At 39.6% G+C, this 65,993-nt stretch overlaps 13 protein-coding genes across 23 annotated transcripts in view; 5 read left to right on the forward strand and 8 right to left on the reverse strand.

The window, feature by feature from the left end:
* Positions 1 to 4,728: 4,728 nt before the first annotated feature.
* Positions 4,729 to 10,653, reverse strand: Drep2 (DNA fragmentation factor-related protein 2). Of its 2 annotated transcripts, none has more exons than XM_011307944.1 (5): positions 10,485 to 10,653; positions 9,526 to 9,768; positions 7,700 to 7,796; positions 7,379 to 7,552; positions 4,729 to 7,261 (listed from the first exon to the last, which is right to left on the reverse strand). In XM_011307944.1, exons 2-5 carry the CDS (start codon positions 9,535 to 9,537, stop codon positions 6,012 to 6,014), a joined length of 1,533 nt encoding a protein of 510 aa, XP_011306246.1. In that variant the 5' UTR covers positions 9,538 to 9,768; positions 10,485 to 10,653; the 3' UTR covers positions 4,729 to 6,011. The 2 variants fall into 2 exon arrangements, with proteins under 2 accessions (XP_011306246.1, XP_011306247.1); XM_011307945.1 differs by lacking the exon at positions 10,485 to 10,653 and adding an exon at positions 10,079 to 10,175.
* A 799-nt stretch (positions 10,654 to 11,452) lies between these two features.
* On the forward strand, positions 11,453 to 13,187 carry mip40 (Myb-interacting protein 40). The gene is made up of 7 exons (XM_011307949.1): positions 11,453 to 11,602; positions 11,681 to 11,747; positions 11,835 to 11,973; positions 12,116 to 12,319; positions 12,405 to 12,591; positions 12,702 to 12,850; positions 13,014 to 13,187. The coding sequence occupies exons 2-7, from the start codon at positions 11,681 to 11,683 to the stop codon at positions 13,033 to 13,035; spliced, it is 768 nt and encodes a 255-aa protein (XP_011306251.1). The 5' UTR covers positions 11,453 to 11,602; the 3' UTR covers positions 13,036 to 13,187.
* LOC105268404 (ankyrin repeat domain-containing protein 13D) lies at positions 12,941 to 17,155 on the reverse strand. Of its 3 annotated transcripts, XM_011307948.1 has the most exons (11): positions 16,746 to 17,155; positions 16,139 to 16,274; positions 15,849 to 16,019; positions 15,551 to 15,694; positions 15,360 to 15,431; positions 15,062 to 15,242; positions 14,424 to 14,929; positions 14,083 to 14,345; positions 13,930 to 14,018; positions 13,809 to 13,812; positions 13,385 to 13,542 (listed from the first exon to the last, which is right to left on the reverse strand). In XM_011307948.1, exons 1-11 carry the CDS (start codon positions 16,842 to 16,844, stop codon positions 13,486 to 13,488), a joined length of 1,722 nt encoding a protein of 573 aa, XP_011306250.1. In that variant the 5' UTR covers positions 16,845 to 17,155; the 3' UTR covers positions 13,385 to 13,485. The 3 variants fall into 3 exon arrangements, with proteins under 3 accessions (XP_011306248.1, XP_011306249.1, XP_011306250.1); XM_011307946.1 differs by lacking the exon at positions 13,809 to 13,812 and having other exon boundaries at positions 12,941 to 13,542; positions 16,746 to 17,152; XM_011307947.1 differs by lacking the exons at positions 13,809 to 13,812; positions 15,360 to 15,431 and having other exon boundaries at positions 12,941 to 13,542; positions 16,746 to 17,150.
* Positions 17,156 to 17,268: 113 nt separating this feature from the next.
* LOC105268407 (HEAT repeat-containing protein 6) lies at positions 17,269 to 20,785 on the forward strand. The gene is made up of 3 exons (XM_011307950.1): positions 17,269 to 17,670; positions 17,735 to 18,987; positions 19,042 to 20,785. Exons 1-3 carry the CDS (start codon positions 17,464 to 17,466, stop codon positions 20,759 to 20,761), a joined length of 3,180 nt encoding a protein of 1,059 aa, XP_011306252.1. The 5' UTR covers positions 17,269 to 17,463; the 3' UTR covers positions 20,762 to 20,785.
* Positions 20,786 to 20,822: 37 nt separating this feature from the next.
* LOC105268408 (PRKR-interacting protein 1 homolog) lies at positions 20,823 to 21,779 on the reverse strand. The gene is made up of 3 exons (XM_011307952.1): positions 21,566 to 21,779; positions 21,325 to 21,504; positions 20,823 to 21,254 (listed from the first exon to the last, which is right to left on the reverse strand). The coding sequence occupies exons 1-3, from the start codon at positions 21,677 to 21,679 to the stop codon at positions 20,910 to 20,912; spliced, it is 639 nt and encodes a 212-aa protein (XP_011306254.1). The 5' UTR covers positions 21,680 to 21,779; the 3' UTR covers positions 20,823 to 20,909.
* Positions 21,780 to 21,847: 68 nt separating this feature from the next.
* Positions 21,848 to 27,716, reverse strand: Lis-1 (LisH and WD40 domain-containing Lis-1). The gene is made up of 5 exons (XM_011307953.1): positions 27,516 to 27,716; positions 26,108 to 26,278; positions 24,135 to 24,906; positions 23,510 to 23,858; positions 21,848 to 23,439 (listed from the first exon to the last, which is right to left on the reverse strand). Exons 2-5 carry the CDS (start codon positions 26,143 to 26,145, stop codon positions 23,366 to 23,368), a joined length of 1,233 nt encoding a protein of 410 aa, XP_011306255.1. The 5' UTR covers positions 26,146 to 26,278; positions 27,516 to 27,716; the 3' UTR covers positions 21,848 to 23,365.
* A 316-nt stretch (positions 27,717 to 28,032) lies between these two features.
* On the forward strand, positions 28,033 to 30,349 carry LOC105268410 (DNA primase small subunit). Its single transcript, XM_011307954.1, has 2 exons — positions 28,033 to 28,267; positions 28,367 to 30,349. The coding sequence occupies exons 1-2, from the start codon at positions 28,135 to 28,137 to the stop codon at positions 30,328 to 30,330; spliced, it is 2,097 nt and encodes a 698-aa protein (XP_011306256.1). The 5' UTR covers positions 28,033 to 28,134; the 3' UTR covers positions 30,331 to 30,349.
* Positions 30,350 to 35,560: 5,211 nt separating this feature from the next.
* LOC105268476 (uncharacterized) lies at positions 35,561 to 40,391 on the reverse strand. Its single transcript, XM_011308068.1, has 9 exons — positions 40,314 to 40,391; positions 37,644 to 37,951; positions 37,327 to 37,567; positions 37,155 to 37,226; positions 36,875 to 37,075; positions 36,478 to 36,799; positions 36,232 to 36,385; positions 35,902 to 36,080; positions 35,561 to 35,816 (listed from the first exon to the last, which is right to left on the reverse strand). Exons 1-9 carry the CDS (start codon positions 40,389 to 40,391, stop codon positions 35,656 to 35,658), a joined length of 1,716 nt encoding a protein of 571 aa, XP_011306370.1. The 3' UTR covers positions 35,561 to 35,655.
* A 3,886-nt stretch (positions 40,392 to 44,277) lies between these two features.
* dre4 (SPT16 homolog, facilitates chromatin remodeling subunit dre4) lies at positions 44,278 to 48,594 on the forward strand. Of its 2 annotated transcripts, XM_011307955.1 has the most exons (4): positions 44,278 to 47,876; positions 47,950 to 48,015; positions 48,091 to 48,201; positions 48,275 to 48,594. In XM_011307955.1, exons 1-4 carry the CDS (start codon positions 44,722 to 44,724, stop codon positions 48,279 to 48,281), a joined length of 3,339 nt encoding a protein of 1,112 aa, XP_011306257.1. In that variant the 5' UTR covers positions 44,278 to 44,721; the 3' UTR covers positions 48,282 to 48,594. The 2 variants fall into 2 exon arrangements, with proteins under 2 accessions (XP_011306257.1, XP_011306258.1); XM_011307956.1 differs by lacking the exon at positions 47,950 to 48,015.
* A 382-nt stretch (positions 48,595 to 48,976) lies between these two features.
* LOC105268414 (uncharacterized) lies at positions 48,977 to 49,639 on the reverse strand. Its single transcript, XM_011307964.1, has 2 exons — positions 49,549 to 49,639; positions 48,977 to 49,391 (listed from the first exon to the last, which is right to left on the reverse strand). The coding sequence occupies exon 2, from the start codon at positions 49,389 to 49,391 to the stop codon at positions 49,098 to 49,100; it is 294 nt and encodes a 97-aa protein (XP_011306266.1). The 5' UTR covers positions 49,549 to 49,639; the 3' UTR covers positions 48,977 to 49,097.
* Positions 49,640 to 49,759: 120 nt separating this feature from the next.
* On the reverse strand, positions 49,760 to 55,886 carry LOC105268412 (protein tyrosine phosphatase Meg). 7 transcript variants are annotated; one of them, XM_011307963.1, is made up of 9 exons: positions 55,596 to 55,886; positions 55,110 to 55,402; positions 53,684 to 54,021; positions 53,563 to 53,611; positions 53,192 to 53,480; positions 53,030 to 53,117; positions 52,345 to 52,898; positions 52,074 to 52,254; positions 49,760 to 51,957 (listed from the first exon to the last, which is right to left on the reverse strand). In XM_011307963.1, exons 3-9 carry the CDS (start codon positions 53,957 to 53,959, stop codon positions 50,701 to 50,703), a joined length of 2,694 nt encoding a protein of 897 aa, XP_011306265.1. In that variant the 5' UTR covers positions 53,960 to 54,021; positions 55,110 to 55,402; positions 55,596 to 55,886; the 3' UTR covers positions 49,760 to 50,700. The 7 variants fall into 7 exon arrangements, with proteins under 7 accessions (XP_011306265.1, XP_011306263.1, XP_011306264.1 ...); XM_011307961.1 differs by having other exon boundaries at positions 55,110 to 55,441; XM_011307962.1 differs by having other exon boundaries at positions 55,110 to 55,441; positions 55,541 to 55,886.
* Positions 55,887 to 56,329: 443 nt separating this feature from the next.
* Positions 56,330 to 58,307, forward strand: LOC105268416 (protein RER1). The gene is made up of 6 exons (XM_011307967.1): positions 56,330 to 56,871; positions 57,108 to 57,190; positions 57,274 to 57,378; positions 57,446 to 57,542; positions 57,728 to 57,945; positions 58,029 to 58,307. Exons 2-6 carry the CDS (start codon positions 57,116 to 57,118, stop codon positions 58,122 to 58,124), a joined length of 591 nt encoding a protein of 196 aa, XP_011306269.1. The 5' UTR covers positions 56,330 to 56,871; positions 57,108 to 57,115; the 3' UTR covers positions 58,125 to 58,307.
* A 141-nt stretch (positions 58,308 to 58,448) lies between these two features.
* LOC105268415 (diuretic hormone receptor) overlaps positions 58,449 to 65,993 on the reverse strand; it is a 7,721-nt gene continuing 176 nt past the window's right edge. The window contains 10 exon segments of the mRNA XM_011307966.1: positions 58,449 to 58,912; positions 58,915 to 58,985; positions 59,083 to 59,234; positions 59,322 to 59,627; positions 59,758 to 59,831; positions 59,899 to 59,979; positions 60,210 to 60,303; positions 60,383 to 60,476; positions 60,767 to 60,953; positions 64,976 to 65,993. The exon segment at positions 64,976 to 65,993 is cut by the window's right edge and continues 176 nt beyond it. Of these exon segments, the coding sequence (XP_011306268.1) occupies positions 58,854 to 58,912; positions 58,915 to 58,985; positions 59,083 to 59,234; positions 59,322 to 59,627; positions 59,758 to 59,831; positions 59,899 to 59,979; positions 60,210 to 60,303; positions 60,383 to 60,476; positions 60,767 to 60,953; positions 64,976 to 65,234 (1,377 nt within the window). The 5' untranslated portion in view covers positions 65,235 to 65,993 and the 3' untranslated portion in view covers positions 58,449 to 58,853.

Below are 65,993 nucleotides of genomic sequence, written 5' to 3' on the forward strand. Positions count from 1 at the left end.
ATGACAACGGAGGGGATAGGGGTAGACAGGGGAAGGTGGTGGGAGGTGGATGGGTGAGATTGTGGGGGTGAATTGGGATGATGAGGGGGAGCTGGAATCCCCAGGCTCGTGGTACAGGAGTCCTTTATGTTGATCCCCTACTTCCTGCCCATCTCGCGGCGTCGATTTTCATCCCTCCGACGCCGACGCCAACCCCTTGTCACCCCCTTGTCACCCCTCACCATCAATTACCAACCCAACCACCCACCACCCGTTCACCCATCCACCCATCCACCCACTGGCCGCAAGCGCGAGCCGCACGGACCACTGACACTCCAGCACAGGCCACCACCCACCCACCCTTATCGATCCAAACCCACCCACCCTTCACCTCTTCCTTTCCCCCACCATCCATTTGCCATCTTCAACCCTCTCCCGGCTTTACCACCAACTCAACGAAATCAATAAAACTGAACTGCAGCCAACCATCGGCGCCGGGTGCGTTTGTACTGTACTATTTCTATCTGTTTTCTCGGTGCAACATGAAAATCGTCCTTATCATGACATAGGCCGGTGCTCAGGACTGACTACAGGGGTCCCCTCACTCCAGGACGCCAGGGGGTAGCACCTAAGCTGGAAGTGTCACTTGTCCGGAGGCTGGAGGGATCTCTGGGGAATTTTCTTGTTCTAGGGATTTTTTATCTGCTTCACCGCTGCTGAATATAATGTTCAGGGCGGACTCCTGGAGTCGGGACTTCAGCGGGGTGCATTTCTGTCGAAAATACGGCGTTTCCGCAGGTTATGGGAATTTATGAGGAGTTTAGGCATAGGGATGTTTTTTTTTATGGCACCACTGTAGGGACTGATGGTCGGGGCAGACTCCAGGGGTTGCATCCCCCTTTTTAAATATTTTTATCCGTCGAATCCCCAAAATCCCCAGGATCTATGGTAATCATTTGATTTATTTAAAAATTACCACTTTAAGATTAAATGAGAGATTATAATCTACTGTAGGTAATAAGTCATAAAAATAATTATTAGATTTTAATCTTCCGTTTAAATCCAAAATTCCAATTTCTCGTGCAATTTAGTCGCCGTAATTATTTCTCCTCACCCCCAGTAATTACTAAAGAACCCGGGGAATCCCGGGGAAGCCTGGGGAATCCTGGAGAATCCTGGGGAATCTAGGGAGAAAAAAATTTAAAAAATCAGCGCTAGACGGAAGATCGATTGGGAGTCGACATTCCCGATCACTTGAAATATCATTTTTTAATTTATTGTGTTTATTTCCTCATCATTTCTCACTTACATAAACTTCATTAACATTCTCTGACGCATGCACTCAGTCACTCGGAAAATCTTTTTCACTTCGAGGGTGAGATTCGATTTTTAATGTGGCTAGCATATAAATAGATATATATATCAAGTGTGTGACGTGTGAGCAACGTTCGAAAAATCTTAAAACTAATCACCCAATCATCCCCGCCCCTCATTATTGAAGCTTTATTTCATTTTGATGTTCCATTTACCATCAGCTAGTAGAAAATGAAAAAAAAATTCCAAGATTTATGTACACGGGCGACTGATTAATTGAACAATGACAAAACATTCGTGAAAATTATTATGAAAAATTCACCCCCAATCAAGGGAAAAAATGGAAAAATATTTTAGGACAAATGCATATTTTTTTTCATCAAAAGAATTGAATTTACGATCATCACTCGACGCGATAATCGATTACAATTGTTCAAGGCTAGTCTTACCTAGGGATCGATTAATGTATCATTTCTTGGCTAACATTTTTCCTTGCTTTTTTTTTTATTATTACTTTTTATTTAGTTCTTATAAACCCTTAATCCGCTAAATGATTGAAAAAACCGCCAGTTTCTCCCACTGCCAACTGTTTTTTAGGTTTTTTTTTTAATTTTCATTAGTTCAATATCATGTTTATTTACCTATTTTTCTCTCATTTAGTGATTTCCTCTTATTATCGCTTATCCAGTATTTATTTTCCCTTTAATTATTATTATTATTCAATAATACCTACAACAAAGTGCGCGGACAACGAGTTCTCGCGCATTCAGGTGTGCGTTACTTGTTTTTTATTTTTTATTTTATTTTCATCCCTTTCTGAACGCCTCACACTATTTTCATACTTACGTGCGATTGAAAATATTTCAATGAAGATGCGACAACCGAATTTTTCGTTAAATCAAATTAATTGAAATTTTTCGTACTCCATGCATTCGACGTCGCGATTTTTTATTGGGGAATTAAGGACCGGAGCTCTCCGGGTCTAGTAATTTTTTTTCCACCAAATAATTACACTAAGATTGAGGGGCTTCTGGGGATTTTAGTCGAAAAAAATCACTAGACCTGGAGAAGGGCCTTAATTGGAGAATAAAAAAATAAGGCTTAAGCGCACCTAATTAATTGTCATCAGATATTAGATGACCTTTTTCGAATTCATTCATCCATTCATTCTTCTTCGATTTTTCAATTACTCTTTTTTCTTTTTTTTTTTGATGTACAGAATTGGCAATATTTTTCTATTAATGTACTGGGTTTTTTTTTATTTCTTTATTCACTGTTCGAACATGATTTGTTCTTACGCAGGTGTACAATGAAAAAAGTCCGGGTTTTTTTATGTCGAGAAATTACGTAAATGGAAAAATTTACAGCGAGGGGGAATTCAAGTTGTACCAGAGAAAAAATGGAGAACTGGAAAAATGAAGTCCAGTTTTCCTGGAATAACTCAGGATCTGAAAGAGATACCGATATTTTCATCATGACCTTTATTACAGGGCTATCCAAGACCTATGAAAAAGGTCATTACAAAATTTTCAATATCGGCATTGAATCCCGAGATACTCCCTGCAAAACCGATCAATAGTCAGTCGATCGAGTCGCCTGGACTCTCACTTGAGTTCTTGGAGAATATCTCCAAATCTAAGAGAGATAGCAAAATTGTTCATATGACCTTTTCAGTAGGGCTCGTCATGCCCTCCAAAAAAGGTCCTGACGAGTTTTCGCTGAGTCTCTTAGATTCACATATATTCCCCGGAAAATTATTAGCTACTGAATAAATTATGGAAAAACACAGGGTAATCATCTTGACTCCAGTGATTAAATATCGAGGATAAAAATATTCAATAATTTGACTCTTCACGAGCAAACGGAAAATTCCAGAGAGTAGAAAATTGATTGGCACATATCGATACTGAATGTCCTTTTAGTTTAGCACAAATTATTGGCACTCAAATCATCGTATCTCACTCTTCAATACATTTTAGTCTGATGTCTCATTATTTTCTCATCTGTCTCTTCACCCCTCAAACTCATCAACTGACAGTGAATTGCTACTAGGATAATACGCGTACAATATTTAGAAATAGAAATTTATTAAAATTGCAAAGTCTTACTTGCCATTGCGTTAATATTATACTTCGCATTATTTTTGTCATTTCGTCACTCTTTCGTTATTTCCAGAGGGCCCCGAAGGCTCTTCGATTTCGTCATCGACATTCCCAATCATTGAGTCATCAATTTTTTTAATTTCTTCCACGTGTTCTCAACATTCCAGAGAGAAATGTCAACTCAAAAATCACTAACCGATCGAATAAATTATTTTTTAAAACCGCCTGTGAGTATTTAAGTAATTATTCCCCTCACCCCCACTTTCTCGATATTTTCCATTATTTTATACAGAAATTCAACATAATCATAGATTTTTTAAATAATTTTTCAAGTACAAACTTTGATGGGTCATTGGTCTCGACTGGAGTTGTGAAAGAATTCGGAAAAACTTCAGCAGCGAATATCTTGAAAACCACTGATTTTTCAAAAAAACATCATAAAAACTTTTTTATAAGAAATTTAATTATCCGCAAAAAAGTTATTCAATGTTTTCATGTCAGATCCGTAATTCTCAAGATATGTGCGATTTTTAATTTGGCAACTGTGAATTTACATCTCAACTTCTCAAAAAAAAAAGTGAAATGAAAGAAAAATTGCCAAAAAAAATGTGGCCTTTGGAAAAATTGAATGTTCACAACTCCAGTCTCCCTTAACTGTATATTTTAATATAAACATTCGTCCACATCCAACAAAAAAACGATGCGACACTCTGCGTTAACATGAAATTCAAATTTATATCCACCAAATTGTCAATGTTTGAAAAACACTTGCTTAAAATTTACCAATTTATTAAAAAATGTATTTTTGTTTAATCTATCGTGAAATGCTCGTCAACATTACAATATCCCCTGAAACTCCACTCGAACAACGAATTCCAAGCGAAAATACAATTACCAAAAATTAACACTAAATTAACAATGAAAAATTACTCGTGAGGACATCATTTCGTAATGAATGGTGATTCAATGTTTCCTATGATATATTTAATTGAGTTGATACTTTTTCAAACCCTGACCGCGAATTTATCGTTTCGCGATTTGATACACACGTGTAAAACCAAAAAACAATAAAAAAAAACCTATCGCTTCCTCCAAAATATTCGCAAACATGGAAATTCCTGTGGATTCCATTTTTCTATTCAATATTTAATAAAAAATCAACAGATTTTTATTTCTCCCATTAAAATTCTTATCAACTCCAATTGTTAGACAGGAATTTCACAAATTGTTATTGAATCTTTCAACAATCAGAATTTGGTTGTCAGAACTAAGAGATAATAATAATAATAATAATTGAATGGAATTTTTATTGAAACTTTCTTTTAATTCAATTCAATTATTCAGTAATTATTTTATGAGGATTTTTGAATTTTATTGTTATTTAATGGAATTTTAATTGCCATTCAAGAGAACTTTTTGAGGATGCGGTCGATTTAATTATTGTTTTTTTTCCAGTATTTGCTCTTGTCCTTACCCTTCGCCATTTGTAATTGCATCTTTTCTTTAATTGTTATCTATTTCTTACCTGTGTATTTTCTTTTAAGATAGGGCAGTGTCGTGGACGGTTACGGAGAGCATCCGTATCCCAAAAAATGTTTCCTACAAGTATACATACTATTCAATAAGTACATATTCAACAACCGTCTTTAGATCTAATGTTTATAATGTTTTCATCTTGTTTATCGTATTATTTAATTATGATGAATTGTTTTAGCTCCACACCCGTGAAAAATTCCTAAAAACCGAGGGGAGAATTCCGCAAATCTGTGGGTCTTATGTTTCATTTGTAAAAAAAAAAAACAAATGCTGAATCGTCGGGTAGATTACGCTAAATTCAATTTCAGGCGATCAAAAGCTGAAACTTTGAGACTCCCTGAAAATTCAGGGGGAATCCTGATTTTTCAGGGGAATAAAAATTAATTTTCACGATTTTCCTGAAAGTTCAAGGGATTGGGGATTGGAGAGGATTTTTCTCGGAATTTCCCTAACTCTCACGCATTTTCAGGGATTAATTGAACTGATACTGAGATTTCCTGAAAACCCTGAATTTTCAGTGCCAAACGAAAAATCAAAAACAATTGGATTAACTTTAAAAAAATTCCTCGATCCGCCGTGCCAAAAATCCTGAATATTTAACCATATAAAAATTCCCTGAAACCCCCAGTGTCCCTGAAAGCCCCTAATTTTCCTGAAATTTCAAACAATCGAAAAATCCAAAGTCATGTTCCCCTGCTCCCTGAACTCACCCTTTCCCTAGAATAATTCCCCTGAACCCCCGATTCCCCATTCCCTGAAAACCCTGAATCTCCAGTAATTCCCAAATTCCCATCACCCCAGACGAAAAATCAAACCGAAAAACCCTCCACCACCTCCACCCCGAATATTCCAAAAAATTTCTTCTGACCGAAAAACGCTCCCTGAACCCCCGACCCCTTGAAAATCCCCTGAAACTTCAACGAACCCGTGAAAAATCAGCGTATTCCCCTGAACGCGGCCTGAATCCCCGCGACAAATCCCGAGAAGCTGAATCGAGAAAGGAAAAACGAAAAAAAGTCAACATCCCAGTGTATTCCAATGCTATCTAATTACTTAAACCCCATAAAAAAATGATAATTATTAAAGTCTATCCTCTTCCTCCTCCTCATTATCCTCATTATTTTCCTCGGACTCCTCCTTGTACCCAGGATGCTCACTAATAGCATAATAATTACCATTGTAAATAACCCCGAGTTCCCTAAGCACATCACCCCGAATAATAGCCTTGATGGTCCAATTGTAGCATTCCTCGCTCTCACTTTCACGATCAAGCCTCTCAACATCAAGTATTTTTGAGCTCAATCTCTCCAGAATAATGCCAATGTCCTTGATACTTAAATGATGCTTCTGATCAACAGTCAACTGATCAATGAGTAACAAAAATTTTTCCGAAGTTACAATTTCATCCTCCATTATAGTGTTCTCAGTTTCCGACTCCGAGCTGTCGTGCTCCTGATGATGATTGTGATGATGCATGTGAAAGGCAGAATTTCTCGGTGACTCCTCATCAGCTGTATCACGAAATCTCACATGTCCCTTGCCCATACCAGTACGTTTTGTGCCATCGGACAATGATGATGGTGGCTGTGGTGATGGTGTCTGTGTCTGTGTCTGCTGCTGATGCTGATCTCTCTGGGCTGCATGCTGATCCTGAATTGGTGATGTTGCTACGGATTTGTGTACAGCAATTCTTCTTCCCTCTTCGTGGAGTGCACAGCAGTGAAAATCACATTCACTTGGTCCACCATCAGCACCATTAACTGGTGAGCCATTTCTCACTGGTTGATGTATACGATTTGAGCACTCCGGTGTGTGGATATGAATTGTTGTGCTTTCGAATGAATTTGTCCCCTGTTTGACGAGACCCCGGGCCATTCCATGGTGTTGTACACCCTGTGGTAATTGTCCACTTATTGATCCGTAGGAACTATTACTCGGACTAGTGAAACTCTTTTGCACCATGTCGTCATGATTTATCACAGTTATTTGGGGGCTGATGTAACGGGGTGGTAGAAGCTCACCGTGACTCGTTTTACTGTACCCCAATTTGTCAAGGCTTGTTTGAATAACTAGGGAGGGACGTTGATTGCTCAAGTCACTTTTCTTTGTTGGTGAGTACTTAGAGCTCACTGGATCACCTTTTGGCTGTTGAACTGTTGGCTGCTGGGATTGGGACTGCTGGTGTTGGCTGGAGCTTGGTGAACGTTGGTCCCAATGGAGTACCACTGTGACACGTCCCTTATTGTCCATGATCTTCCACGAGGGCGTCTCATCGTGCAACTCCAATGCGTGAATCGTTTCACACACTATTTTTGGTATTGCTGATATCGCTGCAATCAATTATCCATCCATTAGAGCGCAGTGGGAAAATTCATATTCACATAATTCGGGGAAGTCCAGATCAGGGCTACCGGATGGCGCTTTTTTTTCAAAAACTTTTTTTTTACCTGCGCGGATTATGTCGACACCAGTTGGACACCATCTCTCGCCGTGCCTCAGGAGCAAGAGGATGGTGTTGTTGGCTAGGGTCTTGAAGTATTCACCGTCTTCTACCTGAGTTCCATCAGACTCCAGTACAAAACTCACAATTTCGTTCTGCGGCACGCCCAATTTCTCCTTACCTGTCAATTGCCAAATTTTTTTAAATAAAAATTCCAATTCACTTCAATTTATTATTTTGGGCTGCTCTAATTATTCTACTGTTTAAACTTTTAGTTTAGGGTTAGAGCGGTTTTTTTTTTATTGTATTTTAATATTTTATCGAGTACCTCGATGCAGAAGTTCCTCGAAATTGCTCACGACAAGACCTTTTCTCACATTACGCCAGCTGTCCCATATCTTGAAAGGTCTTTTGCTCCGTAACTCCTTGACAGATAAATTCGTTCAGTATTTTATACCTCTGGTAGAAACAACGCAAAACAATAACAAATGTATGTCCTTGGTCTTAGAATAATAATATCAGATAATCGGAGTTAATGGAGTGTTATAGCAGGTCAACGAAGATTTAATTTACCCTGAATCCTCAACACCAACATTATTGCTCGATTTACACTTGTGACCATGTAAAAGTAGATTTTCCATTCAAGCTCTCTGATAACAATGTTTATTAATAACGGTGATAACGATTTTTCCGCGTTGGACGCGAAAGGGTAAAGTGAGACGAGTCGAGTTTACCATTTTTATCCATTAGCGATTTGCCTATCGATTTTACGTGAAAATGTCATAAAAATTTTTTGTAGATCATTCGATTCTCGATGGATAAGATTTTTTCACATTTCTTCGTAAAATTAATAGTTTTGGAGATTATATTGTTTAAAGAACAGTAAAATTGAAAAATCGGGAAAATTTCATGATTTCACTTGCCCATTGGTTCCAATGGTTCAAACAAAATTTCTGATCAAGCTCGCAAACGTGGGCCACAAACAAGTTCTCCACATTCTTCCCCAAGAATCCCTTAATTCCCCCAAAAACTTTAATTTACAAAACCATTAATTACAAATCGGTCCACGCGAACGTCAACCAGCGATCAGTCCTCTCCGAATATCTCCCAATCCACTCCCTCAATCACAATTTCGATAATTACCTTTTCTCGAGATCTCGCTCCGCCCAACATAAAACATCTTAACAAAAATTCCTCTACCTCCCTCAGATCCCGAGTTACACCCCCAAAACCCCGAGAGACCGCTCAAAACTCCCTGTTAAAATCCCCATTCCCCCGTCCTCACTCACCCCCACGACATTCCCCGTCAAAAAATCCCCCAAAAGCGAAACCCCTATTCCAAAATAATGTTTTGTTCTGTCCACGTTTTTTAACAGGGCGGCGATTTCCTTTTGCGCACGCGTAGCCGCAACTTATGGTCGAAAACACTGACCTAATTCAATCATTCTTGAAAGGAGCCCCGGTAAATCGTAAGACGATGTAAAGGACCCCGTCCTGGAAGAGCCCCCGAGAAAACAGAAAAAGGATAAATCCACCCTCGGAAGAGGGGCGAAAAATTGGCGAGAGGACTTCCGGTCCCCGGGGGTGACCCCCTGGGCCATCAGGACGCAGCGAGAAGAGAGAAAAAAAAAAGGGTCACGAACCGAAGAAGGTTTCTGTCCCCGATATCCACCCACACCCTCATTTACCCCCTCTCAACCCCTTTGGTTCAATCAGGGAACTCGAACAGCCGCTGTGTCACGGGGTCATCTACCAGGCGAGAGAAACTGGGTCACATTGAATATTTGGGACAGGGAGAACTTCCGGTTTCACCCCGGAACAACAAAAAGAACCATCGAATATCTACTTCTAATTTATCATTGTTTGCATGTGTTCCTCATTATTCCTCATTATTCCCCATTATTTAAAAAATGGCCGATAATAATTGGCGGTTAAGTTGCAAATAAATCGCGGATAATTCGCGGCCAATTCGCGGCCAATTCGCGGGTGAATCACTGATAAATCACTGGTAAATCACTGATAACTCACTGATAAGTCCCAGTACCAAAGACTCCACAAATCCCTCAACATTAACCAATCATAAATAAAAAATGAGTAAACCAAAAGAAAAAGTCATGTAATCCGCTGGTTGAATTCATTAAATGGAGTAATTACCTCTCTTGCCATTACGTCATATCCCTGCAGGGTCAAGGGACCGTCCCACTTCTTCTAATTATCGCCAATGATTTCCCCCATCAAAACCATAATCAATGTGAAAAAAAATCGACGACAAAAGGTGTCCCAGGAGAAATCGTCAAATCCACCACCTCCTGGTGATCACAGACGAGAAAAGGTGTTCCACCCCTTTCTCAATTTTCACTTGAAATCACAGGATATCCCCAAAACATCCCCCAAAATCTGAAAATACAAAAGAATATGATCAACCCCTGGGTAAGACTCGAAAAATTGAATGCACAGCCACACGCGCAGGGGAATTTCCCGGAGAATAAGCGAAATTCTGCGCGGAATTCCGCGAGGGGGTGGTAAGGGGATGGGACACAGAGGTGAGGCAAAAGTGGAATTGATAGGTGAACGGGATGTGATTGATAAACTGGAGGGATTCCTTCCTAAAAATGGAAAGATTTCGCCCAGCAACCCTTCAACCCACTACCGCCACCACCATCCACCCCCCAGTGGATCCATTTATTTAAAAAATCATATGAAAAACCTCTCCCCGTTTGTACAAAAGTGATTAATCCCAGGTGATCGAGGCTTCACACGCGAATTAATATCGGTGTACACCGCACCCTCGACGCAACCGACGAATCCTCCGTCTACGACGAACGTACGTCGTGTGATAACGAGTAAAAGCACCAACTAACAGTCCCACTATCAGCGCCACCTCGAGCTTTTTCCAATTGTCTCCCCCTTTTCGAAGTGAAAAGCCCTGATCAAGTGAAAAATTATTGCTTCTACTGTAACATCACGCACGATTGCGATTCACTGGAGTTACGATTCCCCGGGGATGATCTACCCCGCGACGACGATTCACTGGGACTTCCTCGGGATCACAGTCATTGCAGTTTTTCACCTATCCTTTGTTCCATTTTTTTTTTCGTCTCAATTTTTATTACCTCGATTTTTTCTTTCTGCGAGCCTTTTAGGGAGGACTTGGCGGATCTCGCGGTTCTCGCGGTTTTCGCGGCTCTCGCGGAATGGGGGGTTTTTCACGATTTTTAGTACTTGGGGGTGGATTTAGGTAGTTTTGTCACTAGAGTGTATTATAAAACGGAGGAAACTGTGCCGGGGGTCTTACTGCGGCGAATCCGCGATTTCTACAGATCGATCTACACCGGGGGCGCACGAACCGCTACATATGAGGGTAGATTTTCAGGAGAGACGAAGACTGGGGGATGTTTCTTCGGGGGAAAATGGAGGGTGGATTTGGGATGGAAAGGCGTCGGCGAGATATAGGAAAATTCCCCACCATTTCACTATATTTCGATTATTTATTTATTTGTTTAATAAATTTTTTTTATTCTCGTTTGTTTTCTTGATGTTGTCTCTCATTCGCGCCACCCCTATCTCCTCTTAATGTAAACTAGGAATTCATTTATTTATTTTAATTTAATTAGTTGATGGATCGATGGATTTCCCTTCGATTAAATATTCATGATTAAAATTCTTGGGTTATTTTATTTTGACAATCGAGGGAGCGGGAATTCACGGGGTATCGATTTTTTTAATAATCATTATATTTATAAGGAATTTATATTTTTTTAATGAGAAGTTAAAATAGGGGAGGGCGGATAGATGAGGCGATTTGTTGAGAGAGTGGTTTTTCGGGAATATCGTGGAATCTAAGAAAAAAGGAGAATTTTCTATGAGAACTTTTTTGAAGATCTTGTTTTACTCTATAAAAAAGGTTCTAATGAAAATTTCGGTAGACCGAGTAGATTCTGAGCTATTCCGCAAAAAATTGAGTGCGGAATTTGTCGATTTTTATTGTTACTTTCTGGAAACTGACAGTTTATGAGGGAAATAATTAATTATTGTTCATTATTATTTTTTGCAGAGGAAATTCCATTATGGGGTGAAAATTGACGTGAAATTTTGAAAGTTTTGAATTTCCCGCGCTCCGCGGTGCATCCCAGATGACGCTCCTCGGCGTTTATTTACTGAATTCTAATTACTGACGAACTTTCGCAGTAAATTATTACTCTCGAGGCAAAATATCCGTGAATTCGTGGAGGTAATTGAGGATTTAAAGTGTTCCCTGGCTTTCAGATTTAAATATGCGTTTTTTATTTTAATCTTGAATTCTTTGCAGATGGGGAAACGAAGGAGTTTGCACTCTTCACAGCATAAAGTGAAGGTTGAGGTTAAAGATGAAATCCGTGAGTAGAATAGTAATAATTATGCAATAAATAAACAATAATTGTTGAGGGAATTGATAGTTTCGAATTAATGAATAATAATTTTAGCTGACAGTGAGGTACATGTGGCTAGAGATCGTTTGAAAGGCGCGTTGAAGGAACTCCTCCGTCACAGCGATTCTGGATCCTCTGGGGAATCCTCCGATGAAAGTCCACCCCCCGACTACAAACACCTGGCAAAACGAATGTGAGCACACGAAAAAAAAATGGATCAAAAATTATTGAGATTCATCTGAATTTCTATTGAAACTCTGGAGGAATTCACAGGAATCCTTCAATTTCTATTTGAATTCCGCTGTAAAAATTCTGTAAAATATTATTTTTTACAGGCAGAAGCCGAGCTATCCCCAGCCCAAGCCAAAAATCCGTCGTCGTCGGCAGCTGCCGACCGATCAGCTGTTCCACCACACGTACGTCATGAAACTCTTCGACAGGAGTGTAGATCTAGCCCAATTCCGAGAGGACACTCCACTGTACCCGATCTGTCGTGCATGGATGGCAAATCAGCCAAGAAATCCCAATCTCGTTCCAAAGTGCGTAATTAACACCCAAAACTCAAATTTACCATTGAATTAATTAAATTTCTCCATTCACAACCCAAAACCCTCGATTTTTCAGAGTTCGCAGTCCCAGTCCTGAAATAGTGAACGAAGTCCACTCAGATAATCTCCTGCACGACGAAAACGGGGAACTTCGTGATGTCTACAACCTGCCAACGCCTCTACAGCGTCAGGAGGTCTTCCCCAGGAACCGAATTCCCTCTCCTGTAATTCCCCTGACGAAGGATGAACTCGATCTCAACTACGTACGCTAATTCCACCTATTAGTATTAATTAAAATCCTAATAATAATGACAATAGAAATAATTTATAGGAGTTGAATGATAAAATAATTGATTTATTAATTTTATTTCAGGATGGACAAGTCTTGAGGTCTCGTGAGGCCCTCATGAAGGAGCACCGGATGCACTGGGGTCAGGTGAGAAGGAAGTGGCACCACCAGACCCACAAAAACGAGCAGAGATTCGCAAAAAGTGCCTACATCCTCAGCACAATATTCAAAAGGTAATTTCCTCGTTTAAAAAAATTGATAAATGAAATTAACTCATTAAAAAAATTAATTCAAAGAAGTGTCAAATAAAAAATAACGACTACTTCATTATCTAAAGAATTTAATTGAATTCTGAGTCAAATAAACAAACCGAGAATAATAATATCTATTTTTCAGGGCCCAGTCAGAATTCGAGTGACGCAGAACTGATTTTAAAATCACAAATAATAATTAACGACTGACAATTCACCGGAGATTCGCGAATTGAATTCACATTTTTTTTTCTTTTGACAATTCCACTGGCATTTTGAATCCCGACGTAGGAAATAAATTCCTTGGTGTTTCCTCCAATTAATTTATTTTCAATAAAATATAAAACAGTTCACGAAAAGCACTGCAACTTGATATCCTGCGCTGGAAGCAGAATTCACCTAATACTCGTTGAATTTATTCATTTTATTTATCGGTGAGTGAGAGCTCGAGGACCTGACGGAATGTTTCTTCTTCGAGTAATCTGCGCTGTTCCTCCTCGATCTGTTGCTGTTCTGAGAGCCGCAGTGCAATCCTGAGCTGTTCTGCTGTGTCCTCGATCGATGGCCCATCGTTTATCGTCCCATCCCCGTTGTTAGATCTCTGGTGGATATTCTCATCATCGTCCAGATACTCCACTGTCTCTCGGTAGAGCTCCAGGCTCTCTTGAATAGCCCTTTTACAAAATAAATGAATAATTATCCAAAATTCCATAGCAAAACTGCAACTTCCAACATTTTTTTCTAATTATCGATTTATCTCGAAAACTATAGACCCCAGGTGGAAATGCCAGAGGACTTTTTTTGTAGTTCATTAAATTTCCCAGAAAAAAATGTCTCCTGATATTTCCTCCTAAAATCGCCGCTGCAGTGAAGAATCGATAAAAAAATCTACTGACAGGAGAGATTTATCTAACGAGAGATTTGTGAAGGGTCAACCCACCTGACTGAGCGCAAACGAGTGAAACATTAAAACATGCGAAAAAAAAAAAATTACGAGAGGAAACAATAAAATTGGCACATGCTTTGAAGAAAAAAAAAAGCAGAGAGTAAAAAATGATTACCTCTGCAATTGCCTTTCTTCGTCTGTTGTCATGTTGGGAGTCGTTGGTCTCGACGGTTTTTGGGCCCTGAGGGCCTCCCAGATATCCACCTGCGAATATAAATTAAATATTAAAAAATAGAGTGAATATTTTGGGAGTTGTGACGAAAAATACCTCATCCTTTTCACTGCCAGCCTCCAGGAGACTCTGCTGAATGGCAAATTGCAGCAAATCATCCTCTTCCTCAATACTGAACTGTGTTCTATCGAGTGCCCCGAGCTTGGCATAACCCAGAGGCGCTTCAAAACAAATATCATCAACAACACAATTTGTCCTAGTCCCCTCCTGAATTTTCCTAACGTGTTCCACTTCCTGGTCCATACCAAAAATGTTTCCAAAAGTTATTCTTGCATTTAGAACATGGAAGAGAGGAATTTCTACGTGAAGAAAAAAAAAATACCCATAAGATTCTCAAAATGATGTTTTAAAAATCTACAATTATTCAATATCTCCACCTATTTTAACTGGAAATCCAGATGGCAGCTGCATTTGAATGAAATCCTTGAGTTTGGCAAAATGAGTGCTCGATATCGCCATGAGATCGACAATTGGCATTATCTGCTCCTGGAGGCTCAGGGGATAGTCCTCAGAGAGCCACAGAGTTGCTCGAAATTTTTGAATCTTCGTGTTAACTTCCTTAGGTCGTCCTATGTCCCTTCCATTCAACTCAAAATCAGGATCGAAGTACTCCTCAGGTGTTATATTACTCGGATTACCGATGTGAGAAAATTCCTCGCTGCAGGCTGCACCACTGTTCTCCTCCTGCTGCTGCTCAGCAATTCCCAGAAATGATTGCAGCGGTGTGCGAGCACTTCTCGCATTATTTTTATCACTGTCCGACAAGTGCTCTAGACGAGTCTTTGTTATTAACTCGACGTTACTCGCACTAAATACTTTACACTCGTGGCCGTTTATTATTTCACTCTTATCTGAACGCCAGCCCCACAGTCCAGCTTTATTCCTGAATTATTTCATCAAATTTCCATATTTTCGCTCGTATTTTTCGTTTTTATACAATTAATTATCATTTTTTTCTCTGTTAATGAGTATTATAATAATGAAACATGATTAATAGCGTTATTAATTTGTTTACCTTTCAAAACTAATTTTATCGGTATCGACGTAGGTTGTGACAATAGGATTTGTCAATCTGGCGAGAATTCCCTCCTCAGAAGGTGCCATTAACTGCACGTTCTCGTCATCAATCAACTTCATATGCTCTATATACACTCTCCGTGTTTCATGATCGACTTCCATCATCGTTGCACCGTCATCTGTAATAAATAGCCAGTCATTTTCTCATCCAGCCTTCCCCCTTTTCCCTGCAATTTAATAATCTAACAACTGATACACATCATGCACTAGTTTTTTTTATCAGGTAATTATATCACCTGGTCTCTCTCCCACCATGCTGAATACATAACTTCTCTGACACCTTATGGCCACTGGTGTGCTCGGCACATCTTTCCATGTTTATCAAATAATTCAATTTTTGCAAGACAGAGAGAAAGGAGAACAAATAGAAAAGAGTGAGGATATTTCATGCAAATTTTTATGATCAATGGAGAATTTATCTACGCACTTTGCCCTTTGAAGACGTAACTGAGATTTCCACGCTGCCAATTCGTGTGATCAAAGCCTAGGAGTGTTGTGTCTATTCGTACGTTGCTCCCTTGTTTGTAGACCTTGTATGTATCACTAGGGCATATTCTGGATGCCAAGGGAACTGAAAGAAAGTCAGAGGAATTTTTATCCCCACGATATTTTCAAAGCTCAAATTTTCCAAGTTAAATGAACACTTGAAATTGAGAAATGTTCTCATAATATTGATGGCCATTATAATTAATTTGAAGGTCTTTATGTTTATTGGAGATAATTACCCCAGCTCGTGAACTCCCACTTCATTTCCACGTAAAAATCAGGCGCCTGTTTGAGTTTCTGCAGGAGCTCCGGAATTCCGTCGACACGATTGCAATATCTTTGGTAATCTCGTCTCGCCAAGACAATTTGCAGAATTTCAGGATTCCCAGTGCCAGTTGCTTCCTGGACCACTAGGTAGAGAATAAATAAAATGAGCTAGTTAAACTCCATAGAAAAATTATCAAGCGCAAGGAATGGAATTTTAAAAAATCCCCATATCCCGTTCACACTAGAATAATTGGATATTCACCACTCCATCCGTCTTTATTCTCAGTATACACGTTGACTTCGTTATTAAGAAGAACTTGAATAGATTCTTTGTATCCGAGGGTGACAGCCAGCATCAGAGGGGTCCTTCCTCTGTTATCATGTTGCTCCTTATCATACTGCGAATTAAATATAAATATTACTTCGAGGATGAATTATCGTAAATTAGTGTCAGCCAAACGTCAGTTGCAGTCCTGAGGTTTCAGCCACTCCTGGGGCTTCCCCAGAGCATTAAATTCTACTTCTATTCAATTATAATTAACACTATCTCTCATTAACAAATGCCCAATGACAAAATCATTGGCAACAAACCGTCAAAAATCGAATTAGAATGCTGGATAATTCCCGATTTATATCGGAAACCGTCGATGTACAATGGAAACGTCAGAGGAATTTTTTACAGGTGATTGACTTCTCGACGAAAAATGTCATTGTTGTTTTCCCCTGATAGATTTCGATATCGATAGATTTCGAGATAAAAGGGGAGTATAGATATCGCTTTGACTTTTTTCGTAATGAATTTTTGGAAAATTCAGGAGTAGTTGGGATTAATTACGGAGGATAAATACCGGATGATTTAATTAGTATACCTGATTTGTTGATAGCAGTCTATTGAGCTCGATGTGATCATTATTCCAGACGAGCCAATGGAGAGGATAAGTCTCCTTGATGGTTTCAATATTCACCATTGTCACACCTGATTCAATCGACGTACAATTTACCTCAAATTATTTCATATGTTATCGATAAGCCCTGAATTTATTGTTGCGCAGTGTTTTTGAATTGACAGATGCTCGATCACATGAATACATGACACTTCATTGGTAACTGTCGACAGTACGAGTGAGTAGCTCCTAGGAATTACAGCTGCGGTTACTGCTGTTTATCGTATTACTGACTAATTTATTTTTCTTTCTCTGCAATATGATGATAAGTCACGAGGCGTTAAGACGGAGACAGATGACCGAAGGGGATAGACCCGGGTAATGGTCAGGATCGAGGGGGTTAACGTCACCCCAGGAATTGTTGTACTGACTCCACGTCAGTGAGGGCGCCATGATCTAGAGCCTAAAATTAAAATTGTGATGTACTCATAACGATAATTTCCTCGATACCGACATTACCTGACTGTCGACCCTGATCATCGAGACCCAGGTTTAGACTTGTCGACCTCTGAAATTATACAAACGACGATGACACTGAGTGCAATCATATTTTCCTATTTTTCCCCTCAAAAAATTCGACAAACACCTGAATTATTCACCTGACTATTGAATAATCCTGGACGTCCTGGGCATCCTGGAGACAATGGAGCCTCCCCCATCGGTGGATCATCTCCATCACAAGTTCGTAAATACAACGAAAAAGCTGTTGACACTGACCCAGCACAGGGTGAACGATAATACAATTGACATCTATCTCAGGGAACTGAATCAGTTGAATTATCAGATGTTCATTATTCAAGATGAGGATACCGTGAAATTATTAATCAACAGGTTATGCCTGAATATCCAGGTACGTTGAGTCGAAAAATAATGAAAATATAAAGATTGATATTTTTCAATTGACTCAATTGCAGGCCCAGGAGACGTGTCTCGTCGCCAGTTACTGCATTTTCCTTTCGAAATTATTGCCAGAGATCCTTCCCCTCACCGGAAGAACACTCTCCACTCTGAAGAAGTGGCTCTACCAGAGCCTCGAGTTCTCCTCACCCTCAGCTCTAGTCCCAGTTCTCCATGCCCTCGAGAAACTCATCGCCACCACCCCCTGTGAGTCCATCCTCCCCGACCTGGACCGCCTCCTGCCACCCGAAGGTCTCCTCCCCAGGTGTCTAGGTCTCACTTATTCACCGGACACCCAGCACCTGGCCCTCACCCTGCTCCACATGATCCTCCAGAAAAAAACAGAAACACTTCCAGTGCCTGTTGTTCCTCTTCACCACTTGAAAACGATAAAAAATATCGTTACCTCGACTCTCTTCTCCCCTCCAAGACCTCAGGACTGCTCTCTCCATCATTTGAGGATCATTTTCACCTCTCTCAGCATCCTCACGACCCTGATTTCCCAGGGCCTCCCCTCGAAATTCTCCGAGCTACCAGGAGAGGCTCTCGGCATTGCCCAAGTCTATTTATTCCTGGGAATACCTGGAATTTCACTGATAAAACCTGAGGAGCTGCGTCCAGCTGTCATGAATCTTCCGGAGAGAGTGCATCTGCCACCGAGGGGTAGAAACCCCAGATCAATCACCAAATCAAAACAAAACAAGAATAAGAAGTCGAGTAAAAAAACCGACAATGACAAGATACCGATGAATTTGGAGAGAAAAACAGGAAAGTCGAGTGATTCTGAGACATCAGACGGTGAAAAATGGTCGGTGGAAAGGATTCAGGGTAAAATAAGGTATCAGGCACTTCAGGTTCTCCAGGAGGTGATGAGAGTGATGACGAGTAAGGAGATTTTTTGCTACTGGTCACAGATTATCACCAAGAGTGAAAAATGTGGGGAGAGCAGGGGATTGCTGAGAGTTATTATGAAGGAGCCAACGTGGAAGGTGCGTGGGAGTGCTCTGGGTGTTTTAACGGATGCTGTCATCGATGCGAGGATGTTCCTTACGCATGCTGAGGAGTCTGAGGGCTCGTCGTTTATCACGATATTTGGAGCTGTTGGGGGGATGCTCAGAGAAATTCACCTGGGGCTCGGACTGGTGTTGAGTGGCGAGGGTAACCTGGCCGTTGTCACTCAGGCCTTGAAATGTTCAGCAGCGATTGTCCAGGTGACACCTTATGGCAGAATGAAGCCCGGACTGGCCGGTAAACTTGGAAGACACTGCAGGTAAGGTCAGCATAATCACCTGAATTCAATCAATTTATTTATATTTTATTTCAGATACTTTTTAATTCACAAGGATCCAACAATACGAGTTGTAGCCCTTTCTGTTTTCGAGGCCCTTGCCAACGTCGAGTGCATGACTCCAGAGATTATAGATATTCTATTCAAAAAGTCTAGCGATACGAATCTCTCGAAATGCCTTCAAAATTTAGGAATATCGTCTTATCAGGCACCAGGTGATGAAGAACACTACGAGGAGATCGATTCCTCAGATCTTGAATCATCGTTTTCACTTCCTGACACACCAGAGAGTCCAAGGGACACACCAGACTCTCCGTTTCTAGTCCAGATCTGTCTAAATAATATTTCGGATAGGAAAATTCACGTGCCTGTGAGACTGCAATCGTTTAAACTACTGGGGGCCCTCATCAATTGTCTCGAGAGAAATTGTCGAGATTCTCTCAATATTGGGGGTGTCACGAAGCACCTGGTGGAGGCAACGGATGAGCTTGATCCCCAGATCGCTCTTCATGCCTGCAGAGTTCTCGAAATCATCAGCTCTAAATTGGCTGGACATCCTGAGGAGCAGGAAGGACTCACTCTCTTCTGGAATAGCATTTTTACAACTATTCTGAGAACTTCGCAGAATGGCGAAACCGGACTCAGAGAAGTCGCCTGCGACTGCTTCGGGACAATCAGTAATGAAGTATTCACTAGATTGTCTCTGGACAAATCGATAATAATCAAGACAACTCTTTTCGGTGCCTGCAGGGACGCCGAATCGGCAGTCCGTGCAGCAGGTCTCCGCGCCCTGGGAATGCTCATAAATCTCCCCTTCCTCGAGGAAGACACAGGTTTCCTGGAGGATCTCACGGACATTGTCTGCTCATCCCTGGCTGACGAGAATCTTGGAGTCAGAGTGAAATCAGCCTGGGCACTTGCAAACCTCACGGACTGCCTGATCAAACAAATTGTCAATGACAACGTCGAGCCGCCCTTCCCCCTGGAGCTCATTTTACCGAATCTTTACAGAACGAGTGTCAAAGCCGCCCAAGACAACAACAAAGTCAAGTGCAATGCCCTGAGAGCTGTAGGAAATGTGCTCTATCTAGCCCAAGGAAAAAATCTCCTGGGGGACGTTCAACCTGCTCTCAATGTCCTCATATCCTCTGCTGCTGGTGGCAATGACATGAAGGTCCGGTGGAACGCTTGTCGCGCCCTAGGATTCGCCATCAGTCACGATCCCGATGACATCTTCCCGCAGAACTGGAAGGACGAGGCAATTCCTGCACTGTGCGATCTCATCTGTCACAGTCCAAATTTCAAAGTCAGGACCAATGCCGCCTGGGCTCTGGCCTCCTGCAAATCCTACGGCAAATATGTGCCATTTCTCTGGAAGAGTATTGTTCTAGCCCTGGAGAATTCTCAACATGTGCCGAATTTTGTGGAATACACCCACAGGGAGAGCCTCGTCCAGCAGTTGTGCCTGACCCTGGGACACGTCGCTGTCAATACTCACACTGAGGATCTTCATATTCTCTGGCCAGACATCAAGGATCATCTCCAGGAGATTCAAGGTCACATTAACAACTTCCAGGAGCGAGCACTTCCTGAGAAGACTGATGACTTCGTCCGGGCCAAGCTCATCCTCAATAATTACTCCCAGACGACGTCCCTCAACTCCAATGACAGACACATCGCTCACACTCTCGCCAATTTGTTCGACAGTACAATATTTTATCATCAACTCGATTCTATCGTCAATTCTCATTGTTAATGCAATACAATTTTAACCAGAACTTATGTCACGTATACAGTCATTCGTTTTATTTTAATCGTTACTTACATTTTATTTTTGTAACACACTCCATTAATTCATTAGCTAATGTATACATTTACAATATTGAAATCAATTTTTGACAATGTTAATCTGGAGTTTGTGAATTATTTGTTAGTTTATTTTGTCCGGTTGTGTGAGAAAGTTTATCAGTCGATTTGGAAATAGAATTTTTACCGTTTTCCCCATTCCTCTGTTCCTCCTCGTCTTTTCGTGATGGGCATTCCTTTTCCTCGTCACTTTCTTCAGGCTCACCTTCATCACTGGAACTCTCATTCTTCTCATTATCATCCGTTTTCGATGTTTTCTGTCTCTTCTGGTGTTTTAACTTCTGTTTCTTCTTCAATCTCTTGGCCCTCTTCTTCGCTGTCAACTCCTCGGCCTTTTTTTTATTCTCCTCGAGTTTCTTCTGATACTCTTCATCCAGAAGTTCCTGTCGACAATTTGAAGAATAAATCCAGAGTACTATCAATGGATTTTCTAGAAATCAATAAATTTAATACCTTTTTACTCTTTTCTTGAATGAATTTCTGTCTGGCATACTCCTTTCTCCGGAGATGTCTGTATACATGAAATTCTCCACTTCCAGCACCAGCACTGCTCCCCATAACATTCCTGACGAATTCTGGAACTGATGGAGTTGTTTTGGACTTGGGTCGCTCTGGCAGCATCACCGGCTTCTCCTGAATAATAAATTATAAAGAATAAAACTCAAAACCCCAGGCATCACAGGATAGAACTTACAGGATTTTTCATTAGCTTCATGAGCTTTAACCTCTGAACATCAACAATTGTCTTTGCAACCAGGGGTTTTTCAGCTTCCTTGTCTTCTTTCTCCTCTTTCTTATGTTTCGGCATTTTTTCAAATGAATTCACTTATTCCACAGTTAATCCGCTTGTTAAATTGACAACTCGTCATGTGTCGTTTTGTTGTTTAGAATATTTTGGAGGTTATGAGCTGTCAGGGAAATTTATTCTCACGTCGGGAATCCCCTTTCCTTTTGAAATAAATAAAGACTCAACATGTCAGTGACATCATAATTTTATTATGTTCAGCAAAATGAAAGTACCACATCGATAAATAAAAAAAAAAGAATTCATATGAATTATTAATGTTTCGGGAGGCCAGGACATGTGGAATTACCTCGATAAATTGTTAATGACAAAATACAAATTCCAATAAATATGAACAAAAATTCATTGCATATAGTATTATTTGTTCCTCGAATGAATTTAATAATTAAGTCACTCCTTTGATTTCATCAATCGATCCTATTTTCTGTGTTAAACTCCCTTCTACGATTAACTGTGGCTCTACTCGACTAAAATAATTCAACTTTAATTACTGGAGTTTATCTAAAAATTTTAATCAATCACTCAATTAAATCCATCGAAAAGAAATCACTACATTGTACTAATTTCTTCAGTTTTCATTTCTCATCAAATACAAGTACTTTACGATTACTTGAGGTTTATCGATAATTTATTTACTCGTCCGACTCCATCCTAATGTTTTCAATGAATTCGTTACGCAACTCCTCTCAAAAAAACCATTATTCTTTACAATTCATTAATTTCAGTTAATCGATTGCCTTCGTGAATAAATGTTTATCAACTTTATTTATAAATTCGTAGTTCGGGTATAGTAAAAAGCTTTTGCCTCATGCAAAAATTAAAAATTGATGAAAAGTAGCTATCGAATCCATCAAAATAATTACACCGTCATTATTAATTATTTAATAATGTTATTTTTTCACTGAAAGAGGAGCACGAGAAGGACAAACATAAGGATTCATCATTCATTCTCACATTTTTTGATTATTAAAAAAATATAAAATAAAATTTCAGGATTGGGAAGAATGGAACTCATCGTGTGGCTTACACTTGATGATTTTTAATTCTTCATTACCAATTTGCTCATTTGTTTGTTTTGTTTTGTTTGTTTTTTTTTTTCAAGGTATTTACAGGATCTGAAAGGTCGAGTGTCCAGTGCCCCACCAAGAAAGCTTGAAAAAATTTTCATAATTTTTTCACGTCCTCCAGTGCCCCCTAAACATCTCTCAATTCTGTCTCAATCGTTTCTCTTGAATGGTTTATCTCCACAAGATGGTGTAGCTGATTACCGTAAAACGATATTTACTCATAATAATTACTATACTTTATTATAAATTAATTAAAGAGCTTACGATTACGTGTTTATGTGATTTTTTTAAATCCTTTTATGATTTTTTTTCCGTTTATAGGTATAAGTAGTAGCATGTACGATAGCTTTTTTTTTTGTATTTTTTTAAAATGTTTTTCCTGCTCTCCTGCAGCTTACAATTCGGCTCATTATTGTTTCTCTCTCGTGTGGATTTCATCTCCAACTAATGTGAAATTTCTCATCTGCCCTCTAGCATAATTTTGAAACGATAATTTGAGATATTCCCGTAGCTCTCGGTGGTGTGGTTTTTTTCATTCATGAGGAGAAAAATAATAATAATAATGGCGAGAGAAATAGTAATGTGTGAAGATTTTTTTATGTAAACTTGAAAGCTCGGTTGACTAGCGACATTCCCAAATCTTCACCGTCTGGTCAACGCTACCTGTTACCACGTACGGGTGACTCTTGTGAAAATCTGTAAGACAAAAAAACAATTGTAGAACAAGTAGAATAGAAATAATCATAAACAAATTGAATAAACTGACCAACTGAGGTGCAGAAATGTACATGCGCCTCTAGTGTCTTCATAGCCCTTTTGTTGCGGGTATCCCAGACTCGTAATGTCTTGTCATCTGACACACTGACGATAAATTTACCACCAGGATGGAAGACAATACCACGCACCCAGTTGTCATGGCCATGAAGTGTGAAGAGACATACACCAGCTGCAACGTCCCAAATACGAATGGTTTTGTCGCGTGAGCCTGAGGCGAGAAATGGGCCCTCGTGTGCACCCTTGTTATCAGCTCCAGCAGCTGCATTTATTGCAGCCCGAGCACTCTCTGGAGCCCAGGCGATGCACTCGACAACGTGTTCGTGGTCTCTCAATTCAACCTGTCGTATTAATTCATCGATCAAACCAGATTAAATAAATAATAAACGAACGAGAATCCTCAAATTACCAGATCCCTGACTAAACGATAAAGCGATCTCATCCCTAACTAATTAATCAATTAGATTTAATTAATTTTTGCGGGAAACCGACTCTCAAATTATAAAAAAACAAAACAAATAATCCCCCAAAATTGAATTGAATCCACAATTTTTGGAAAAATACAGTTTATACGGGTTGAATGGTTTTATCGTTTGGGCATCCGACTAGAGACTCACTTTGGTTTCCTTCGACGACATATGCCACACACGAACAGTCTGATCATTGGAGCAACTGGCGATGAGTTCACCACAAGGGCTGACCCTCGCCATCCTGACCCACTCCCTGTGTCCCGTGAGTGTCTTAACGCAGTAACCAGTAGCTACCTCCCAAATTTTGATAGTCTTATCCCTCGATGCACTCACAACAAGATCTCCACCTGGTACAAACGACACCGAATTGACATTGTGATCGTGTCCGTGCATTGTCTTAACACATGCGAATGACTGATGAAAGTCCCAAAGTTTTATCGACATATCGGCACTGCAGGAAACGAGCAGTTTGCCTGTTGCATCGAATGCCACGTCCTGGACGCTGTCTGTGTGGCCCTTGAGGGTTCTCTCAAATTCACCAGACTCAAAGTCCCAAACTTTAATAGTAGCATCTTCACTGGCTGATACAATTAGACTGAACACGGGATGGAAGATGACTCTGTTTATTGGTGCCCTGTGACCAGTGAGACAGTGTTTCTCCGGTGGCCTTGGTATCCACTCTGATGACGAGCGTTTACCCCTAGTTGGTGCACCCTCGATGAACTCCTTCTCAGCCTCTGACAGCTTTGACTCCAATTCCATAACTTTTTTCTGAAGTCGAATGACTGATGTCCATTTCTTCTCGAGTAGACCACCGTATTTACGCTCCACTTCACCGGGCATGTCAGCTTCCTTCTTGAATGCTTCCAGAGCATCCTGATATCCATTGGTACTGAGGTAATCCGCAATCGCCTTATTTCTGAGGGCAGTGCATTTATTACAAATAACATCGATAAATATACAGTTCTCATTTTATCATATCATCATTTATCTGACATCCCACGCCCCATTCACTATCCAGTCTCACAATAACTTGTGAGACTGTTGGAATAATTAATTCGCCTGTTCTATTCTCTTTGCCATTACCATCTCCCATTAACTTCTCCCAAGGAGAAGGCGCGAAGAGACGGCTCCCAGCTCGTGGGAACGTTGTGCAGGTGGCAAATAGGTGGGGTAATGCCCTCGTGAGTAAATTTACTTCCTATTATCCATTGAATTCACATCGCTGTTCACGTCCAATTGATCATTTCGGATTAGTCCTGGCCCTAGGGTATCGGGGTATTGGGGTATACTTTGAGGAATTAACTGAGACTCGATATTTATTCAACTAGTCCAATCATTAAAATTGAATTTTTCGAGAAAGTGGGAGAGAGACGCGAAGTCGGACGAGATCGTGGGGTGAAAGGCACCTACGCCGTGGGTCACGTTCTTCGGATCGTTCGGATAGGCTCATGATGGTCGATGGAATATTTATGTGTCAATTAGAGTTTTGAGGATTTATGAAAGCTGAAAATCGAGGAGATCGGTGAGACCGGACACGATCAATGACTTTAATTTTATTCAATTTTTCCATTTAATATTTCAGGAGTGATTTATACCCTAAGGAAAATACCATAAGATATTTATTTATTCTACTAAAATAACAACAAGATTTTTATCATTAAAATCGTGAGAATCGTTTTTTAATTAAAAAAGAATTGATTTCAGTGGACATTGTTGTTGAGTGGTGAATCAACTCCAGGATTGACGTCATCCCCTCGGCAGAAAAATGTCCCCCGAGTTGAAATCAACGAGAAGACGGAATAAAGTCGGAAATGGCTCGCGGGGGCTCCATTGATCCCTCCTATCATACGTAATTCCGTTGGTCTATCGATTGTTCCATCCGCGCGTGCCTGAGAAACCACCCCTCACCCTGACCGGCGCACTACCAACCCCCAGCATTGGAAATGCGAATGAAAAAAAAAAGGAATTCCACCTGAATTATCTACGACGTAGAATATTACTGCTCCGATTGAAACGATAGAGTACGTTCCCCCCACGTAATCCAAGCTCATCATCGAGATCATTTGCCATTGACTTAAAAAAAAATCTCAGCATTATAAAAATTAATGAAAACTCACAACTCCTCCCTCTGCCGTTGTGACAACACCATTTTCATGATCCTCGTCGTGGCACAACTGTTCTCCTGTTTTATTCCGTCGTTTTGATGAAAATTAAAAGAAAAATATACCGAAAAATTGAGACGATTCTCTCGTGATCGAGACAACAGTCTAGTTCGTCGCCATCAGGACCTGAAAAGAGAGGACGATGAGATTATTGAACTGTCACGGTGATGCTTTTTTTAGAAATAGATGAGACCCAGTGCAGGACCTTGACAATCGACTCTGGGGTGGTTTTTTAAAAGGTGGAGTGAGGGCAGACGGTTTTTGTCATGATGCGTGCATGCAACCCCCAGTGTGAAATCGATATCCTCGGCTGATACCTCACCCACCCCTTCAAGACCGGCCGGTCTATCTACGTACACCGGCTTATAATTCATTGAAATATTTATCAGCCACTTGGCGAAATGCACGATGATTGTTCCTAACAATTCACTAGACCCGGAAAATTATTTATCACTCCAAAGGTAACAGCATTTTTCGAAAATTGCCAATTCATTAGAAACATAGACACTAGGAAGCATCTGATGAACAATCGGATCACCCTCCAAGAAGAGGTACCCCAGGAGGTTTGAGGAGTAATTGTCATGTGGAGGCAATGCTAATATTGATAACAGCCCGAGACTCTTCCATTTCTATAATTTTTATAGAAAATAATATATAGGAGCATCAACGGGGATCAATCCTTCAGTTCTAGGCATCGATTTGAATTTCTGAACGTGAAGGGATGTTAATAAATAAGATTGGGAAGACAGAACCCCCAGGAATCGCGAAAAATGTTTTCATTGATTGATTTGAGAATTGATGTGTGGAATAAATTTTTGAATAGAGCGAAAGAGGTATTTAGAGGTATATGAGAAGTTCGGGGCTTGTTGATTTTTTGAATTGATTAGAAAATCATCCCTGAAACAGTTCCTCATGGCAGTTTTCAGACCTCAGACGTGATCAAGTGACACTGAGATGCTGAGACAATAGAGATAATGAAACACCCTGTGACACCCCAACAGCTGACCCTCAACCAGACGAGACAATCCCTCAAGACATTAGAGATACTTGAATGTAGCATTCGTCTCCGATGCAGAGGCTGTCAAAAAAAATCAATGGCCCCCCATGTGTCTTCCACTCGAGGATGCTCCAGGGAGGCGAAAATACCGAGAATGTCGAGAATGGCCGTCTGGTAACGATTGATATGGTGAAAAGGTCGAGAGGACAGAAAAATCGTGATGGATGTGATATTGGAGTGCGAGGATGGACCTCGAAACGGTTTTTGTTGTAAATCCCGCACGGCCATTTTGCTCCTGAGCCGTCACGTCTGGCTCTTGCACAAAATTTCAAAATCCCTTACCCCTGGAGGAATTCAATGACTTACGTGTTGTTTTCGTCAACGTGTGGTGTGGAGTGAAGACCGAAATCAACGGAAACCCCCGCGGGGTTGGGCTTCTTTTTTTTTGGTGCCTTTTGACGAGTGTAAAAATACGGATAACTCGGAGCCGCAGTTTGCTGGGATCACTACTGATCGCTACTGCGATGCACTGGTGATGGCGATGGCGATGGCGATCGGACTGACGGCAACGCGATGACAACGCTCCTGGTGACCATCGACATTATTTTATGTACATTGTATGTACGATAGTCGGGCCCAGTGCGCATGACCGCCGTTGACTTTTACATTTAAAAAATCGATTTATCATATGAATCGATTTATCATCATGAATCGATATCCAATTCGAGTAATCGTTTTTTTCATGGTCAACTCCCACATCGACCTGTATCGATTCATGAAATTTTTTTTCAGGGATTCATGAAATGGTGTTCCCTCCGGAAAAAAATAGAGTATCGAGGCTGAAATAATCGATACTCAAAAGATCGATTTTCGGTCGAAAAAATCATAACTGCTGGTCAATGTTTACAGTGCTTCCCGCCAATTATTTCCTTTTCATTGAAGAAAAATGATAACCTTTTAAAATAAATTTACTATTAATTTTACGATGGAAGATGGCGGCGAGGAGAACCCAAATGAGTGGCCAGCAGTATCTAAAGTGGTCCATGACTGTCAAATATATTATCAAAATAAGTTTCCTATCACTACAACATTAGCCTGGCTGGCATACGGGTTACGTGGTAAGTGCAGTACTGTTTTTGACAATTGTTTGAAAATTAATTGATAATTCTCCAAAAATTATTGAAAAAACTAGAGATATTGACGTAAAATCATTGCAGGCAAAGAACTAGCGAACCGAGAGTTCACTTTCATCAACGCCTGGGGCAAATGGTATCGCTTTCAATTTATCAAACACCCAAGTGATTTAATGAATGCACTGAAGATCTTAAGCCCAATTAAAATTGATTTGGGACCAGTCTACAAGATTCCACGAACACGTACTGACACTCGGAAAACAGCTGCTGCAAACTTCCGAAATCGCGATGAAAAGAGAGCCGTAAAGCATGAACTGGTCTTTGACATCGATATAGATGTGTACGATGACGTGAGGAGCTGTTGCCAGGGGCCCCAGATATGTCAAGAATGCTGGAAATTCATGGCGATAGCTTGTGAAATAATGGAGAGGACACTGAGGGAGGATCTCCAACTCAAGCACATTCTCTGGACGTTCTCTGGTAGACGTGGTATCCATGCGTGGGTGTGCGATGAATCTGTTCGCTCATCGAGCTCCAACCAACGGCTTAAGATCCTCAATGCCATACAAAAGGTCAAGAGCCCCAAAGATTGGTTCAATGTCAATTTTTCAACGGATCTCCCACACCCCATTAAACGAGCTCTGAATATTATCAAACCCCACTTCGTGGATATTGTCGAGAAACAGGGCCTTCTCACAACTCACATTGACATATTCATGAAGCTACTTCCTGGCGCCATCAGGACAGCTGTTGAGATCATCTTCAAGTCTTGTACAACTCCCCTCCAAAAGTGGAAGGTCTTTGTCGCTTTTATCCAATATCTCAACACCAAAGCTAAGGAAAAATGCTTTCTTGTCGAAATGTTTATGCTGTACACTTGTTATCCCAAGATTGATGGTGGAGTATCAATGCAGATAAATCATCTCCTGGGTGCGCCATTCTCGGTCCATGCAAAGACTGAGAAAATTGGTATTGCATTTGATCCCAAGAAAGTCTGGCACTTCGACCTGGCGAAGGTTCCAACTGTCCATTCATTGACTGTGCAATTATCTGACAGGACTCCAGAGGACAACATGATGGTTTTATTTTATCAGAATGCCATCGAGGTGTTTGAACTCTTTGTCAAGGAGATGGTGGTCGCCAGGAAGAGGCAGAAGGCAGAAAAAATAGAGGATCAAGAGAATTCTACCGTCAATTCCGAGCGGACGCAGGCTCTCAGTATTACGAATAAAACGCGGGGAAGTCTGTGCCTGGTTGGTCGGCCTTCTACGAGGACTCCTCCCGAGGAGGATGTCAGGACGCCCGGGGTACCTAAAAATTCAGCTGAACACGCTGTGCTTGAATTACGAGCCCTCCGTATGAAATTCATTCCAAAATTGACGACTATGTTCCCTCCGTCGAAAATTCATCCAAAATATAGGAGTGTTAACTGTATCAAAACTCCAACGACAACTCCTTCGATGATACCCTCGATAAAATACTCGGTCATCTCAGAAGCTCCACCCGTGGCATCTCCTAATGCCAGCAAGTTGAACACTGAAAAAATAACTCCACCTGAGGAAATTTCTCACAAGGCCTCGGTCATCTCAGAAGCTCCACCAGTGGCATCTCCTAGTTCCAGCAAGTTAGCCACTGAAAAAATAATTCGACTTCGGGAAATTTCTCGGAAGGCCTTGGCCATCCCAAAGCCTCCACCAGTCTCTGCAAGTTCTAGCACACGGGCAACTGACAAAATGATAAAACTGCAAAAAATTTCCAAAAATCTGGAGAATCCTAAAAATAAATCTCACTCAAAATTGACTACACCCAGTCCCCAGGAAATTCCCACATCTCCTCCCACACGAATGTCTCCAGTTACCAAGAAACGGAGCTCTAGCGAAATAACTGGATTTGCAGAAATTTCCAAAAAATTCAAGACTGAAAAGGATGAGTCAGTGAGCAGAAAATGGAGTGCTGACAAAATAATTCGACTCCGCGGAATTCAAAAACTAACCTTAGGAAAATCAACAGTAGTCAGACCCAAGGAAATACCGACACCCCAAATTTAAATAATGGCACCAATAAAATCGCCACAAATTGCAGTGAATACTTTCATAATTTTCCCCTTGATTTTCTCCCCTGATACTTTTTTGAAAATATAGAATTTTTCACCCATTTTCACATTCACGCCGTCGACTTGATGGACACCCCAGCATTGCGTAGTGCGCCCTCCCTCTCTTGGGGTGCAGTATTACGATGCCGCTGGAGTCACTGAAACCCCCAGAACTGAGCCTTCTACTTTAGTCAATCCTCTGGTTCCGACTGGAGGGGGGAGTTCTACTTCAACTTCCACAACTGTACATGAGCACAACTGTCCATGGATAGTGACAAACCAGAGAGCACAACTGTACATGAATCGCGCTGTCCATTTCCACAACTGTCCATGACCAGAACTGTACATGGAAAGTTTTGTCGGTCAAACAGTGTCGGTAGAGTAGGAATTCCATTCGGTTTATCTGCGATCGATGTGTGTTGTTAGAGACTATCAACGCAGAGAGATGGCAGCATTTATTCTATCAAGAGAAAAATCCTCGCGAACCCAGTGTCTATCAACTCGTCAAACTGTCAATTTTGAATTTTATGAATCACAATAGCGATAGCTAATGGTTGCAAGAGAAACCTCAATACATTTTAGTACAATGATACAGATTAATAATAAATCATGAAACCTACAAATGTTTCGTCACCGTTAGATATTATGAATAATTGAAAATTGGAATGGAGACAAATTAATCAGCGTATTTTTTTTATCCCCGCCATTTAATAAAATTAATAAAAATTAAAAAGTAAACTATGATAAGGAAAGATTAAATGCAATGCATCGCGAGAACATGGCAATATTTCTAAAAAATTCAATTCCGCGACAATTGCACAGGTGAAAAGAAGGAGGAGTCACGCAGCGGCGTGGGGATAAATACCTCCACTTAGCCTGCTACTGGCTGTATACATGGCAACCGTAAGGAGATAAAAATTCTTCAAAAATTAGCTGCTTGTGATGTATTGGATATTAATTTATTTTCAATGATTTTCAGCTAATTACAAGTTAATTTTTGATTTGCGATTCGAGGACTTAAGTGATTCAATAATTAAGGAAAGTTGATCTCGGCTAGGGGCATATATCGATATATTTCAGTAGTTTTATTTAATATAATACATAGACATAAATATAATTTGGGTTGAACATAGTATTTTTACTGTAGAATTACAATGTGTAAGGGCAATGTTGCCCGTGTCCTTCCTCGAAAAGATAGGTCAAAACAACCCAATCATGATCGATGTGTTCATCATCTGAAATAATAAGAATTGAAGGATTATTGAAGCACAGATAAAGAAGTGATATAAATATGGATGAATTTCAAACCTTTTTCGAAAATTGTTCCACTATTTAGACTCGCTCCTCCGGCAGTGATTGCTGTTGCAGAGTCTTCACATTCTTGGGCTGTCATTGTGGATACAGATGGTTGTTTTGGCAGATCAAATGAATGCTCTCTCAATCTTGGTAGACGTTTACGTTTCGGCTTAACTAATAAATACATAAATAAAAAATGTATCAATGGAAGGAAAGAATATGATTAATGCCATATATGCCTACAATGCTTATTCAATCAACAGAAATAAAATATTTTCTGACGAAATGTGAGTTTATAACTCGCCTTGCGGTCGGGTTATAATCACATGAGTCCGATAATACTTTACTTCCTAGAGGGACAATATACTATTATTTTACCTCCATATTCCGCATCATCGTTCGGATCTAAGGACAGGAATTCTCCCGAATTATCTCTATTTTGGTTAGTTTGATTTCCATCATTTCGTGTAAACTGTTTAGTTTCCTCCTCATTAATCCTGTCCTGAATCTTCGGAGTAAGGCATTTCTTCAGGAAACAATATACCTCCTGTCTGATGAGATCTCTACATAATTGAACATACCGATAAAATAAGACTTGTATATTATGTGTCATTATGTTTTTAATTAATTGACGTTTTGTACTCTTTCTCCATCTTTAATAGAGAAACGCTTTAATAGAGAAACATTTCAAAAATTTACCTTTCAGAAGTTTCCAGGTGTTGTGTTCTAGACTGTAAAGTGCTCTGGGCCTCCATAATGAGCATATCTTTATTGTAATACTCTGCTGTTTTCTTGGTTTTAGAGATGGGTTTACCCTTGTTTAGTCTGCTCATTTTGGTCGATTCATCATCAATGATCAATTGCAGATTGCCTATAATTGACGGAATGATAAGAAATTATTGGAGATTCAATGCATAGAAAGTTGAGAGGGAAAGCAAAATACGTACGAATAAGAGGGAACACCTTGACTTTGGAACCACCGACTCGAGGGGTGTAATGGCGATTATAAGCCTCAGAATCGTTGTTCGTACGAATGCCAGAATCGTACACTGATAACAATTCAGCCTTCGGTTGCCATTGTGTCCTCAAGTACTTGATGTACCTTTTCAACTCGGGGAAATCATCTGTGAATGAGTTGACGATTTCTTCAATAGCATCCACACCCAACGCAATCTGTTGAGGGGGAAGTAAGGCCAGCGAACGTGTCAAGTACTTTGCTTGTCGGGGAGCTCCAAGCTGGTTCAATTGGCACTTGACTTTCCAGTATTCAGATGTTGCCTGAAAACGAAAGTCACATGATACACAGGATGGTAAAAAAATTAATCTTTTTTTTATGAAGAGATCAAATTACCTTGATGAAATGAAACCAACATCCTTGCAGTCTTGCCCGTGGGAAAACTTTGCGGCATGCTTTGTGCACTGCGCCCTCAAAATCAGAGATGATCAGTTCAACATTGAGCAGGCCAGGGGCTAATGAAATGAGACGTTTAAAGATTGCTTCATAAAGTTCTCCCCTTGCACCTCGGCAGTAGGCATGGACTGCAGCAAAAGACTGAAAAAAGTGTTATGGCAAATTTAAGTAATTCACTATTCCAGAACTAAAAAAAATACTAAAACGTACCTGATTATGTTTCCTGAAGCTTACAATCCACATTTGTGTTGCTTCGGGTTTTGTTGGAACAGCCTACAACATATAAATTACGTCTTACTTCCAGCCTATCAAAATATCAATAAAACTTTAATTGAAATTCGTAGAAATGAAAATCTACACGGAGAGAAATATTTAGTAAAAATTACGGAACTTTCAGTTCACTTACCGATTACGAAGTTGATTCGAGAAGTTTAATTGACGGTATCGTTATTTTTCACTGATAATTCAGATAAAAATTACGGAACACCGCGGAACAATTCCGTGACTTTAGATAAAAATTACGTGACAGTTCCGTAAAATTTCCGACAACCACATTTCGCTCCAGAATTACGGAAAATACACGTAATTTTTATTGAATATTTCTCTCAGTGTAGTATAATATTAAGAGTAAATCACAATTAATCGGCACCCACCTTCATTGTTCCATCAACTTCGATAATGGTCGCTAAGTTTAACTCCGTCAACATGTCTGGATTAGCAAAAAGTAATGCATAGCCTGTTCCGTTATCCGTGGGCTGCACAGCTCCGACATAATTATCTCCGACCATGGTCTTCATAACTGCATTCTCATCAAGAAAATTCCCCAATTCTTCCAAAGATTTAGGTACTTTTGGGTGTCCCATCGCCATTCGTACGCGATATACGTAACTGTTGATAGCTGGTCCGGAGAATTCAGATGCTATGTCTTTAGGATATCTATAATGACCCAAGAATCCAGATAAAACCAACCATAAAATCGTGCATGGGAAATGCAAAAAAAATTTTTTCTTCATTTTGAGATTCATTAATTTTGGACTTACTCTCGAGATACACTGCGCAAGATCTCCATAGGTTCAGCTTCTGTTTCACGAGCCTCGGTACGGATATCTTTCATCATAGCAGCCTTTGCCGGTTCTTTACTGTATGGTAATCATGATTGTGATTTTTTCCATTTGTTTTCACCGTTCCATTCCACAGACTTGTAAGTCTCACGGGACATTTCTCCGGTTTTTGGTAATGCGTACACCGATAATAGTTTTTGGTGAGTCCTTGACGTACTTGGTGAAATGTATACTCTGCGTAATAATAGCGCCGGCCACCATGGCTACTTTCAATCATGAGAAGATTTTTCTCGTCCTATTATAACAATCATTGAGGAAAAAAATTAAGATAATATATTTCGACCCAGTATCAAACAATATTCTTCATCCTGAGAATATCGAACTACGTAATGAAAAATGAATTCGATACATACCATGTTGTAAAGAATTTTAAGTGAAATACGCACACAGTATTTCTATCACAACCTCGAACGGAAACAATAAACCCTTTTTCTTTTAATAATGAAGCATAGAAAGTCGTCAATGCACTATATTTCACTTGTCCTGTGAAGTCTGTCCTCTCGAATGCTATCCGATGCATTTATACCTGCTTATGATATAACGAACTTCGTGGGCTGTGAGGGAAGGAAAGGGTAGGGGGAGGGGTGTGGCCGAGAAGACAAGGGAAGATATTGGCGGCGTGAGGGCATTGGTGAGAAAATACTAATGGAAGGGGCAACGTACTTGCGATTTGCTCGTTAATGGGCCTATGAGTGTTCAAAACTTTCTGAGACTTTCTGGGAATTTGTCTACACACGTAGTACGAGCTATTACCGCGGTTTCAAAATTTAATCTAAAATTTTTCTGGTTATGTTCAACATATTTATCATAAAGACAATTGATGGTTTTTTTTAGTTTTATGTTTTTGAGTAGAAGACTGAAGAAATATGTGATATTTTTCCAGTGATTTTCTTTGATTGCCTACATTTATCTCTCCCTAGTTGCATCTTCTTTTTCGAATATAGATCTCATTAGACCCTATCTTTCGCCGCCAAAAAAAGTTGATTTTAATTGTTTAGAAAATTGTTTTTTTTTCAGCAACTCCGATAAATCGTTCGAATCAATTAAATGGTTGCTTAAAAAAATTGTCCTAATATCTTTTTGCCCCAGTCCGAAGATCAAGGTGACAGTTTTTTGGCAATAATCATAAATTCAAAAAATTATTTAGGATTTTTTTCGTTATTGTGGAGATCTTGGTGGTAGAAATCAGTCAATTTCAATGATGAACATTAAAAAATAAAATTTATTCAAGTAATATCACTAGACTACAAACATGATCTTTATGCTCAGCATATAAATAACAAAAATAAAATGTTGTTAAGATACGTTGGTGTTTCACGGGTTTCTTTTCAGTCTATAATTTTAACGCAATAGTTATGATAGTTAATATAGAATAATTAAAATGAATATAACAAACATCAAGCTCGACATATAAACTAGTCAGTAGTGAATTGACACGATTAGTTTTATGAGTTTAAGATTGCTTAATAGTAAACGTGTATCCGTCGAATTCCCAAAGCGATTGTTCATCATCTGAAGCATGTCCTAACGGCTCTGGAGACTCCGGACGTGGTCCACCAGTGTGTTGCTTCTTTGAGCCACTCATTGAAGGCAATGCACTGATGTCTACTATTTCTGAAAAAAGATATTAAAAATTATCAATGATATTTGATATTTTTTCGGAAACAAATTCACTCTAAGATGAACAAAAGTTACTCACTTGCAGCATGCTTCCTCTTGAAAAACCCAGAATTTACAGCTTGCACTTCACCATTATTACTGTCTGATGTTAGAAGCGGGGTTGCTGATGTGCGATTTTCAGGGCCTCTCAGCAGTCCATGCAATTTTGACAGCAATGGCGGCGTTAAGCATGTGGCGAAGAAACTCGCCAAACTAATTCTGAAATCAATCATTGAATATTTTTTTAAATGTGAAAAAAGCCTCTTCATTCGATGATATTTCACCTATGTTATAGGATTGATAGTGACGGTAATGAAAAGTGGAACATTTTCATATTACCGCAAAAAATGAATTTTTATTCTAATATTACCTTTTTCTGGTGCACTGCTGATTGACCGTCATGAAATGGGTGACATCTCGGGACAGAACGAAGGAATTTGTTTTGTCCTTTATGAGGCGTTTTTCGCCACTCTGAAATGACTTCATCAGGTCATTTTCGCTTTTCAACGTTTCATAGAGGACACCTACGAAACGGATAACGAAATGAATAATTAATATATTGGTGACTAATTGCTTAATGATCTTTCAGTCATATTATAGTTTGGTGAATACTTACGTGTTAATTTTTCGACACTCTTCTTGTTGTACCCGAATTGAACAGAAAGATATCTTCCAACGGCCTCCGTCCTGCGATGAACCTGGAGAGCCTCCAAGGGAGCTCCTAAGAGCTTTAAATTGTTGTCCCAGCGAGTCTTGAAAAGATAGAAAAAGCTTCCTAGCTGAGGAAAATCCGTTATGTGTGCCCGGATTTCTTCATCAACGAACTCCATGCCGGCTTTGATGCGATCTTCCCCGGAAAGCCCCAAGATCATCAAATGATGGTAAATTTTCTTGGGGGAATCTCCCAAGCCACACTCTTGCCATAAAGCCCCAATATCCTATAAAACATTCGTAACAATCATTTAATAATAGTATCAACATTTTTGAATAGTTTATGGAATATATTCACTTACTTTGACATAATCGGACCATAAAATTTGGATAGCTGCATCAGGAAGTATAATCGCAACAGCATCTGTGAGTGGTTGACAGGTACCTACGAAAACGGTTTCTACTGACTTCAGGGATGGTTCCTTTTGAGCGACGAATTTCAGGATTTCCTCAAATAGTGATTGAGAAGATTCACTCAGGTACACGACGAACAAAGCATACGTCTGAAAAATTACATACAAACGGTGTCATCGGTTTTGGCAGATTATAGAAGAATAACAAAAATATAATTTATATATTTACCGTGATCAAAAGTCCCTTTGACTGCACTAAATTGATGGTCAAAATTTCTGTCCCTTCGCGATGAGGCAAAACCTGTACAAATAATTTATGATTACAGAAGTAAAGCAATGTAATTATTGTAATAATATGTCACCCAAGACATGATTTTCAAGTTTTCGGTGACTATACGTACGTTTGTTACTCGATCGACAGTTATTTTCGATTTCGAATGGATTCTTTGGGTCATGTCGTGAATACCAAAGATGAGAGCCGTCCCCTTTTCTGTTGAAACCTCGCCCTGCAAAATGACTTGGTCATTTTCTAATTTCCTTATCAATGAAGATAGGACCTTTAAATCCCTCGGGATGGGTACAGGTGGTACGGTGCGTCGCACCTTCATGCCGATTGTCTTCCTCGATTTGATATGGGAGAACCTGTAAGTAGAATTAAATTGTTCTTATGAATCAATTCTAAAGATGGAGCTTCACATTTGTATGCATCATAGATTACCTTTCTGTCAATGTATTTGTAATATCTTTTAGACTGCCTCCTGCACGCACAGTCTCATCAACTGCTTTCCGATAATTATCGGTTTCGATGGCTGTTGAGTCTTCTAAGTCTAAATGCTCCTCTCCATTATCCCCAATGGAACCATTCAGATGTTCGTAAAGGATAAACTTGCAGCCTTTCCGCCGATGTGCACAACGATAAACGTTTTTAGTTTTCGATGCTTGTGCATCGAAATACAGACGGTGATTTTGGTATAAATACACCCAACTCCCGGCCTTATCACCTTGAATTTTCACGATGGAACTCTCCTGAGGATTGAATTGAAAGTGAAATTAACTCATATTCATTTAATATTCAGTATCTTAAATTGCTTATTCCCTCCAAATTTGCTATACGAAAAAAACCGGTGGAAAGACGTTGTTATAAAATTATATGACAACTTTATTCTTATGTGAATCAAAAATAGGGTCTAAAGAAGGCGCAATTATACTCTAATTTTAAGTATGCAACGCGTTATATCGAACCATTTTTAGGGGAAAATTATGTTTGGAAGTAGTGGATTGCCTGATACTAACACGTAAACATTGAACTCGGGGAAAATTATGGCTTGATTCCAATCTTTTTTTTAAAAAAAAGGAACTGAATGTTTATTGATAACTTGGTGAATAATCGTATAGAAAATTAGAGTTATTCGAAGAACTGGTACGATATACTCGACGTTTTCCGTATGAAATGAAATTTTCCCATAATTGCCATTGTACATGTCATTGAGTGTGCGGGTGATCATAAGAATTGAAGAAAATAATTTTTGTTATTTCAATATTAATATTATTGAACTTACCATTTGGACGATGTTGATCAGCGGTTACCGCACAGTATAACTTCACGATTGATTTCTTTTTGCGTATACACGGAAAATGCGCACTGAACAATAGTTTGCACGAGAATGCAATCACTCAAGTACTGACCACTTGAGCAGTGGAAGGAGTGGGCACAGGTGGGGGGAAGGGGGCGGGGGGTAGGGGTATTCATGTATACACGGTACGAAATAATAGTAAAATAAAGTTTCCGATGGTGAATAATTCCTATCGATAATGGTATAAATAGTGCCGGCAAAAATGGGCTGGAAAAAACTTAGACATTTACTAACAGTAGTTTTAGCAAAATTATCAGTATAGAGAAAGCCCAGGTAATATGCTGGAAGTTCTACGCTAGTAGAATTTCATTTCCATGAAATTGACTGCTGTGAAATAATTTTTTAGCGAGAGATATGAAAAGAAAAAAGAAAAATCGGATATCACTACAAGACACGACGAGAATTGGTCCTTCTCTTGTATTGTCTCATCATTTGGTGAAAATTTTCATTTCGCCTGACGAGAAAGAACTCTCCTCTTATCTCGCCGAGAAGACCAGACTCTCGGCATCTTGTCTTGTCTTGTATCGTGTTCTCCCGAAACATTTCATTTGAAATATATTAATATTTTTTTGAATAATTTGTTGTGGTTTTTTAAAAATTGATATCACAAAAATCGCAATTTCACCATTTGAAGGTTTACCCTCACTCATCATTTATAATTTAATCAGTATCACCGTTCATGTCATAGACACCGTTTGCTACTTATTTACTGAACGCCAGAAAGGGTAGCGTTAAAAAGGAAAGATTTTTATCCATACTTACTTTCTGTTCTTGAGTTTTTTTTAGATTCTGCAGGATAGTAGTTGGTTGGGTTTAGATGAGTTGAGACTTATTTTTTATTGTAAATAAATACAGTTCGACCTAGCAGCGTTTAATTCACTTGATGTCCGATCAAACACAAAACTAATTAATTCATTATTTAAAAAACAATTAATCATGAAGCAAAATAGCAGCGGGCAGATTCGTTAGTTAAAAAAAAAATCCCTCGATGATTTGATAACAAAATATCAAGTAAATATACCATAACAGCAGCTCATCATTGTAAAATTTTGTTCTTACATCTCATATTCAATGTCCTAGTCAGGAAATTGGAGAGATCCCCTGATGATGGTAGCATGACTCGAAACTGATTAGATTCTTATCTGGTTATCGAAAGCGCGAAGTAAACCATTTGAAGACTTGATAATGTTGGTCAGAAAAGGACCTCAGTCCACAATTGCGTTTTAGCTGTGGACCTCAGCAGGCAGCCCATGAGGAACTTCCATTCCGATGTATCCCTACTCGGGGTAGCATGTGTTGTTTTGTAGTGCGTTTTACCTATTGCAACTCTGAAATATGCGAAATATGCGAAATTTTTCATGCTCTCAAACATTGAGTAATACTGCGATATTCCTCAGTAGATGCGCAATTTTCATTAAATATTTTGCTCCCTGCTGCATCGAAATTTTCCTTAAGAAAACTTGATGATGAGACAGTTGAATAATTCAAGTCAAATTATTTTTCTCGTGTCGTGAGTCAGTCTAGCAAAAAATTAATTTGGCGTAAAAAATTCATTAACCCCTAACCCCCTTTCACCTTCTCAACAATAAAAACCTAGCGCCAAATCCTCTTCAGAGAATTTCTCCGATGATTTTCCCCAGAATCAATGGCGAATGAAAAATGTTTTCACTCTCTTCACTTCTGTCAGCGTTCCAAAGAAAATCAAACAAACTCCCCATCGAATGGTGCGAAAGAGTCGCAATGCCATAAATTACCGTAGACAGGTCGGCGCCGGTGCCTTTACAGCACCCCGGCGCGTGCCGTAGCTCGCAGACACTGATAAATTCCCCCATGGTACCGGAAGGTAATTAACTACAAAAAATAAGGCTGTCTCAAGCAACGATATTTTTTTTCACCATGTGAAGTGGCAAGAAATTTCAAATAGAAAAATTCCGTATAGCGTCCAAAAATGGTGGCTGGAATCGCAGAATGTTCTCAATAAATAATCATTGTGGGGAATTTGTGCATTTGGTTAAACAAGGATTTTGACATGCTTATATCGAAGAGAAGGCCATTTTTGCACCATGGGCTAGTGCGTGTTTTTTTCTAATGAAATTATTTTTTATTTAAAAAAATGCCAAATCATTGCTTCGATGAAAATATTTTAAAAACAAAAAAAATCCAGTGTGAACTAGTACCTGCTTATGCACTGAGAAAAATGTCCAAGACCAAATTGAGTGCCGGTGGTGAAAAAATTAAAACCTATCGAATACGAAAAATTCCAGTTCTTTTCGAATGAAATTTTGCGCTCCCTCTAATAAAATTGCTGATAATTCCGTGAGAAATCCATGAAAAGTCCAAAAAAATTCTCAACTTATAAAAATTCTAGTACCGGTATTGGTATAGGCAAACAGCCTATCCGGTACTTTGCGCCACATTTCTAGGGCTGATTTAGAATTTTTCTTATAAATTTTTCTCCCTGTAGAAGCTCCCAATACGGTAGGTGTAGTTTTCAGGATTTGAAAGTAATTTTTCTTCCTTGCGATAAGCTAGAATCAACCCGTTTTTCCAGAAAGAAGTAGTAGCCCCTGTAATAGAGGTAATAATAGTTTTTCGAAAAATCAAAAATTAATCCGTAATTAGCTTAAAGTCATTGGAAATAAATTGGTATCCAATACGTCACAATTTGAAGACAGAATGCTGAGCTGGAAAATGCTGTCTTGATTTGTTTTTTATTCGATTGAAAAAACCAGAGGAAACGAGCGGAAGTCAAATTTTAAAGGAACTAACATAACTGTCATTTTTCAACAGGATTTTTCTATAGGAGACAACGAAATAGATAGAGCACGTCGCGTAAATTGGTACACGGAGAGAAATATTCAAGAAAAATTACCGAAAATTTCACGTAATCTGCAAGCGAGGCAATCATCACATAAATTCTACTCTTTGTTCAGTAAAAATTACTCATCCATCTAACGCCTCACGGCTAGCTGCGAATCACCGCGAGGGGGGGGGGGGGGGGTTTTACAAAATGTTTCCTAATTTTCCTGTACGTTCGGTAAAAATTCTTCAACATCCAATAATTTTTCTGTTCTGGGGCATAATAAGTCTTGAAATTTCGTCTGATTTTAAAACTTCCAGAAAAATTAGGTAACTTTTTTGAATTTTTCGGGGACAGCAGTCAAAACTTAACTGATTGTTCCAGATTTATTCCCCGAAAACGATTCTCGCTAGCGAATTACGTGAAATGTTCCGTAATTTGTTTTGAATATCTCTCCGTGTATGTCTTTGCCATTATAGGACTACCAGAAATAAGAAACTTGATCAATCTGAACATTGGCATAAAAAAGACTATAACTCCCAAAAATTCGTATCCATACAATTTTCGCGTTTTACGACTCATATTCAAAATAATTCTTTTTCGTAAATTCCATGAGATAAATTGTGGTGGGAGGATATTTTTGAGGGTAGAAAATATTTGTTAACAAATATTTTAATGAGTACGATATTCTACCCTTGTCACATCGTTACGTCTGGTCCAAAAAATGTTCAGTGCTTCATGACACGCCTCCGCTACTGAATTGGATCGACTTCCAACAGGTAAATTATGAATGTCCCCCGCTGTGGCGCCGTTACGCCTGTATACCTGAGGAGGCTATATTCACACCTGAATGGGGAATAAAAATGATTATTGTGGTTACCCTAGTTTTAAAAATATTTCCAATTCGAAAATTTGTCCAGCCGTACTTCATTTTTCCAAAAAATTTAACATACGGATACAAATATTCAGAAAGAATTATACAACTTTGATTCGCTTACCGATTTTATATGATTCGAGTTAGAAAATTTGAGTGACACTCCCGTCATTCTGCACAGGCAATTAAAAGAACAAAATAAGGAAACGCTCCGAAAAAAATTCGTTAGTTTCGCGAAAATTCCTAAGACTACATTTCGGTTCGGTATTGCGTAGAAGATACGTAATTATTATTGAATATTTCACTTCGTGTCGCAACAAAAATCCCCCGAAGAAGACTAAGTAGTGAAACGGTTAAATGGTACAAGTCAAATGATTTTTATAGTGTCGGGAGTCGATCTAGATGAAAATTGTTTTGCCGCCAAATATCACTTACCCACGGCCCTTTCCCCCCCATCCCAGCAATAAAAATATGGCTAAATTATCCATATAGAAACTCTCCAATTATTTTCAGCGAGATCGATAGCCAATAAAAGAATTACTTATTTTCTTCAAATGTTCTAAAGACAATTTTAAAAAATCTCCATCGGATGGAGTGAAAGAGACACCACACTTGGCATAAATGAACGCAGACAGTTCGGCGCCGGGACCGTTTTTTTACAACGCTCTGGCCCGTACCGTGGTACGCGCGCCCTAATAAACACCTCAGTGGTGCAGGAAGGCAAGTCAGTTAGGAAAATATGGATTTTTCAAGGAACGTTGTTTTTCTCACAAAGCGAAGCTGAGAAAAAAATTCTAGATAGACGGTGATATTCACAAAGGGAAGAGAAAAACTACATTTTTTTCTTTTCCTTGATTGAAGACCATTTATTCTGAGTTGTAGCGATTCCAAAAAGAGAGACTCTTCATTAAGAGCTATGCATACTTTAGAATCTAAAGCTTAGATAATTCAGAGTAATGAAAGTGCAATGTTCTGAAACAAATTTTTCATATTTTTTAACTGAAATTTGTAATTTTTTCTTGACTAACACAATTTTTTTATTTTATTTTTAAAATTTACAATTTTACCTTTACATGTCTTGTAAAGGTAAAAAGAGGTAAAAAAAAGGTGAAAGATTGGGCATCAGTAGTCCATATAAAATGCGTCAATCAGAATTTTAATTACAATTATTGTTAAAATCTCTTAGAGTGAGCGCAGAGTCAGTCAGTAACGTATGGAAATTAAATTGGTACATTATTAAAAAGTATAATTTTGATTAAAGTGCATAACTGGTCCGTAATTTGGACTGAATACTGTTTTCACTGGCAGATTGCAGAACAAGCAGTTAATTTTTGAAGAATTTGTATCTCCTTATCGTTGCCATGTATACAGCCAGTAGCAGCTAAGTGGAGGTAATTATCTCCACGCCGCTGCGTGACTCCTTCTTCTTCTCACCTGTGCAATCATCACGGAATTCAATTTTTCAAAAATATTGCCATGTTCTCGCGATGCATTGCATTTAATCTTTCCTTATCATAGTTTACTTTTTAAGTTTTATTAATTTTATTAAATGGCGGGGATAAAAAAAATAAGCTGATTGATTTGTCTCCATTCCAATTTTTAATTATTCATAATATCTAACGGTGACGAAACATTTGTAGGTTTCATGATTTATTATTAATCTGTATCATTGTACTAAAATGTATTGAGGTTTCTCTTGCAACCATTAGCTATCGCTATTGTGATTCATAAAATTCAAAATTGACAGTTTGACGAGTTGATAGACACTGGGTTCGCGAGGATTTTTCTCTTGATAGAATAAATGCTGCCATCTCTCTGCGTTGATAATCTCTAACAACACACATCGATCGCAGATAAAACGAATGGAATTCCTACTCTACCGACACTGTTTGACCGACAAAACTTTCCATGTACAGTTCTGGTCATGGACAGTTGTGGAAATGGACAGCGCGATTCATGTACAGTTGTGCTCTCTGGTTTGTCACTATCCATGGACAGTTGTGCTCATGTACAGTTGTGGAAGTTGAAGTAGAACTCCCCCGACTGGAGCACCGCTAGTATACTGAAGTCAGCATAAGTTTTAACATTGATTTTAGAAGTGGGGGACATGGTTACAAGTGGTAACTACGTGGAGTGGGGGTATCCAGAGAAGTAAAAACTTATGCTGACTTTAGTATAGTTTTGAATTCCGTAGTTAAACCTAGCTCTCCCTGAGATAATTATTGGCGCCATCTCGCCCCAGCAAATTGCTATATAACGGCTAAACGGCTTTTTCCGACTTTTGCCTCCAGTGGTATATCTAAAGCGTCTCGAGATTATTCCGTTGAAATTCCGTACAATTACCCCGAGTAAAATGTAAACGAGGGACATTTGAGTTGATAAAAAATCGGTGGAAGGTTTCTCGCATCAGAGAATACAGAATCAATTGAAATTAATTACAGTCGAGTTTTATTATCAGTGGATTGAGCGGTCTAACCTCGAAACAGCTATGGCGAATGTAGTTTTGGACAAGGAGACATTCTTTAGGCGAATGAAACGGCTGTACACGGCTTGGAAGGAAGGTGATGCCGGTAGTGATGACAGTTTCAGTAAAATGGACTGTCTTGTGTCGGCAGTGGGAACTGACGAGGACATCGTCTACAGCAAATCGATGGCACTACAGACCTGGTTATTCAGTTACGAGCTCACTGACACCATCATGATCCTGGCTGAGGACTCGATTAATTTTCTAGCCAGCAAGAAGAAGATCGAATTTCTCAGAAAGGTGGAGAGTGGAAAGACTGAGGAGACTGGGGTACCACCAGTCAAGCTCTTCGTCAGGGACAAGAGTGACGAGGATAAAGCGAATTTTGCCAAATTGATTGATGTTATCAGGGGGAGTAAAAAGGGTAAGACTCTTGGGGTCTTCTCCAAGGAGAATTATCCAGGGGGATTTATGGATGCCTGGAGGGCTGCTATCAAACCGGAGAATTTTGATACTGTCGATGCTAGTGCAGCAGCTGCTTTTGTGATGGCGCCCAAGGAAGAGATTGAAATTCTCACTGTGAAAAAAGCTTGTCTCGTATCTGTTGATGTTTTCACAAAATATCTGAAGGATCAGATAATGGAGATCATCGATTCGGACAAGAAAGTCAAGCACTCGAAGCTAGCTGAAGGTGTTGATCAGGCTCTCACCAACAAGAAGTACGTCACAGGTGTCGATGTATCTCAGGTTGATAATTGTTATCCAGCAATAATCCAGAGTGGAGGGAATTATACTCTGAAATTTTCTGTTGTCTCCGACAAGAATAATCTCCACTTCGGGGTGATAATCTGCTCCCTGGGGGCTCGATACAAGTCCTACTGCTCCAATATCGTGAGAACTCTCCTGGTGAATCCCACCAAATCCATCGAGGACAACTACAATTTTCTCCTCAACGTGGAGGAGGAGATTCTGAAAAAACTCACAGCAGGAACTAAAATTAGTTCTGTCTACGAGACTGGAATAAAATATGTGAAGACAGAGAAGCCAGACATGATCGACCACTTGACGAAGAATTTTGGTTTCGCCATGGGAATAGAATTCAGGGAGTCATCTCTCCTGATCGGTCCCAAGACTCACGTAATCGCTAAAAAGGGAATGGTCTTCAACGTGAACGTTGGTCTTTCAAATTTGACAAATCCCGAAGCGACTGACAAGGAAGGCAAGAGCTACGCCCTCTTCATAGGCGATACTGTTGTTGTCAATGATGGTACGCCAGCTACAGTCCTCACAATATCCAAAAAGAAGATGAAGAACATTGGAATTTACGTGAAAGACGATGACGAGGAGGAGGAAGAGGAGAGTGGCAAGGAGAACGAGCCAAAACCCGAGATTCTCGGTCGAGGAAAACGAAGTGCTGTCATTGAATCAAAATTGAGAACAGAGCACAGCTCCGAGGAGAAGAGGAAGCAACACCAGAAGGAGCTTGCCCAGCAGCTCAATGAAATTGCCAAGGCCAGGTTGGCCCAGCAGTCTGGAGGGAAGGAGCAGGAGAAAATTCGAAAATCAACGGTATCCTACAAGAGTCTCAATCACATGCCGCGGGAGTCTGAGGTGAAGGAACTGAAACTTTACGTCGACAGGAAATACGAGACTGTGATACTCCCCATTTTTGGAACTCCAGTCCCGTTCCATATCTCGACTATCAAAAACATTTCTCAGTCCGTTGAGGGTGATTATACCTATCTCAGGATAAATTTCTTCCATCCTGGGGCCACCATGGGAAGAAATGAGGGAGGAACTTATCCCCAGCCTGATGCCACCTTCGTCAAGGAAGTAACTTATCGTTCAGCTAATACTAAGGAACCTGGTGAATTGTCCGCACCCTCGTCCAACCTCAATACAGCGTTCAGGCTCATCAAGGAGGTCCAGAAGAGGTTTAAGAATAGAGAGGCTGAGGAGAGAGAGAAGGAGGATCTTGTGAAGCAAGACACACTGGTGTTGTCACAAAATAAGGGTAATCCCAAGCTCAAGGATCTCTACATACGACCAAATATCGTGACCAAGAGAATGACTGGCGGCCTTGAAGCCCACACCAATGGCTTCCGTTACACCTCTGTTCGTGGTGACAAAGTCGATATTCTCTACAATAATATTAAAAATGCCTTCTTTCAGCCTGGTGATGGAGAGATGATAATTCTTCTTCATTTTCATCTTAAACACGCCATAATGTTTGGCAAGAAGAAGCACGTCGATGTTCAGTTTTATACAGAGGTTGGTGAAATCACAACTGATCTTGGAAAGCATCAGCATATGCATGATCGAGACGATTTGGCTGCTGAGCAGTCGGAGAGAGAGCTCAGGCACAAGCTCAAGACTGCTTTCAAGTCATTCTGCGAAAAAGTCGAGTCCATGACAAAGCAGGAGATTGAATTCGATACGCCTTTCAGAGATTTAGGATTTCCTGGTGCACCATTCAGGAGTACTGTTCTGCTACAGCCAACGTCTGGTTGTCTTGTGAATCTCACAGAATGGCCACCATTTGTCATCACTCTTGAGGATGTTGAGCTTGTGCATTTTGAGAGAGTGCAGTTTCATTTGAAGAACTTTGATATGATATTTGTGTTTAAGGATTATCAGAAGAGGGTGGCCATGGTCAATGCCATTCCCATGCACATGCTGGATCATGTGAAGGAGTGGTTGAACTCGTGTGATATCAGGTACTCTGAGGGTGTTCAATCTTTGAATTGGGCGAAGATTATGAAGACAATCACGGAGGATCCAGAGGGCTTCTTCGAGAGTGGTGGCTGGACATTTTTGGATCCTGATACTGATGCTGAGAACGAGGAGGTCGACGATGAGGAGGAGGAGGAGGATGATGCGTACGAGCCCACGGATATTGAGAGCGAGGAGGAGAGTGAGGATGACTCGGAGTACTCGGAGGCGTCCGAGGATTCCGAGAGCGATGAGGAGGAGCTGGGGAGTAGCGAGGAGTCTGGAAAGGATTGGAGTGATTTGGAGAGGGAAGCAGCTGAGGAGGACAAGGAGAGGGGTGATGGTACCTTCGGGAGAAATGAATTCCCCAAGAAGAAATCCGAGCCATCGAGGTCCAAGGACAAGCACAGGCACTCGGGCAGCTCCAAGGGCAAGGGGTCCTCGTCATCCTCCAGGGACAAGCACAGGTGATTGCTCAAATAATTTCTCTTTTCATTCGTATTATTGTTCAATTGATGTCGATTACGATAATTATTAAAGAACGGATCGCACGAGGAGTGGGGGTTCACACAGAAAAGTGTCTCCTTCCAAGTCGTCCAAACACAGGTGATTAGCCACTTCCAATTATTTCTCGTGGTTCATTTTTTTTATTAAATACCTTGTACTTTATCTTTCCAATAGTCCGAAGAAAAGTGATAGGCACGACAAGCATAGGTCATCCCACTCATCGTCCTCAGGCAAAAAACGCTCCAGAGATGACAGTGGAGACCGTAGAAGCTCCAAAAAATCCAGGTAATTCTTCCTAATGAAATTTTATCACTTCAATCGGCTAATTACTATTTACTCTTTTGTTGATTCATTACAGAAAATAAACGACACGTACTGGAAACATAAATGCGGCGTGGAAAATTTTCTTACTCTAGACTTCATCAGGTGTATACATTTATTTCAATCAAATATCAATGACTACCCCCAAAAAAAATAATTGTCAACCGCGTAACAATCGATCAGTTGGATAATTTATTCTGTTCAATTACTTGTACAAAGTGAAAACCCTCGCCATCATTTTCTACCGTCACTTGTGACCAAGTAATTATTGTAAGCCGATTAAAAACAATAATTCATTCTCATGAACCTTTTACTTTAATTGTATCATCAATAAATTGAATAAGTTTTTCAAACCAATTCCAGTTCGATTCCTCTGGCCTATATTTTTTCCATTTTCAATCCATTTTTGATATTTAAAACCCCGGGAATTGAATACTATCGACAAAGATCCGAGATCATTGTTTTTAGTCCCACAATTACGAACTAAAAATTACGTATGAACCGAGGAGGAAGTGAAAGTCACCGAGTGTTAAACTTTCTCCGACTCATCGTGCTCCAGGGCCGGATAATATATTTTATAAACGACTCGAGTGCAAAAAAACACATCAGTGTTTTCACTTATCACTGATGATTAAATACTCGTCCCCATTTTAAACCGGTGAAAGTGAGCGCATTAACGGTTTCGACAGTTGCCTCATAAACCCCTAGGCTGGTGAATAATAAAACTGACAATTATAAAAACATATTATCATATTTATTTAAAAAATAGATCTATTGGCAAAAAGAGACAATTGACAATTCGTCATCTAGATGAATCACTTCATCGTCGTCACTAATTAATTGATTATCATCTGTGTGAATTAATTGCGGCCAATCTGATCGATTTGCCCCTGGAGATTGTTGACAACCTCTGGAGGTACGTGATCTCCGAGAATCTCGAAGAGATTTATCCTCTGATCACCGGGGATGGACTCATAGGCCGCCAGTTCAATTCCCTCTTGGACTTTCTGAATTGTGGCATCCTTGGGGATGAGGTAAGTGTTCTGCGCCTGTCTTATCGCTTCACTGCTGAAGATCTGTCCGTCCTTTTGCTGGGGAAATGCAGATACTGCGGCTAACAGCAGTGTAGCAATTGCCAAAGTCAAAGTCTTCATCTGGAAAAGGAAAGAATAAAATAATAAAGTATATGAGTGAAAATAAAAGTCCTGGAACAATTTCTTCGATGAAAATTCATGTGAAATTTCTTCAGAAAACTCCAGTGATCATTTAAAATCATTTATTTCAATTAGAAAGAATGATGAAATTACTTACGGCTGTGATGATGCTGTCTATTGCGTCGGAAAAATAAGACTAAATAATCCAACGTTACCTGATGTCTTATATATACTCAAGGAGAGGGAGAAATTAAGAGGTGGACACGTGGAGATCCTCTTACTCGCGAGTTCCCCCAATTTCACCCTTCCCTCTCCCTCCTGCATGGAAAAGGAGCGGAGGGACGACCCCAATAATTACTATTCCTAACGCAATGTATTACAGGGGAAAAAAAAATTAAAAAGTGACAAATGTCTTCCACAAGAAGAAAAAGTTGATCGTCAAAAGTGGAATTTCTTGCACAAAGACATTATTTCACTCAGTTTCCAATTTTTTTTTGTTATAAAATGATTTATTTGTTTTTCTTTTGCTTTTCTTTTTGTTTATGATAGTCAAAAGTACAAATTAAACTCGACTAGACAGCTACCGGATCTCACACCAATTAATACGTCCATTTGTATTCCTTAATTTCTATTCATCGCGTTTAAATATATCAAACAGCGAATGAATTTTGAATTTTTTCACGTCCGGACGAATAAAAAAATAAATTTGACATGAGTGCGTTGTGACTATCATTACGTATAAAAATTTGGAAAAATTTAGATTTAATTGTAGCTCTGGACGATCATTGGCATCAGTCACCAATGAATTTCTGGCACATATTTTTAATTGGTAAAATACTAGTCTTATTATCTACGCTATTTACACAAATTAATCATTAAAATTCTTCCTCACCCCTCTGTTGTATAAATAATTTCCAATTAATCATCGAAATTTTTTACGAAAAAGTAGACATGCAGAAATTACTGTAAATTACGACTATGGTGGGATTTCTTCCTATTTCCATTAATATTAATAAAAAATAGTTGATAAATTGAAAAAAAAAAATCGACCATACCAAGAGCTATCACACGTCCAGGGAAAACGATTCACTGAATTCTTCTACAACCGTTATAATAGATACAATCGTTGGAGACTCATAAAAATGTGAGTTATTGTCACTTTAAAAAAACTATATATGTTTAATTTCATATATATTTAAATGATAGTAAATCAGCACTAAAGTGGTAAAAAAATTAATATGTCAATAGACAGGACTGAATTTTCAGCAATTACCACTTGCCCACTGAATTAGATATATGTGGTTTGACTTTATCTGGAAAATTCCAACAGTGGCTTGGCTATACCCTCGGTGTACGCTTTGTGCACAGCTTCACATACGAATTTGTACTGACTAGCATTTTGAATCATCATAGCCCTCTGATCCCTCATAGCCCTGACAATATCGAGTGGATAAACCGGTTGATTAGCCTCGATAAGACACAGAGCAGTCTCCATGAGTACAAGCACACCAGTTCTACCAATGCCAGCACTGCAGTGAACAACAGCTGGCTCGACGATACCTGTTCTTGCGGCCCTCACCCTCTCGGTGAAGCCCGTGAACTGCCTCCAATCACCAGGAACACCATGATCAGGCCACCCCCAGTACTGCATATGAGTGATGTCCCTCTCCTCGCCAGTGCTCACATCCCTCAGGACAAACTCCCTGAATACAAAAAAGTCGTCCGTCTTCTCGGACGTCGTAGTCAGCGTCAGATTCCTCAGGGTCAGAGGTTCATTAACATTGGGCCAGTACTGGTGGCACTTGGTTCGCCCTCTCTCGACAAGCGTCGTCAGCATGACAACAAGAGTGCTCCCAGCCTCGAGAACCATCTGCCAAAAATCAGCGAGAGTTGATGACAGCGGCCCCTGCGTTGCAATGTACCTGTTGATAATCCCAGAGCCAGGAATTTCCATGTTCACGTAGTTGGCGTTGATGTAATCCCCGTTAATCGAGCCCATTAGGATTACCCTTGTCACATCGTACGGTGAAATATCCCTGTACCTGTTCTTATTCTGATTTTCCGTTTTCTTCGACTCGAGTGACGTCAACTCGGGATTTTTCCTGTAGAGCTGTTCGTATTGTGCGATGAGAGCTCCACTGGCGAGACCATCAGCGAGGAGTAACATCGATTGGGCCAGGGCGTCTGAGCCAACTGTTGCCTGTGGAGCGTCCGGTACGTACCTGTACGGCGGCTCTTCCTCTGATGGCTCATCTGTACCCGCCAGGGCGTTGTACAGGGCATTAGGACGCACTGTCAGGCTCAATTCACCGTTACCAGTATCTCGACACTGACGAATCAGATTCACAACGTGCTCGTGCAGCATTCCAGAGACGTCCATACCATTTATGTAAACCACTTGGTCTCCTTCATTCAATTTTGGATAGCACCGATCAGCTGGTGTGTTGGGAGCCACTCTAGAGACTAAAATGGCCATGTCAAGGTCCAAACCGCCTTTCACATTAAAACCAAAGCGTCCTTGTTCGTCTGGAGTGAGACAAATTGTCACCAAACCGTCATCAGGTGCCTACAGAAAACCCAATCGTTAATACAGTCCTTCATCTTATTTTCTCAACCCACGAGCTGTCACTCGGCGAATGAATATAAAATATGAATAATCAATGAAATAGAATAATTAAATACCGGCGCTGGAGCTGGGGAACTGGTGGGTTCGCTGTAGTCCGGAAGATCGTAGATATTTCTCTCAACAGCAGTATCATCATCCACATAGCTGAGAATCCTCGAACCCAGGACAGGGGAGAACGCTCCTCCCTGGGTATGCGCCCCATTCATCTCTTCTCTGAGGGACAAAAAACCACCCTCACTGTGTGAAACCAAAAAAAAAAACATGCAACATAGAGACAAACAAACGACAAAGGAGAGGGATTAAAAAAAGAGTTGATGAATAACTTACTCATCGCTGGGGTTGCCCTCGCCCCAGGCCTGTCGAGGTTCCCTGGAGCCCAGTGACTGCACCTTGTTGTCGTAGGGTCTTGGAGGGCGTCCAGGTGCCACTGCCACTTTGCCCTTCTCCTCGGGCACCGGTGCCTGAACCCCGTGCACCAAACGTTTACTGGGGGATCTGATAAATGTCCTCTCCACTCTCGCCCTGTACTTGCCATCCTCGACAGTCTGGTACTCAGTTCTCCCGGAGTACGTGAATCTACTGCTGAGGGTCAGAGGGAACCTCCTGGGCCTCATCTTCGGGCTGTGAAGTCTGAAGAACGTGTGATGCTCCACACACGCCTTCCACAGATTTTTCGAGCTTCTGTATGTCTGCATGTTAAAGCCTAAGAGGGTGTCATAACTCTCCGATTGCTCTCTCCTCAATTGAATGAAAAATTGTTTTCGCTTGAACGATATTTTAACTATCTTAGACCAGGAGAAAATATTTATTCTCGTGTTGTTTTGAAATACTACGAGACCTATGGAGGTGACACCCAACTGGATCTCCTTGTTCGTTGAGTCCTAGATGACATGGAGAAGTAGAAAAAATTATTAATGAGATATATTCATAAAATGTGAAAATTACAGCTTTTTAAAATAAATTGAAATTGAATAATTTTCTCTCACAGACGAACGACAATTAACGTGCATACCCTTGCCTTGTGTAACTCCACTCCGTACATATCCAGACGTTTTGCGTGATCGAGAAAATTGAATTCAGCATCAGCTGGAAGTTGCCCCCTGAAGAGTGAAAAAAATTTAATGTGAATAACGAGTGCATTAAATTGATTTTCACCAAGCCCATTTGTACGCACTTGTGGAGCTTGTGAAGTTCACAGATCTTTCTCTCCATTTCCTCAGTCTGACCAGGGATAAGCTGAAGTCTGGACAGATATCCCGGCCCGTGCTCCTCAGGATGATAATCCCCCAGCTCCGATTGAACCGTATAACTGGCAATCAGACAGGCTGTGCTCACTGGCAGCTGGAGCTTCCCCTGCAATATATCCCTCCTTATTTGGAGGTAAAACTGATACCTAGTGTACTCCTCCTGGAGTTTACTGGGATCCGATACATAGAACTTCACCCTGAAGAAGAACTGACCACCTGGAGAAAGTGACAATTATTATGAGTCCCCTATTTCGCTGGCCAATTCAATTTCCATGGGTTAATAAAGAATGATCTTTACCCTTACTTCTTATCTGCTTTTTCACGGGTTTCGAAGGGTCCAACCATCGCTGCAATTGATTAAAAAAAATAAACAGGGGGATAAAATAGAAAAATAATAATGAATAGATCGATCAACTCACCATAACGTCCGGTGAATTTGAGGAGTTGCTAGGATTCTCGGTGTACTGCAGTCCAAAGTAGTCTTTCTCAATGAGCTCCAGGTGGTGGAAGACAAGGTCAAGGAGTGCCTGGCCCTTGGCTCTCTTGTCGAGCTGGAAAGTGTGCTGGGTGTCATCGAGAAAGACAACAGTGGCTGATAGGGATTTGAGTCTTCTGTCTCGCGCCAGTTCGGCTCCTCGAACGTGGTAGCTCCCACTGGAGCCACTCAGCGCTCGTCTAGACACACTCTCGATCATATCAATCAGATGACGCTGAGTCAACCACCTCCGTGGCACCGACGCCCATCCCCATCCATAACCTTTTGTATGCAATTAATTAATTTACCAATTATTTATTTTCATTTTGTACAACTTCAATCTTCAAAATTACTCTCCATCACTTTCTCATTGAGAGAAATGACGAAAATTCATTGGAGATTCAAGAAAATCTTCGGTTATCAATCGAAACAAAATTTTTACAATTACTATCTATTATTATTATTATTACATTCCATTTCTCCTGAGTCTCAGCACTTCAACTCCATTACAACAATCGGAATTCACCGCACAATGACTATTTAATCATGTAATTAAACACGTTCGTTAAAGTGATGTTTTTTTGTCAATTGTTTTCACTCGGAGTGGACTGCATATTAATTTAACGTCAAGAGTCGTTGGGATTAATTAATCCAAGGGCCTCATACCGTTTAAATTGGAGTTTCCAATTGAATTAAATGTCGGTATGTTAATTATTTATGGTGAAACTATTGATTATGAATGAGACCCTCGGTGCACTGATTATTTAAGAATAGAGAATAATGATTTGGATGATAATGGCAATTTAACACCCCAGCAGTCACGTTCCAACCTCAATGACATTTCTGTAATGAGTAACACTATGATGAATATCAGTTAAAAATTGAAAATATTCCGTGAAAATTCAACTTTCCCCTGGCTTATATAATGGTAAATGTCCCAGGTATTTTGGCATTAGTCCGAGAATAATGTGGAACGGGAGATTCTCAAAATAGTTACGATTTTCCCCCCCGAATTCACATTTCACCCTAAACAAATCAAAATCAAGACTAGATCAGAGAAAGAAAAAATAGAATAAGATACTAGAAGGTGAGGTGAAAGGGGCCCTCAAATCGTCGATATCTCCTGGTTCCATGACACTGTTTGAATCAATCAGATCTCATTTTTATCTCCGAAAAACATTTCTTTATTGACCAAAAAATGCACTTCGATTCTGGTATGACCAGGAAAACGAGAATTAATAGAGGACGTTCTTACATCGCTGATAATTTTTGATTAAATTATTCTAAACTCTCTCTTAAAATAAGACAATGTCTCACGATGAGTGAAAAACATTCTTTACATGTTTATTTGTGAAAATTTTTTTACTCACATTCATAATCCGCTCTGGAGTAATTCCAAAAAAAAGGGACTACAGTCACCCCTCGAAAATCGTCAAAGCTCCTCACAACCGGAAAAAACCACCCAACAACATCATCAAATTGACCCCAATTGTGTCAATTAACAGAGCTCAGGGCGTTGAAAAAATTAATTCCTCAATAAAATTATCCACCTCCGGCGTCAAAAAAACATCCACGCTATCCTGGAAGCTTCATCCACCTCGAGCAATGTCTTCCACCCCCGTGAAAAAATTCAGCACTCACATTTCCATGACCCAATTGCCTCCTAAAGCAGGTGAAAGTTATTATGAGCAGCGATTCTCCGCTGGAAAAAAAAACCACGATGAACCACTAAATTAATTCCACGACAATCCAACAAGCACTCCAAAACGTTTGTTTCATTGCTCCCCCCACTCTCGAGTACCTCAACCACTTGCGGATCCGTCGAACAATAAAAAAAATTGATGAAAATCACTTGCCAGTAATTGCCTTTGAAGTCTCTGTCACTGGCACAAGAATCAAACTCTCCGACGGATTGATCAAACGTTTAATTGTTGGTGATCGAATAAAAAACAGGACAAATGCGATAAGGAGATGAAAACGAGATCACCATCCAATTACATCGTACGAGGGAGCGACGCCAGGGGGCAGGTGAGGGGGTACGGATGGCCAGTATTAAAAAATGTTTTTTATTCAAGAATTTAATTGCGTCATACGAGACTCTCGATGGGGTATTAACAATGTCAGCGTTAATTATTTGCGTTACTGACTTCACTGAATCAACCGTCACTGATTAAAATCATTAGACGTTTTCAAAAAAATCGCTCCCTGGTGGGACGGCGTCACGCCGATGCGCCGAGTCGATGCGCATCTGCGCACGCACTCCTCCTCACCCCCTGTCGGCGCTGATTCGTCGATCGTCAGTCTGCTCGCGGCGTGAGGGGAGAGAGCATCAGGAGAAAATTTCCGCGGTTATTTCAAAACATTCTTCCGACCTAATATTTAATAATAATAATAATGAAGCAATAATTACGTAATCATAACAATTAAATCATCATTACTCATAAGACTAGATCGGAGAAAGATCTCGTCTTCTGGAGATAGTCAGCAATTAACCAAATAACATTTTTACCCGTTAATGAATTTTTATTTATCTCAAGGATAATGTGAGAAATTTTTTTGTTACCAAAAAAAAAGTTTTCATTTTATGTCAAAAGTTTATTTCGCTAACAAATTCACGTGCTCTGAATACCCACGAGCCACGAGTGCCGGGAATAATGAAACAAGTGTCGTGTACTTTGTAAATCCAACTTTAATTTTCTCCTTCTCTCTCTGACAAGTGGAGACGGAAATATCTACAAACCAGTACAATCCTCCAATGGTATTGGTCGACGGGCGGAAATGATCCAATGATAATTAGCCACCGTTAGTACAGTCAGCAGTCATGCAGTGACAATTTGAGGTAACACTCATTACAGTTTACCTTCCCATCAGATATTCGTTCAAAATTTTGCCTTAAAGAAGGCCATTTTGCCGATAAATTACGGCGAAATAATCGACTCCAGCCGTCTGGTTACAACGATAACTCACCAAGAACACACACAAAGTTATAAAACAGTTATTGACGGTACAGTGTAAATGTGTGATTGTAGTCTGTCATTAATGTTGTGACGTGTATAAATATTTTCCATGATTTTTGGAGATAATTGAGGGTAAACAGTAGCATTAGAAGCTGAAATTCATCAGGAGATATAGGTAACTATTTTCAGAACGTTTTTTATTTCACCATTTTTTCAACAAAAAAAAATACAGGTTAACTCGTCCAACGGTTTTCTCATTGCCTCGAGTAATTTATATTTCATGTGACTGATAAGAGGTGCTATAAATGAGGATTGATGCGATCATGGATTTTTAACCTCTACGTTAATCTCGACTTTCTAGATATATTATTTGGATCTCGTGATGATAATGTTTACGTCTGGCAATTTCAGGAAGTAAAATGATGCAAGATGAGGATCTGGGAGGTCCCGCTAGGAAAAATGTTTTTTTCCAGGGTGCCACAAGGCTGTCACAGGTGGGAATTCCAGTCTGTTTTATTGAACCGATGATTATTGAGTGGTTGTGATTAGTTAATATAAATATTCAATTCATTTCTAGATGTATCAGAGTTACCTAGATCTATGGACACCTCACGTCGTATCCAGATGGTTATTCGGGGTTGCACTTTTAGTTATATTTTTATTACGTATCTTCATCTCACAGGTAATTTACCCCATCAAGAGTCAATTACTTTGTGGAATTTGTTGTGTTAATTTGTTGTTTGTTCCAGGGATGGTACATTATCATATATGGGCTGGGGATTTATCACCTGAATTTGTTCATAGCATTCCTCACTCCCAGGAGCGATCCAGCTATGGATTTCGATGGTAATTTCGTGGATGGAATTATTTGTGAATGGGTCGTTTCAGTTCTTGCTTCATCTCTTGGAAATTTCAGAAAATTGAAGAGATGAGTGATAGAATAAAACGATACATCACAATCCTCACTCCGTCATTTTTCAAAGTTAATTGAATATTGCTATGCAAAAAAAAAATAGTGTCGTATTTTTTAGATGCCGACGGTCCGGAACTCCCCACCAGGTCGAACGAGGAATTTCGGCCGTTCATAAGACGACTACCAGAATTTAAATTCTGGTATTCATTTTCAAAATCAACAGTAATTGCTCTTGTGTGCACTATGTTTGATTGCCTGAATATTCCAGTGTTTTGGCCGATTCTCGTCATGTACTTCATTACACTGTTTTGTATTACGATGAAACGTCAGATTAAGGTAATATTGCAGTCAGGAATAATTTCCAAGAGTTGTCGATTAAAAATCGGACAGAAGAATAATTTATAAATTTTTATTTGCAGCATATGATTAAGTACAGATATTTGCCATTCACCCATGGCAAACCCAGGTACCAAAACCACGACGACACGTCGAGATTAACGTCAGCAAATCATTAATTATTAATGTGGCTAATTAATTAAAAGGGATGATAACAATTGGAAGAATAAAATGAAAGAAACCAAGATTGTATGTTTGATTGAAAGTGTATAAATGTGCAATGTTGATTGATTAATTATTTAAACAGAACAATTGAGACAATTTTTTTGTCAAAATACAAAAGCATGAGCTGATGAACATAATTGTTCGAGTGAGTTTAGACTATTATTATTAAAATTCCTAGGTATTGGATTTTTACTCTTTCCACTTCTTGGGGAAAAAAGTATTCGTCTTTGAGATTCTTCACTCGTTTAATCGTTTTTCTCTGTACATCGACAAAGACTATTTCTTAATAGAATTTTCCTCCCTCATTTATAGTCTCTATTTATTCTATCAACATTTAAACGTCAGGTACAGGCATTCGGGAGGTTCCGTACACTTTAAATTGCTTCCGCACTTCATTTAGCTCGTGATAATTATTACCGTTAATTGGTCAGTTCCTTTGTGACATCGAAATGATGGGAATAATAATCGCGTAAAAATCGTTTGTCAAATAAACGTAAATAATTGTACCTCTTCAGCAAAATTCAGGTGTGAGGTAGGATAATTAATGAAAGTTTAGGCATAAGTCCATTTAATTGAACAATCGTGTCTAAAATTTGATTGTAAAATCGGTGTGAAAAAATATGCCTGAGATTATTAGTAACGATTCGTTCGACTGGAGTTTTCTCCACCATTTCACTCCTTTTCTACTCATTAACCGTCTCGGAAATGACCCTCGATCGATTGAGAATAGCTGTCGAGTTGACAAGAGTGTCATTGTCGTTGTCTCACTCACAGTCGATTCCCTCTTGGGGTATGGGTTTGCTGGCCGACAGATCCTGGAATTTTAGCAGATAAACTTGTCATTGACGCGGTAATAACGACATTCCTCTCCCGATATTGCCAATAAAAATACGCAATACGGAAACTAATTACCTCATGCTCTCGGTTCGAGAACGGGGAGACCAATTCTTGTACTTGCGGTCCACACCGAGATTTCTAGCTGCACTCCAGCGAGAAAAGTGATGACGTACTGTATTCTGGACTTCCGAGTTGAGAAAACAGTAGAATAGTGCCACCCAGAGTCCCTAAAAATGTTTATCCATCCCGCCATTTATTAAAAAAAATCGATTCTCGAAATGATTAAATAATTCATTATAAATCTCCAAAGATACCTGTGAAGATAACAATATAGCTCGTGCATATGCAAAAACATGTGCCATGGGCCCCTCCGTGGGTCCAGCCAGCACCAGAATATACGTCACACCTAGTAATGGTATCAGGACAAGGAGAGCTTTCGTTGCCTTTCGATACTGCTGAGTCTCCGCTGAATTAGCTGACCTCAGCTTCGTGATCAACACCCACATGATCATGAAGAGAAAAATAACATTGATCCCCAGGACAATAATGGCAGGTACCTGGTAGATAAGGTCCAAAACATGACTGGCCATCCATGGGCAGTGTCTGTTCAGCACTAGGTTCTGCCAAAAATATTGCCAACAACAACTTCGATAATTAATAAAGCCTTTATCAAATAAATATCGGGGGAAGGCAATGGCAATGCAGGACAATATATTCAGTTAATTAGTCAGTAATTATTAAAATTATTACCTGAGTGCTGTTATCTCCATTCATCACCAGAGATTTAGCTATTCCCCACAGCATCACCACCACCAGAGGAACACCTGTTCAAAAATATTTGACAGCTCATCATCATACACCTCATCTTTTTGCCATGATTTATTGACTCACCCCATCCTATAACCAGGCACATTCTCAGTTTAATGTTGTCCCCGGTGAAGGTTTTTACGACGAGCAGGTAGAGATAGAGGCCTGAGTCAAGGTTACAGTCTCATTAATCAAGGAAAATTCATTAAATTATGAGGTGATGTCCGTGAGGACGCGAGTGAATACGAGATATTATCGAATTTAATTCAAACACTCTAGGATATCGAATAAAATTGCATTAGCTCTTCCTCATAATTCCAGACAAACATATTGAAATAATTCACCGAGTTATTACGCCCTTGGTTAAATTAGTAGAGGTGGAAATAATGAATTACCCTCAACGAACATCCAGTATAAATTTGTCAGGTGGAAGTAGTGGAGGAGTGAGAAGAATATAGCGCACGTGGGTACATTCATTTGCATCGAGACCTAATGAAGAAGGAATAATTTATCAGTTTCTAATTGGATTTGGCACATGACGATGCAATATCGATTTTTTTTTATTTACCTGCATTACTGTCATTAGCATCCACACCAGATCGGCGAGCATATACGTAAACATGAGATTCGTGTGTATTGTATTCCTCAAGCATTTCAATTCCCTGAAAAATCAGACAAAGGGATTGATAAAAAATTTTTGTGTCCATGTGAATTTTCTGTCGCACTCCAAACAAAAATGGGTTTTATCTCCAATAGAGAGCGAATGATTCTGCCAGGAGTTGCCAACTTTTTTTTATCTTCTTAACTTTGTCAAGTTGTCAGAAAGTGCAGGAGTTTGATTTACTCCTGGAAGAAGTATCTTTTCCCTGTTGGAGTTGCTCCACCAATATTAGTCCACGATTTTCGGTAATTTTCTAGAGTTTAGACCTGTAATAGGCCCCTAAGTACTCACTCGAAGTACAAAAAAATAGCTACAGCAACAACAAGAGTTGACAATGACAGAGTGTATCCAATAAAGTACAGTGTCGTTGTTATCTCGACTCCAGACTCGATTAAATTCATCTTCAACTCCTGGCATTGTGAATAGTTTGTGTAGTTGTCCCAAGTGCCATTAGGCCAACACCATCTGCTCGCATTCTCTAAAAAATAGAAATAAATAAAACATTCTAATTGATTTCCAATAAATTTAAGTGTCATAACGACGATTTGATGAACGTCATCTCCAGAGACATTCAATGTCGTTCTGTTGTCTGGAAATAAATTTGGAAAAATCGGGATTCTGTCATTTTTTTCTGACAGATATCGAACATTATCTCGAGACTCGATTGGTTTGCACTCAGGGATGCGGTGATATTATGATATAAAATTATGTGGCGGATGGACAATGACAAAGTGAGAGGATTACGTTCTGGATGGGAGGAATGAGAAATTGAGACTGGTTGTTACCAAGGGAGAATGCATTCGAAACACATATGTATCCACTTGTGGGGGAGGGGGATGGGTGGACACTCAATAACACCTTCTCATCCAAATGTCTCTCTTGTTCAATCGATAATCCAATCGTACTTGGCCTCTCTGTACGTGTTTTGCCTCAATAAATATCTGGAGCTACGAAAATATATCGAGAATCATTAGTTATTCTGTTAATTTTTCATTATTCTGCCCTAGGAATCAGATTTGCCGATCGCTCTTCACGGATCATGATGGACCACTTCATTCTTCCTGTGGAAAATTCAGGATTGCCGATTTTTCGACTCTCGATTTTCGGTGATAACGGGTCTTCGTGATCGGTAATTTATTTTAAATAAGGCGATAGCGAATTCGATCAACTGAACGACTCGATCTCTCGATCTATTCACCCGAAGACACGTTTGAAATTAATAGTCATTCCTCTAATCGAGTTCAACTCAATTCTTCAGGAAAATTCGTTACCATAATTACCGATTTTCTGTTTTCTCTCGGATTGGCTTGAGTTTGGAGAAGGTCAGGGGTGGAAAATCACCCCATTTTATCGCCTGGAGCATCTGCTGCTGAGAAGAAATTAAGATGAAGTTCCTAGACTCGAAACTTATTCATCTTTTTATCCCTCAATATTTAGCGTGAGGAAGTAATTGCAAGGAAAACTTTTTATTTCACCAAAATTGACAGCTACACAATTTGTCGAGATCAATTTCGATTCTCTCGCTCTGGAGTCGAAGTTGTCGCAAGAGATAATCTCAATATTGATCAGTCAATAGGCGGGATATGGACTGAATTTTCAATCACCTAATTTAATTTAATATCACATTTGTAATATTCGGGGGAAATTGTTTGAGCTGTGGCACAAAGAAAATAATATCAAAATACCGGAGGGCCGGTAATTGAAAGTCTGAGTGACAGCCCACGGATTGAATTCTCTCCTTTTTCCCCTCTAGTTGTTTAAATGAAAAATAGCGTTTGCAAAAATGTGTCGCGAGTACCGCACATGCATGTGCGAAAAATTCACCGGTTTTTCCCTTTGTGAATAATTCAAATAAATAATCTCGGGGTAATTGAATATTTTTTACACAAACCCTGAATAGATCCAGACCATTTGGATTGATTAGTCGTTCCATCGGGACAAAATCTCGGGTTCTCTCGCTGAAAGTAAACCGAGTTAACTTATTTCATTGTACGGTATAAACTAATTACTCTTGGGGGGAGGAGACACTCATCGTTCCCATCATCGCAGAATATTGAGAGCTTTTTTCTCGCTAATTTAATTACCGACCCGATGAAAGTTTGTGGCATTATTCCGAAAATACGGGGATATAATGGTTTTTGGATTTTCAATTCTCCGAATTTTTTAAACGTTTTAAAATCAGTCGAATATTCGCGGAATCGATGGTTATAAAAAATTCATTTTGAATAGTTTAATAAAAAAATCAATTCCGGAGACAATTCAATTTTTGCTGGAGTTTCTTTTCGTGATTTTGTTGCTGACCCTTTTCTGGAGCACTCGATGTTTCAAACTACTGGCTTGGATAATTAATTAACGAAGGGACGAAATCACAGAGTAGTCAGGCAAATTAATAGCAATTACGGCTGTTCGTGCAGTTTACGTTGCACTCGTGTACCCACACGTGCCTTCTCAGACCGAATGACTGGCCAATCGATCAAATATGTTCGAATATTAATCGAACTGATAATCAAGACAATTGGAGTTCACCATCCCCGTGATTTACCGTGATTCCCCCATACTTATCAAATTACTTCCAAAAATTACAATTATTATTATTATTATTACACCATATATTGTTGCAATCATTATAAATTATTTTATTTTAATTATAAATGATTATTATATTAATTATTATTATGTTCTATGAAATTTCATGGCTGTGGAAAATTTTTTACGATCTCAGAAAAAGATTTATGAAAATAAACCCACGACTGTAAAAAATTGTGGGAAAATTGAAAAAGTCATTCCGGCAGAAGATCTGTAATGTAATCGGACAATCGATTAAAACCTTTGTTTCAGTAATTCCATTAACTTCCCCCCGTCAATTGACGACACTAATTACCGGACATTACACGTGGTAATGTCCAACTCGAACCTTTCGAGAATTGAGTCAACAGTGGACTTTCCCTCAGGATGAAAACACCCCTGTTATGAGGGCTGTAAAGTCACAAAATTGCCCGCTAAGACCTCCGTAAACGTAAGGATAAACTCGTTAAAGGATTTTCCTTTTACTCCAGTCTTTCTTCCACCGAATTACGTAATTACAATCGACGAGGGGTGAATTTTAGGTACCTATATTTAGATCGGCTGGAGCCCATCCCTTTTTTGGTAATCAGTAGTCATTATATCATGTCGCAATGTTTGCTTACCCCTTTTGGGTAATTACAGTGTGAATGAGGAGGGAAATGTAATATTGCGGCCTCCAGTGGTTATTTTTATTCTTGTAATGATTTTTAATCTAATAAATTTCTGTTGAATGGTACACCAGGATAAGCACTTTTTTTCGAGGCCAGTTTTCAGCCGATATCTCGGAATTGAAGGGAGATAACGATATTTTCATAAGGATCTTTTTTGCAGCTGTCATTTTTCTGAAAAAAACATGTCTTTACAAAAAAATCGGTACACACCTCCAATTCCGAGATATCGTCGAAAAAAGCCGCGAAAAAATGGAGTTGTTTTAATTTACCATTTCACTATGGATTTGACTTGTTCATTTGTTTGCAATTATTTATTTGTGATAATTTCGAAGGTCTTGCGGTATTGGCGATAATTTTGAGATTCAATTTCTCTCGGTATTCTCTCCTCACGGGGATTTGAGACGAGTATCTCAGGAGACAATTTAAAAAGGATCTCACTGTCGCAGAAATTCAACTGATTCGCATGTGAATCCCCACGAAGAGAAATTATTTCTCCCCCAGTTATTTCAGAAGGGTGGAATTTTTCACTAGATGAGGAGCTTTTTATTTCGACATCAGAACATGATGGAGGCAAATGGATCTACCGTCTTTCATTCGAAACCCGAAATCCACGCCGATCGATAAATCCACGAAATAACTCCCGAAACCCACAAAAAAATTTTCAAAATGTTACCAAAAATTCTTGAAGATAATGATTCATCAAATTCCAGACTTTCCATAAATATTCCGCTTTATCTACAAAAAATTACGCAATTTTTCACATTATTTTCGTGTCAAAACCAAAAATCCACTAGACATTTCAAACTTGTCTCTTCTATTTCCACAGAAATTCATCAAAAATAATTCTCGCTTTCGTTTTATGTTTTCCATATCTTCACTACTTGATATATTTAACATATTTCCTCTTCAAACATCTCACACTGACATCCCAGAATGAATTCACCCTGAAAACTGAAAATATTCCCTTTTATTCCCGCGGTGATAATTCACCCGACACTCACCTCCCCGAGACCGCAACCCTGAGATAATCCTGAGAAACTCATGATTTTTTGTTATCCGACATCACGACCTTCCCCCAGATTATTTATCCACGACTCCCCCAGGAAAGGACGAGCGATAACGAATTTTATTCATTGAATCCGAAAAGATCATTTTCCAGAATCTCCAATAAAAAAGCGATACGACCCGACGAACACGCGTCTTCAATGAAATCCCCAGGTGTCCCCGCTTTATCCAATAAACAATAATATTTATTTAAACTCACGTGAGGTATCATACTGCACCCCATGGAGCTGGTGGAAGCAGGACTGATGTACGAGAGTTCCAGGAGATGAGGATGGCCAGCAGAGGAGGGAATCCCAGTCGACCTGACAGTTACTCTCATCAGCATGAGAGTCTTTAGCTTGGAAGCACTCCAACGCCTTCATCAAGAGCGAATCGTTGAGATCGTTTATGTGACTCAATGCATTGATAATGTAGTTATCATCGATCTGGACACTCTCGTTGGTCGAGCTCCTGGCCATTACTCTACTCAATATTTTTAATCAACTGATTGGTTGATCGATGGAGAGATGCTGTTATCGCGAGTGCAGGGACACGACTGCCTCGGTGCCGGTATGAAGCTTTTATTTTCCTCCTGATGTCACTATCCTTGCGCCGTCTCAATATATCCCGCCTCACTAGTTTTTTTAGATCCTCGTTAAGGATTTTATTTCTTGCCTGACACTTGTCTTTTGTCACTGGGGAGGTGTCCTTGGGGATGAGATTTTTTGTCAGATTGATAATTCACGGGCAATCCCAGAATCAATTCGAATCGTTCGGATTTTTTTGTTTGAGTCTTTTGAAAATATTTGAGTGACTACTTTTTCGTATTTATTGCCCTTTTTTAATGCTCGGATTTTTAGTGGCTCTGATACTTAAAGATTGAGTGGATGTGTTGGGGGAATTTGTAGGGAATTGCTTTTTTATGGATGGGAATTTTTATAGATTGATCTGGTTATTCGGTTTGATCGGGAAAGGATCGGATGGTGTTATTGAATTCTCAAGTTATCGATGGAATAATTTCGATCGTAAAAAATGAAAATTTTAAATTGCAATTCCATTTTCAATGAATAACGCCTGCAAAAATAAATGAATTGTTTAACAAATTGGATATTAAAGCAAAAAGGGAAATGGAAATGTTGTCAGTGAAATAATTTTGGTGAGAGGAATTTGCGATTTGTGGAGTAGATTGCACGTGGCAGATGCTATCCAAAGGATTCAACTTTTTCCGCATGTTAACC

Source organism: Fopius arisanus, unplaced genomic scaffold, assembly GCF_000806365.1.
Source record: "Fopius arisanus strain USDA-PBARC FA_bdor unplaced genomic scaffold, ASM80636v1 scaffold00057, whole genome shotgun sequence".
NCBI classification, from domain to species: Eukaryota; Metazoa; Arthropoda; class Insecta; order Hymenoptera; family Braconidae; genus Fopius; species Fopius arisanus.

What these genes read in the sequence shown, in the direction of transcription:
- dre4 (XM_011307955.1), top strand. Translation starts at nt 44,722, where the DNA reads ATGGCGAATGTAGTTTTGGACAAGGAGACATTCTTTAGGCGAATGAAA. An exon ending in TCCTCCAGGGACAAGCACAG is followed by an intron (nt 47,877 to 47,949) that starts GTGATTGCTCAA and finishes TAATTATTAAAG; the next exon opens with AACGGATCGCACGAGGAGTG. An exon ending in TCCAAGTCGTCCAAACACAG is followed by an intron (nt 48,016 to 48,090) that starts GTGATTAGCCAC and finishes TCTTTCCAATAG; the next exon opens with TCCGAAGAAAAGTGATAGGC.
- LOC105268414 (XM_011307964.1), bottom strand. Translation starts at nt 49,391, where the DNA reads ATGAAGACTTTGACTTTGGCAATTGCTACACTGCTGTTAGCCGCAGTA.
- LOC105268404 (XM_011307946.1), bottom strand. Translation starts at nt 16,844, where the DNA reads ATGGTGAATATTGAAACCATCAAGGAGACTTATCCTCTCCATTGGCTC. An exon ending in GACTGCTATCAACAAATCAG is followed by an intron (nt 16,275 to 16,745) that starts GTATACTAATTA and finishes TTTAATTCGCAG; the next exon opens with TATGATAAGGAGCAACATGA. An exon ending in CATGGTGGGAGAGAGACCAG is followed by an intron (nt 15,243 to 15,359) that starts GTGATATAATTA and finishes TATTTATTACAG; the next exon opens with ATGACGGTGCAACGATGATG.
- LOC105268476 (XM_011308068.1), bottom strand. Translation starts at nt 40,391, where the DNA reads ATGGGGGAATTTATCAGTGTCTGCGAGCTACGGCACGCGCCGGGGTGC. An exon ending in CTGTCGATCGAGTAACAAAC is followed by an intron (nt 37,227 to 37,326) that starts GTACGTATAGTC and finishes TTATTTGTACAG; the next exon opens with GTTTTGCCTCATCGCGAAGG. An exon ending in CAAAGGGACTTTTGATCACG is followed by an intron (nt 37,076 to 37,154) that starts GTAAATATATAA and finishes GTAATTTTTCAG; the next exon opens with ACGTATGCTTTGTTCGTCGT.
- LOC105268412 (XM_011307957.1), bottom strand. An exon ending in CAAATTCACCGGACGTTATG is followed by an intron (nt 53,612 to 53,683) that starts GTGAGTTGATCG and finishes AATCAATTGCAG; the next exon opens with CGATGGTTGGACCCTTCGAA. An exon ending in AAAGCAGATAAGAAGTAAGG is followed by an intron (nt 53,481 to 53,562) that starts GTAAAGATCATT and finishes CACTTTCTCCAG; the next exon opens with GTGGTCAGTTCTTCTTCAGG.
- LOC105268416 (XM_011307967.1), top strand. Translation starts at nt 57,116, where the DNA reads ATGATGCAAGATGAGGATCTGGGAGGTCCCGCTAGGAAAAATGTTTTT. An exon ending in TACGTATCTTCATCTCACAG is followed by an intron (nt 57,379 to 57,445) that starts GTAATTTACCCC and finishes TGTTTGTTCCAG; the next exon opens with GGATGGTACATTATCATATA. An exon ending in TCCAGCTATGGATTTCGATG is followed by an intron (nt 57,543 to 57,727) that starts GTAATTTCGTGG and finishes CGTATTTTTTAG; the next exon opens with ATGCCGACGGTCCGGAACTC.
- mip40 (XM_011307949.1), top strand. Translation starts at nt 11,681, where the DNA reads ATGGGGAAACGAAGGAGTTTGCACTCTTCACAGCATAAAGTGAAGGTT. An exon ending in TGAGGTTAAAGATGAAATCC is followed by an intron (nt 11,748 to 11,834) that starts GTGAGTAGAATA and finishes TAATAATTTTAG; the next exon opens with CTGACAGTGAGGTACATGTG. An exon ending in AAACACCTGGCAAAACGAAT is followed by an intron (nt 11,974 to 12,115) that starts GTGAGCACACGA and finishes TATTTTTTACAG; the next exon opens with GCAGAAGCCGAGCTATCCCC.
- LOC105268408 (XM_011307952.1), bottom strand. Translation starts at nt 21,679, where the DNA reads ATGCCGAAACATAAGAAAGAGGAGAAAGAAGACAAGGAAGCTGAAAAA. An exon ending in TGAAGCTAATGAAAAATCCT is followed by an intron (nt 21,505 to 21,565) that starts GTAAGTTCTATC and finishes TTTATTATTCAG; the next exon opens with GAGAAGCCGGTGATGCTGCC. An exon ending in TTCAAGAAAAGAGTAAAAAG is followed by an intron (nt 21,255 to 21,324) that starts GTATTAAATTTA and finishes AATTGTCGACAG; the next exon opens with GAACTTCTGGATGAAGAGTA.
- LOC105268410 (XM_011307954.1), top strand. Translation starts at nt 28,135, where the DNA reads ATGGAAGATGGCGGCGAGGAGAACCCAAATGAGTGGCCAGCAGTATCT. An exon ending in GCTGGCATACGGGTTACGTG is followed by an intron (nt 28,268 to 28,366) that starts GTAAGTGCAGTA and finishes AAATCATTGCAG; the next exon opens with GCAAAGAACTAGCGAACCGA.
- Lis-1 (XM_011307953.1), bottom strand. Translation starts at nt 26,145, where the DNA reads ATGAAAATGGTGTTGTCACAACGGCAGAGGGAGGAGTT. An exon ending in CAACGGCAGAGGGAGGAGTT is followed by an intron (nt 24,907 to 26,107) that starts GTGAGTTTTCAT and finishes CACTGCCCTCAG; the next exon opens with AAATAAGGCGATTGCGGATT. An exon ending in TGTCGTCGAAGGAAACCAAA is followed by an intron (nt 23,859 to 24,134) that starts GTGAGTCTCTAG and finishes TTAATACGACAG; the next exon opens with GTTGAATTGAGAGACCACGA.
- LOC105268407 (XM_011307950.1), top strand. Translation starts at nt 17,464, where the DNA reads ATGGAGCCTCCCCCATCGGTGGATCATCTCCATCACAAGTTCGTAAAT. An exon ending in GGTTATGCCTGAATATCCAG is followed by an intron (nt 17,671 to 17,734) that starts GTACGTTGAGTC and finishes ACTCAATTGCAG; the next exon opens with GCCCAGGAGACGTGTCTCGT. An exon ending in AAACTTGGAAGACACTGCAG is followed by an intron (nt 18,988 to 19,041) that starts GTAAGGTCAGCA and finishes ATTTTATTTCAG; the next exon opens with ATACTTTTTAATTCACAAGG.
- Drep2 (XM_011307944.1), bottom strand. An exon ending in CGAGGAACTTCTGCATCGAG is followed by an intron (nt 7,553 to 7,699) that starts GTACTCGATAAA and finishes GGCAATTGACAG; the next exon opens with GTAAGGAGAAATTGGGCGTG. An exon ending in TGTCGACATAATCCGCGCAG is followed by an intron (nt 7,262 to 7,378) that starts GTAAAAAAAAAG and finishes AATTGATTGCAG; the next exon opens with CGATATCAGCAATACCAAAA.